Consider the following 61,112-nt stretch of genomic DNA (forward strand, 5'->3'; position numbering starts at 1 on the left):
CGAAAGGATAATTTGTATTTCATCACATCGTATATAAATACAACAACAATGAATAAAATCGAAAAATTCCATGTAAGATATTATATATAAAAGATACATTGTATTAAATCGTATAATTGTAAATGGATTGATCGCAACTTTATGATTTCGAAAAAGTCATGCCTATGAATATTCTTGATGGTGGGGATCATGGCGGAAAACACCTATTGGATTCATAAGAAAGGAATATTGAAGGGTGATTCGCGGTGAAGGGAGTAATGGTTTAGTAGTGGGTGGTGATAGGTGCGCAGTTCGACAACGAGAGGTGATTTGCGGAGACGGTGGAGGGTGGTGATGTGTGGAGATGAGAGAAGAGAAAAGAGAGAGAGAGAGAGGTGACTGTTTGGTTCAGCTCCGGTAGACCTCCGTCGGAGAAGATGACCGGCGGTGACTTCTCTGCTACCGCTCGTTTTTTCTCCTTCTGTAGTTGTTGTCTCCATCCGTCTCTCTCTTCAGTGACGGAGAAGAACCAGAAGGAGGAGGGAGATGGAGTGGTTGATGGCGGCCACGGAATTGGACGGCTGCTAGCCGAGGGAGAAGAGAGAGAAAAGTGAGAGAGAGATGAGAGAGAAGAAAAAGAGAGGGTTGAGGGAAAAGATTGTTACAGTGGAATAACTCTATGTATTTGGTATAACTATGATGAGTAAATTGAAAATTCATTATAGCTATGAAAAGTAATTAAATTAAAAGGTAGTTATTATCCATAAATATCTTCTAGATTTAGCTATGCCAAGTAAATTTTTCATCTGTAAATTACCATCCATTGAACGACCTTTGGACCCAATGAACTGTTTTTCTTCTCAAACTAATAGTGGCAACTAGAGGCGCAAAACTAGCCCATAAAAACATAACCCTTTCAACCCGTTTAAGTTTGAACAGGTTATTGACCGCATTTATCTTTTTTTTTTTTTTTTTTTGCTCGGATTGCCCTTCAAATGTGCTGGTCTTTACTTTTTTTCCCCTCAAATTGCTGGTTGTTAATTTTTACCTTTCGCCTAAAAAAGTGGCCGAACATATCCCGAGATTTTGAGTTCGAATCCAAAATTTCGAAAAAAAAAAAAAATGCATGAGAGCACTACAAAAAAATGGTTTATTTGCTTGGGTTAAAAGTTGCAATTCCCGGAGGTTTAATCTTCCGCTAGCAAATAGTAGAGGTGAAAACCTCCGCGAATTGCAGCTTTCAACTTTTGCAAATTACCCAATTTATTGTAGTGGAAGGTTTCGCTAAGTTAGGCCTATATTGTAGTTTCAAATTAGGCCTTATAAGGCATAACTGCTGTAGTTCTAAGTTATGCCTGACAAGGGGTAAAGTTATGCCTAAGGCATAACTTTTATATAGAAACTATGCCTTAAGGCGTAACTTGCCTTACAATTTTTTTTTTTTTTTACTCTGCTGAGATTCTATAGAACTTTTGCCCGAATAGACCTAAATTGCTACGACATTCTGCCTTGAGAATTTTTTTGTACTATGCTAGGGTTCGAACCCTGAATTTCAGGAATATTTTCAGCCACTTAAAGTGCCGATGGACAAAAATGAAAGACCAGCAATTTGAGGGGTAAAAATAAAAGACCACTCCCGAATAAGGACATTTGTGCGAATGACTAGCTCAGCCCATTTCAAGCCCAACCTATTCCAATCCATCAAAAGTTGGGCTGATATGTAGCCCAAATTGACTTATGAGAAATCTTGACAAAATATTTTCCAAAAATATTTTTTTTATGTGATATGTTATATAATATACAACCATAATAAATAAAAATATTAATTTTATAAGGTACTAAAATATTATAAAAGAACAAATAAAGTAACTAAAACTTAATAAGAATTGGGCGGGTTGGGTCATGACACGTATTTTAGCTAATTTCGGCCCAACTCATTTCAGCCTAGACCTGCTCAAAATGACCTAATAATACTACTTAAGACTCTATATTACAAAACATAAGGATACTTTTTCTTATTTATAAAATATACCAACAAAATTAAAAAGTATACCAGAATTGAGTTTAATGGGATCCCACGATTTTAGGCTTTTTTTTAAGGAAAAGAATCTGATTTTAAATATGGGCTTAATTTTAGGATAGTTGCCGATCAACTTTTACTTCTTTTTAAGAAGATCTCTCTCCCCCCCCCCCCCCCCCTCCTTCCCTCCTTCTATGATAGACACCATTTCCAGACCTAAAATTCATCTTCTCTCCTAGATAAATTTTCAAACCAATAATACAAAGTATTTTTTTTATTACAGACATGTGTATTAATTGTATATAAAAATTGGTTTGTATCGTTTTGAGATATGTGTGATCATTGTGTGTTTGAACCCTTTATATATTATATAAACTGTAGTTTTCAAAAACGTTGAAAACTAATATATATATGAAATGTGTATGAAATCTGCTATATATCATTTTTTAGATATATGCGGTACATGCGTATAAAATGAGAATAAATTCGATATGAATTAATGTATGAAATGTGTATGGAATCGGGTTTGTATCAATCAGAAAACTTATTATGCATATATACTTTCTCATAATCTATACATTCTTTGATCAGATTTTATACAATTTATATGTACTTTATCATAATCAAAATATACATACAACTTTTACACATATTGCAGACATAAAAAATTATAACGAATTTATACAGTTATACATATTGCATACAAAAATTTATACATATTATTTTCTAGTGTATGAACTTTGTATGAAATCTGGTTTGTATAAATTACAAATTTATTATGCATCTTTTCTCAAAATTTATACATGCATTGATTATATTTTATACAATTTAAATGCACTTTATCATAATCAAAATACACATATGATTTTTATACATGTTTCATATATAAAAATTATAACGAAATTATACAGTTATACATATTGCATACAAAAATTATACATATATGTTTTCTGGTGTATGAACTTTGTACATAAAATTACCGAATAGAATGGACTTTTTGAGCAAAAGTTGGAGAAAATTAGGAACAATATCTCTTAATTTTGAATGGAGAGAGAAAAGTGAATAAAATAAAGAAAACAATTTATTTAATATGTTTTATTTACTTCTTTTTATTTACATGATTCGTATAGATTTTGTAACAAATCTATTGATATATTTTGTAAACTGAAAAGTATCGTCATGTTCTGCAAATATAACCTCTTACGATGTACATATATGTTTTTTGCCTCATTTATACCCCGCCCATTTTGTCCCACCCAAATTCAGCCAGCCAACCCACCTATTTGATACATCGTGTGGCAACCAGGAATGTCAGTTCGGAATTGACAATTTCCAATCGTCAGATTAGTCACACTTGCTCCAATCAACTCAATTGAAGGGGAACGTCATTGTTGATAGCAAAAGTTCATATCTAAGAATCTAAAATGCTAATATCATTGAACTAAGAATGGACTTAAAATGTTAATTTGGTGCTCATGTTCTCTCTCTTATATATATATATATATATATATAAGAAAATATTACTTGTAGTGAACTTGTATCTTCTTGATTAATTCGACAAGACCGAGTGGAGATAGCTAGAAGACAAGTGACAAACTTGTTTACATGTGACAAACTTGTTTACATGGGCTACGACAAAATAATACAGTATTATTAGCATGTAGTACGGTCCTATTCTCTCCCTCTTATCTTGCCGTGAACCATCCTAAAGGTGGTTAGATTTTTTTTAAAGTAAACAAATAAAAAAATATGAACAAAAGATATTCAAGAATTGCAGAAAATGAGCAGCCACAGCCCACAAGCACTTCCCTTTGTCTTGTCAATGCATTATTTAGAAGTGTCATGAATATGATAAGCGACAAGCATTTTACTTGGTCTTCTTCATGCGTTGATTGGAGGAGGGATCTTAACATTTTGAGCCAAAAACTTCTACTTGCATAGCCTTAACAGTTTATTACCGTCATCGCTTTGTTGATGTATTCAGTGTATATATTAAGTGTATAACAAATACATAATAAATATATAGTCAGTATATAATATATACACATTGATTATATATTGAATACTGATTAAATATATAAGAACTAAACGTTAAAGTTATTTTCAATTGTCTGTTTTGTTGCATTGTTATTTAGTGTAAAAATCCCTTCAGAGAACCACCATATTCCTGTGTGCTTCTATCTGGGATGCCACAGCCCACAAAATGGCATATACAGGATCATTCACTCTTTGATATATAACCTTTCTTTACATATGTTATCAAATCATATCTCTTTTATTACAGTATATATATTTTGGATAAGCATGTGCTTCAATAATTAACTAGTTCATGCCTTGTATTTTTCAATTTATATGTGAACCTATTTGATTTTGATACAATTAAAAAAAGACTTGTGAAACATTCAATAACATTATGATTATAAAACTTTTGAAACATTCAATAACATCATAATAATTAACAATTCGTTTGGCATATATTGCCTTCGAAAAAATCAATTGATGAGACAGTCCATAACATAAACAGTACTGCAAATTCTAACCAAAGAATTAAAGGGAAAAAAAGAAATAAAACAAAAGTGATGGTGAGTTGCTCCATGGAAACAATGACATTGAGTTGGCAATTTCCAGTATAAATAATGTCACACTTTCTGTGTTACTGTATTGTCGGATCTAGTTTAGGTTGCCACAGTGCCCAAGTCAATTTTTTTTTTTTTTTTGTAATTTATTCCACTAGGAGATTTCCAGAAATTGAATTATTTAATTATTCATAATTTCTTAGACCTATTTACCCATGTCAATAAATTTTAATGTATTTGGAAATCACATTTTGTAGGATGTCCCCATCTTTATTAATATTATGTTCATCATAAAGCGTTACGAGCTTTCCAGTATTCATAATTAGACTAATCTGACAGAAGGATAATTACTACATCACTGAGGTGAAATGACATCACTATGCAAGTATTAATGCCATTTTCGCCAAAAAGCAATTAACCCATATATTTGATTTTGGAATAAATTCTTGATGACTAAAAAAATCAAACGCGTGCTAATTAATCAATAATGAAATTATTGACCAAAACATTAGCACCTCCCCTATATAAAAATTTAAATTACATCTAGACTTTTAAGCACCTCTTACATGTACCCATATTCTTGTACAAACCAAACACTCACCTACAACATCTTTGCCTGCTTGTTTGTATGTAAAATATAGTCAAATTTTGCTTTTTCTTCAAAATTTTCGACCAATATAGAATTTATTTCAACTTATACAAAAAATGTTTAACAGAATGACGGATTATTTTAAGGATCATAATATTATTACACATCAGTACAACTATGTACATTCTAGCCTTAATGAGAATAGATTATATTGTTTTCATTTTTTTAATTTTAGAAATAACATTATTACTTATAATAAGGGGGAATCTAAAGATTTTGTAGTCACTTAATTAGATTCTAACTAATGGTTAGGCTTTCCTTTTGACTTTCTTAGCCTATTCTCATTTTCCACTCTATTTTCTTGTCCATTTCTATGTGGGTCCCTAAAATTTGTGTATATTTATATTTCTAATACCTTTTTTGTGAATCTTTTTTATATGGTACTTTTAGTTTTTATATTTAGTCCAACATAAATATTTTTTATATATAATTAAGAAGATATTAATAGTTTTATATATCAAATTTATCATTATTTAGATAAGTGAATTTTTACATAACGTAATTCTTCGAGAGAAAATCATATTAAATGGGCACTCTTCAATTAAGGTGATTTAGTAAAAATGCTTAAATAAAGAGAGAGTGATCGGACTTTCTAATGCTTTTTACTTTCTAAGGTGATTTAGTAAAATGCGTCCAGGGATGAATGGGCCAAGTGTCTGATCTCTTACTTTCTAAGGATAAGTGATTTCGGTGGGGTTAGTGGGCTGCCGGGCGATCACGGGCGGAGGGCAGTGTTGGAGGGGCACAGCGGGCCGTGTCCCCTTTGGAAACTAATATAGGGATACGAGTCGAATATTAGATTACCCTTTATATTATTTTTCATTGTACATTTTGGCAAATTTTAAGCAACTTTGGAAAGTGCATGCATTTGTTTGAATATAAAAAGGAAGTCTAGATAGACTCTAAGAAAAATATTATTTTCTAACTTACAACAACTTCTATATGACTCAATCTATTAGAAATATTGAGAAAGTGACGAACTACTTTTACAACTAATATAATGTTACAAAAACAAAATAAAAAGCAAGAGTAGAAAAAAAGTCCAAAGAAAATTACTATAAAAAGTTATAAATATAAATTTTAATGTAGTAGTAAACGACAACGAATCATAAAATGGAATTTAACATGTTTCCCCGAAAGGACTTTATAAAGGGTTTTCAAACGACACTAGTTTTAGATGTAACGGGAAAATGAAACACAGTGCACAGACATTTACACATGGAAAAATGTGTACAACAGAGACTGAGTTGGACTTTCTATATTTGTTTGACAATGATTGAAGGACCCCCTCTCATTTAAACACTTCCTACCAAAATTAATAAGGAGCTCCGGAGGATAGACATGTATAATTTCTATAATATTTTTTTATTTAAATTTTCTATTTGAATTGATTTTTTAAAATACCCAATTTTTTACTTTTAGATTATTTTTGTACTCTTTTTACCTAAAAATAAGTGCTTTTAAGCATTTTTTTTCTTTGCCAAATACCACAAATATTAGAAAAGTGCTTAAAAGCCGATAAACACTTACTTTTTTATGCATGATCACATTGTGGTATTTCTTAGGTGACCTAATTAATAATATAGAAATTTAATTAAACTCATGCGTACAAAGTTAAGTAGATGTGTGGAGCGAAAATACAAAATCAGCCTATTTACGTTTTTTGTAATACCTCACTCAAAGAGATGAATAACTAAAGGATATAAAATTTTATTTTCTTATTTCATTTAACATTCCCAGGGTTTAGAGTCTTAGAAAGGGGTATCTATTATAGGCTTACTGTTCAAGAAGTAGATGAAAATGTATAAATTAGGGTTTTGTTGATGGTGAAAGTTAAATTGAATGAACTCTGACGGAACAATACAAAGCAGAAACAGTGATAAAACTTGTCGGTTAGCGTAGGACGACACAGTGCAAACATTTAAGTGTACAACTATACCTAGCAATGATTGAAGGACACATTTTATTGATAGAGTCCACACATGAAATAGCTCAAATTTTCTATTTGAATTGATTTAAAATACCCAATTTTTTACTTTTTAGCTTATTTTTGTACTCTTTTTTATGAAAAATAAGTGTTTTTAACCTACATACAAATTGGAGCTAGCTACTGTGTTATTTTTAATAATATAGAAATTTAATTAAACTCGCCACTCCTCCATCCTTAACTAAAGGATATAAAATTTTATTTTCTTCCGTCACATTTTAAGAAGTAGAAAAATGTATAAATTATATGGTGAATTAAATGAATGAACTTAACAATAAATCAGAAACAGTGATAAAACTTGTCGGTTAGCGTAGGACGACAGGCAAAAAAGTACAACTATACCTAGCCACATTTTATTGATAGAGTCCACACATGAAAAGTTAGGTTTTATCTAAAATTAGAATCCTTAACTAATTCGTCCGTCACATTTTATGAAATGCACTTTGACATAAATTATGTGATTATAAATCTCTTATCAAAGAGTATAGAATGTATTTTATTCTAAAATTAGAATCGTAGGGGTGAAGCTCTATTTTTATTACGGAAAAGTCAATATTTCAGCAACCATGTTTAAAGAGTCATTTAATTCTTATAAATAAACTTTTCTAGAATCATAATGTAGGAAGATAAAATTGCTTTACAGACCAACTAAAACAGGAAGTACGTCTCATAAATTGGGATAGAAGATTTACTTTATAACTATTGGAGTATCTGCGGTCCTGTAGCTTTTGTTGCGTTCCATTAAACCTAATGAAACATATCTTCTGTTTGTCTATAAATGTTTGCCTTGCATCTTCACTGGCTACTGCCAATAATTGTTTAGGGGTTTCCATCACTTTCCATCTCTCTTAAAGTGGATGAGGATTACGTTTTTAAACTGTTAAAAGGAATAGTTGATGTTGATATATCTGAACGGAAAAGTTGTTGTTTAAAAGATAGATTTTTAAGAGTAAAAGATGGAAAAGTAGAAACACAACGAACAGAAGAAGAAAGAGTACATAGTCACCGCACATGAATTTAGAAAACCTTCAAATCTTTCCGTCGCTTCTCTACACTATTTTTAGAGCAATAGTGATGGAAACAATAGAAAGCTCCCATCAAGCTTTCGAAAGGCCAATGCTGTAGTGCTACTAGTATTTAATTGCTTATCAGCTATTTTAGTTCTTCAAGATTTCATACAGAGAAATTCTAAGGTTAAAAAAAATGTTCCCTTTCGGAAACAGTAGAAATGGGAACCCTATTCTCCACAATTCAGTACCATCCTTTCACAGCTCTCTTGGCCTCAATGGCAACCAAATACTCCTTCATCAACACCAAGATCAGCTCTCTACTCATCATTACTTAGCCCCAAATGCTCACTTAATCGACAACAGCAGCTCGTTGGTCTTTGCAAATTACAATGTCATCAACAACAACAACAGCAACAAGTCATTTCAAGATCCTTCCAATAAAAAGAAACCTTTGAAGAAGGATAGGCACAGTAAGATTTTGACATCTCAAGGGCATAGGGATCGGAGGGTGAGGTTGTCGATAGGGGTTGCTCGTATGTTCTTTGATTTGCAAGACATGCTTGGTTTCGACAAACCAAGTAAAACCCTTGAGTGGCTATTCACTAAGTCCAAATTAGCCATTGAAGAGCTCACTGATCAAAATGCCAAGATCAAGAGTACTATTAATTCAGAATGTGAGGACGAGGTTGTTACTGCTGCCTCAAAACAAATGAAAGAGGAGGAGGCTATAGTTGCAAGAGAGTCAAGGGCCAAGGCTAGAGCAAGAGCTAGGGAAAGAACTATCAAGAAAATCTGGACCCAAATTGAAGCCAAATCTAACTCAAAGGAGCACACAAAGATGGAAGAAATCAAAGAAATGAATAACCCAAATATCAAGTTCTCCTTGGGTTTTCACTCGAATCTCATAAGTGGTCCGAATAAAGATGCTGCAGCTTCACATTACAACAATTATGCACGAAATTGGGATCATGACAACGTTAATCGAACAATTATGAGCTCCGGCTTAAGTGCACCCGTCGCTGCTACCATTTGTTGTACCTCATCGCAAGGTAAAACCTCTAACGAAAGTACTATAGTACAATTTAGTCATTTACTTCCAGCAGTACACATTTGCAATTCCAATATATCTTTTGTTTAATTTGCAGTTCAGAAAGCATGGGACTCGTATCACGGCAGCCAAATCTAAAGGGGACAGTGTAAGCATAGTATTTCCTTGCCGTTTTCTAGGTTTATTTTGTATTACTATAGAGGTTGCCTTCCGTTATTGTTTTTGCAATGCCTCTCTCAGCCATAAGTAATGGATGTGTGCTGAAAATTTTGTATGCAAAACATTTCTATGCAATTTCCATGCTTGTAATATATATGTATCAATCGGTGCACTAAAAGTTCTGGAGTTTTTGGTGGAGTACTGTACTGGAAGTAAAACAAGATCACAAGTGAAGTTAAAAACCAACCAGAAGATCTCAGAATCCTGCCTGTTGCCATGCGTACCTCGAATTCGATCTGGTGAAATAACAGCCAGTCAATTCCAGAAATTGAACTGGAATCCTCATGTCCAAGTCTAATTTTCTCCTAACTGGATGATTAATGTTTGGGCTGGGCTTTCTCTGGTGAGTTTCTCTAAGTCATACTCATCATTTGCAAGTTTTCTGTATTCCAAAACATGGGGCAAAAGTATGTTGACCTTTAGCTTAATAGAAATTAATTAAGCTGGAGGATCAGTAACTTTCAACTTGACCAATGAGAAAAGAAGGAATACTAAAACCAGATCAGAAACTGTGGAGTTCTTCACATAACAAATTAAGGGAAAAATTCAACTGAGAGATAACTTACCCTTTCAAGAACTGGTATCAGCCACAAGTGTAAGCCCTTCTCTGATCTATCAGCCATAAATCTCGCATGAAAAGAAGTCAAGTTACTTGCATATTAATTCTAATGAAACTAATTAAATTAAAAGATTAATATAGGTAGAGGACTTCTGAATCCATAAACATCTACCACCTCTTTTTTCCAGTTAAAGTCCATCATCCAGGCTACATGAACCCTGTCAATGCTGTCATGATCGGGGGTTTGGCCAAACCCTTACCAATATACATATTAACCCAAAAATATACCATGAGGAGGACATATACTTTAGCCTCCAAGCTTAAATGTAGAATGCGAGTCCTCATCCTATAGAGATTATGTGCAAAAAAAGTAGCTTGTGATAAAAGAGGACTCCTCACCCTTTGATAGCTAAGTTCTATAAAAAAGTTTAATTAGAAGCCACCTTCAGAATAAGTGGGTGGTTAGGCATGACCCCTACCTCGTAAATTAATAAAAAGTAGCAAATACATGTGCTAGAGATATGTTACCTAACCTCTTCAAAGTTCTATATTTGCTTAAAAAATACTAACCCTAGCTACTGTAACTCATAACTTTACTTTAGCCCAACTTACAGTTTTGGAAAGACAAAAAAAAAAAAAAAAGAGAGGCAAATTTCATAACTGATCATGAGTGGACATTGTTCAATATTATAATATACTCCAATAATTTAGTATTGCCATATACATCTAACATGGTAAGCATATTTGTTTGCTCAAAGGCACAATTTGTCATAAGGAAACATGTTAGCATTCTGTTGTATTGTGATTGATCAAGTTGCTTGGCCTGTTTGCTAAACATTGTTAGTTGCACAAGTTCTTATTCCTTTATTTTTCTTTAATTTTGTTTTTCTTGTATTTTCTTTCCCGGCTTTAGGTGAGGTATGGTTCATGCCCTCCTCACTCATACCTTCCTTGAAGCTATATATTAAAGAAAAAAACATAGGGTTGATCTACTTCTAAGTCTAACTTCTATAAAAATTTAGTCCTTTCAACAGACATATAAGTGCTGATTTAGGTTGTTCATTTAACATTGTCATATTGAGAGAGCACGTAAGGCTGTCAGCACCCAACGAAAATCTTAAGGCAATGGGTGAAGTAACCCCTTTGGAAGGTTTTATACAACCAAAGAGGGGCAATATTGCTCTAAGGTTTTGGGTTAGATGCTCACATTGTTTCTCATGGTATAAGATCATGGTGAGATCCTGGATTCAAGTTGCACTGTCACCCCATTGGACCGCACATGAGGGAGCGTGTAAGCAAATATAAAAATGTTCACCTGTAAGCTAAAGCTTTAGATGAGGTGATCACATAATTGAACACATAGCAAGTCTTATGAATCTCTAAGCCATTGGCTGCCTTTATTTAAAAAAATTTAGGGTGTCATAAGAGCTCAGTTATCTTTATGAGCTATACTGCACAAGTTTGTGATCTTAAATTCTTGCTATGTACCGTTCCTTACATTTTTGTCATGATTAGCTAGCTCAGCTCACTGAAGGCCCCAATATATGCCCTGCCTAGATGCCTCCAGTTATTGGAGTGATATTTAGAAGACACTTACATGTGCACATCATGTGAAACTATCAAAAGGCTTCTGCTGCTTACTGTGTTGCATACCACTAGGAATATACATGCCTTAAAGCGGATAAATCACTTAAAACTTATCTTGTATTACAATTCTCAGTGTTTTATGTTGCATTAGATAGTTGTAAGAATCTGCACCAGGCAGAACCAGAAAGAGATTATTGACAATTAAAGATGTCCCAACTTCTCTCTATTGCTGGAATCCATCTTCAGAAATGTATATATGTTATACTTTTCTACACCAGCATAATTATTTTTACACCAGCACTAAATTAGAAGTTTCTTTCCTAGTAAACTTTCCTAGTCGATCTCTTTCAAAGTGTCTATGATTTATATACATAGGTCACTTTGTGTTATATAGGATTCTTTGTTTCAATTTATGTGATATAATTTGAATCAGCACGAATTTAAAAGAAAAAGTACACGTATTATTTTTGAAGTTTTGGTTTTAAATGTGTCAATATATATACATATCCAGGGAAATACGGGATCTAGCCGAAAATTTGATTCAAAACTTTTGAAATTCTTGGCCTTAAACATAACATTTGTGTTGCTATAAAAAACTTCTTATTAAAGAGTAAATCAGAAGTGAGAAGTCAATTATTTTTAAATATAAAATGCATCATTTATTTTGAAAAATACTAACAAAAAGATGATGTCACATAAACTAATTAAAAGGGACAGAATACTAGTTTTTGTCCTCCATCAAGATTTTGCTAGTCAAAATGGTTAGTCGGCCACCCCCACCCAAAGGCCGAGCTACCTGCAGCCGTTTGGCAGAACCTAAAAAAATTTGGCTGAACTTGTATTTATGTTTTAAAAAATTGCTCAATATGTATAAATATTTTATTTAGAACCCAATAAATTATTATTTCTAGAATTCAAGACTGAAAAACTCAAAATTCTAACTTCGTCTCTAACCCCACCATTGATAGAACTTGTAGGAGTAATTGTTAAAACTACAATTTCTAACTGGTGATGGAGAGGGTACCAAAGCTATTCTATTACCCATATTCAGGGATACCTCCTCGTTGAGCTACTGTTGTATCTGCCAGCATTGGGTCAAAATCCTATGCAGTTTCACTGAAACTCCTGCAAACCTTTTTGATGGGAGAGATTGACCGTCTCCCAATTAACTAGGCAGAAACTTTTAATGCAAATCATTTGGCTGCCATAAAGTTTGGTGCTGTTTCTTTGACTAGAAGATAATTGTCTGCACCAAATTTTGAATTGGATCAACTCTGCACTTGTTAGATAAAAATCTTATATTATCAGGTTACTCTAAAACTAACTACAAGTAATTATTAAACATGAATATTCTAGAGAAGATGATATGTAACATGTTTTAACTAGTTAAACTACGTTGATTATGCAGAAGTTCTTTATTATATTGTCATGTATAAATCTTAAATCTTTTGCACGAAGTTAGTGGACAATATAATTCAAGACTAGAACATTTTAATGAAGAAATTGCACGTTTTATCCTTCAAATGGGTGGGTTTTTAATTTTTACCCTTTGAATAGGTTGGTCTTTAATTGTTGCTCTTTAGCAATCGAACTTATGCCTAGTGAGACATAAGTTCTTTAGTCATGCGGGGCATAATTTGTGAAGTATTATGATTTTGACAATATAAATTTATGCCATGCGAAAAAATTGTTTGTTGTGAGGGTAAAAAATTAAAGACCAGCACAAAATAGGGTCATAAGTGCCAATGATCCCATTTTTTTCTCAGATTATAAGCTAAGTTTCTCTTCTTTTTTTCTTCCCCTTTTTGGACTCAACCTTTTTTTTTTTTTTGTCTTTTCTTCACCAAACGATTATGTGAGGAATGAATGAGCCCTTGGTAATCTCACAGAGGGTCACAGTGTAGTCATATATACTCAAAAGAGTTTAACTTAGTGTATTGACAGTATATAGTTTTTATTACACTACTAAACTAACCTATGATAGTCTGCTACTTTGGTTATAGCACATTCGATTACATGCATATTTTTCAAAAAAAAAAATGGTTTCTTTTTCCATTTTGAATATTGAATGGTAGAACTTAGATTCTAAAGAACCTTTTTCAAGAAAAGAAGATTGTACAAATAGTCTGCTACTTTGGTTAGAGGCTTATAGCACATTCGATGACATGCATATTTTTCAAAAAAAAAAAAAAAAAAAAAGAATTGGTTTCTTTTTCCATTTTGAATATTGAACGGTAGAACTTAGATTCTAAAGAACCTTTTTCAAGAAAAGAAGATTCTACAAAAAAGTAGTATTTCCTCTGTTTTAATTTGTTTATCTTATTTTTCACCTTAATCTGTTTAAAAAAGAATATTTTTTTTTTGTAAATTTGGCAACTCTTTAATTTAAACATTTCACATGGCATGTTTAAGACCATAAGATTAAAAGGGATTTTCATACGTTACACATACCTTTGACTTTTTCTTTCCTATGTTTCTGCATCGGTTACATTTCTCTTGAGCCGAGTGTTTATCGGATACAACCTCTCTATTCCATAAAGGTAAATGTAAGGTCTGGTACACTTTACCCCCCCCCCCCCCACCATGACACCCCACTTGTGAGATTACGGTCATTACACCGTATATTGTTATTATACACAAATATTTAATTAAGATCACAAAATTCAAAAGTCTTCTTTACATTAAAAAACTCAGCATCAAGTCAAACTAATTAAGACAAACAAATAAAAAAGACGGAATGCAAACTTAATCTAAAGTAAGAGTAGCAAGAATCAAGTGAATAAACCAATTTAACAATACGAACAGTATATGAAATTCAATACAGAAGATGTACAGTAGATTTGTGAGAATCTTAACGGAACTCAAGTCCTCGAGTGCTCTTTAGCAGCTATAGTTTATGGACTATGGCCAGGAATTTCATCATACACCTTACTCTCTAGAACACAAAGGAGAAAACCTATTTGCTTTCTTTAAATTTTAGCTTTTTGCCTGAGTAAATACCATATTAACTATTAAGCAAGCTTCTTTTTAACGGTATATAAGCGACAAAAACAGAACTGTTATTTCTACCCTCTCATAAACATCATCATGATCAACATTTTTTTTTTTTTTTTTTTTTTTGTGTGTGTGTGTGTGTGTGTATGTAGTTAAAATAGACTAATATTAGTACTAGTAATTAAATAGCGGCATGAGTAGTCAAAAACATAATAAAGCAGTAAAAAATATCAAATGCAGTTGAAAATTTAAACACATGTAACTTTCGAGTAAACTCTTATAGTTTAAAATCGGCCCAGAAAAAATATGCAACTTTATATCATTTTAAGCATCTCTACACCATAGTAATAAAAACGTGCATATGTATCCAGCTACACTACAGAATTCTGCTCATCCACCCAAACTAATTAAAGCAGTAAGTAGAAATCTTGCAAAAAATGAGATTTTACATGAGTACTCACCTTGAGCTCAAGCCCCAAGTGGTTGCTTCTGATGAGTCTCATTTTCCAGATCAATGAATTCTTTTAGATTATGAGGAGAAAGAGAAATTGGAAGTAACAAATTATGGGCTTTGACGTTTTTTAGGCGTTTCCTTATGTTTCTATTGACCATGTTAAGTCGTCTGGTCAAACTTATGCTCTGATGGAGACCCAAGAACTCACGGTCCTCTGATAGCATCATGTAATAATCCTTATTTAATTATTTCCTTTCACTTCTTGGGTCAAATTCAGGTAGACATGTAATGAGTAGTACAAGTACTCCTACATTTAACACAAACAATAATATATATAACTGCAGTTTTATATTTTTTTAATATATAATTAATGACATCTCTGTACAAATACAATTATAGAAATTAAAAGAAAAGATTCAGTACCTAGTTTTAATGTCTAGCGTGAATCCTGTAACGAATAAAAAGTTAAAAACAAGCGCACAGAAGAATGTTTAGACAGGAGAGACTGTTTAGTTTTCCTCTTTTTCTCAGTAAAATTAAAGTTACTCCGATTTACTTCCATTAATCACAAGTCCAAAAATCTGAGTAGTAATAGTTCTTGACATCTTGTTGGTCCAGCAACCAACATTAAAGAGAAAGAAATGTGTAGGCATGCATTTCCAATACTCAGAACTCAGAAGATTTAGTAGACCTTGGACTTTATCCTATTTGAGGTTTGATGAGAAATAAAGTATTTGAAGATTTGGAAATTACTTAAATTTTTCATTTTAAGTTGAAGTGAAAATAATGAGCAAATAACAAACACTTACCCCCTCTGTCTCAATTTATGTGGCATAGTTGTAATTTCGAGATTCTAACTTCTAAACTTTGACCGTAAATTCGGACATAAAAGCTGTAAGTTTTTTGAAATACCATTTATATATTTAGAAACTATGTAAAAAGTATTATAAATCACAATAATTAACAACTTAAAATATTTAATAGACATATATCCGTAAAAAAAAAAAACTTGGTTGATTCTCGAATTCCAACTGTGTTACATAAATTGGAGAGAGGGAGTAATTAATACAATACTCTCCTTATTACTTAATTATAGCTTAGACACGTCTTCTCACAAAGGGGAGCTGATTCATTTTCATGGGCTAAACATATGAAAGTTTTCATTAATAATAGATGTCAGTAAACTTGAACTCAGGATTTTCCGTGGGCATGTATGACCATCCCATCTAAAGAGTTTAAATTGTTATGAAAAAAACACTTACATATATTTACTTAATCGTATCTTCTTGGGTTCTCCAATGGAAGAAGTTCTTCCCAAAGAATCGCCTTTTTAGTGATCTCCCCACTTATTAGTGAGTTAAAATTAGCTAATAACAACATAATCCGTCCAAGTTTTGATGATTTAATGATCCACTCATTTATTACTTCAACCTATTTGATCTATCTTATTCAGCCTATTTGAAAGTTGGGCTAATTTGCGCTAAATAAATAACTCAAATTGATTCATGAGAAATTATGTTAAATTATTTCAATTTTTTTCGTCGGATAGGTCATATATAGCCATATTACCAATAAAAATATTAGGTAATTAAATAAATTATAAAAAAAGTAAACAAAAAAAATTAAAACTTGGTAAGAGTTGGATGGGTTGGTTATGACCCGTTATTAGCCTAACTTGGGCCAACTCATCTCAACCCAATTAATCTTTAGACAAATTTCCCAATTATTAAACCGTCTATCTATTAACTTCGCCTACTTTCACTCGTCTAAATTTAGCTCAGCCCCACCCCCCCACCCGCCCACACCATTTGAGACCCCTTCTACCTATTATAATTACTCCCTGATGCCTTTAATATAATCCTTATACGTACCAAGTCTCTCTGTAGAACTAGAAAGAAAAATAAATTTTGTACTGGTTTCAATTTAATTTGATTATTTCGTTTCACAGCCAGCCATCCGATGCAACACGGGATCGTTGATTCACTTTTCAGTCGCTTTGAAAGCAGACCGGATGGGACAGGCTAGATTTGTTTAATTAGTTTAATCGATTCTGTATTTTGTAGAATATTTTACTCTGCAAATTTGACCGAATATATGAATAAATATTGAAGTTGAAACTTAGGTCAGCCATCATGAGTAGTTAAATGGTTATTCCTAAATCCTAACGAGTTCCTTGCATACCTTTTAATTTACTTTGGTCAAATCATATTATTTTATGATGCTCTAGATATAGCTTTAGGTTTTAGATATGAATTTAAAATGTCTTAAACGAGACATTAGAGATATCTTTTTACTCCAGCTCACTGCAGATACAGAGGAGTTGTACGCCCATATCTTAGCTGGAGAACCACGAAACCCAAAACCATACTTTTACTACAAGATTCGACAACCATTACTAATGTTCTTATAATTTTATTAATTTAGTACAATTGCAAATATGTTCGTGTCACATAATGCGATGACAAGACTGAAAATTTGGTGGTAGGTATGGGTACAACTACCAAAGAAGCTGTAGCTGGGGAAGCCAGAAAACGATAGTGTAGAAACTCTAAAACTTGAGAAAATCATTCAATAAATTAGTAACCCCTAAACCACAAATTAGTTCGAATCAGTTATTCCCTCGTTTCAGTTATGTGAATATACTAAATTGGGTATGTAATTTAAGAAAACAATGAAGGGTTTTTGACATATTTGTGGTCCTAAACAAGCTATACTAGTTTGGACATGATTTGAAGTTGAAGTTTTGTTTGGACATGCAATTTAAATTTCTTAAGTTGTATTTTTTTTTCTTATAGACATAATAAAAACCCTCCACTAGTTGTGGAAACTATCAAAATTTTCCCAATTCTTATACCATCTTACCAAATGAGCAATGAAATCGCCGTCCAAATGCCTACTATGTGTGGCATATAATTTTTGAAACTCATAACAAAATTAATATCTTCTTAGAAGGCCTTTCTTAAAAATACAACATCGATTGATCAATACTTTAGTTCGGTAAAATGAAAAATTGAACATAAGTTGTAAGTGTAACTACTCTTTTTAATATAATCTTCCCACAATGGTTGGTAAGGGGAATCATGTCCATCTGAAACATGAATTTGTTATAAATAAACTACCAACTTGTAGATCTTTTAATATTTGTTATAAATGGTTGCTAAACATGATTGGTAAATATATATACTAATTTATGGATCTATTTTTACAAAATATAAACTAATAGGTCAACTTTTACATTTAAATTTTTTTGAAATCATGGAATTCTAAATCATGCATTTTTGGATGACTTGGGATTTCATCTCATGTCCAAATACTGATTTCATCTCGTGAGATGAAATCGCCTGTCCAAATGCCTACTATGTGTGGCTATATAATTTTTGAAACTTTGTAACTTATTATATAAGTATGTCATAATATTTGTCGGGCTATAAAATCTTGTTTTTAACGATAAACAAGAAGTTAATGTTGAATTGTTTCTAAAACTTAAGCCTGAGATATCACAACTCGTGAACCAAACGACCCCATATGTGTATCCACTTTCGATTTAGGTCCATTTTAGATAATCTATATATAATATAAAGTTAGACATATATATTTGAGCACAATAACATTTTAATTAGAAAAAAATGATGTAATTTTGATAATAGTAACACCTCTCAATAACTTTAAATTGATTTATATATAAACATAAATAAGGTGATATACTACACTTTAAATGTGACAAAATATATCTCTACATCTAAGATTCACATTTATCTTTTATCTCCTTTTTTGACATTTTATCCTTGTTTTTCTATTTATCTTATTTTTTAAAATTTGAAAGTATTTGAATGCATAGCCCATTAATGTTTTTATCACGTCGCTGGGACATATATATAATAACATTAAGACACCAAACAATTAATTGGGAATCACATCCCTGGGACATCTAATGTTATTAAGACACCAACAATTAACGGGGAATCATGTCCATCTGAAACATCCGTTTACAATTAAATAACAGCATTCAAGTAAATGAAAGATGAAAGATCAAAAGCCTTTCATTTTCTAAAACGATTCATTCTTAGCATATAAAATAAAAATGTTGGAGTATCTACCACCAACAAAAGTTTGATTGAGGAACATATAAGAAGAGAGATGAGAGTGTTCAAACGGTAAGAAAAATTATTTGGAGAAACAATCATATTTTAGAAATTCACGGCAAATTAGGAGGAGAATAAGGAATTTTCTTTTGTGATTTGGAAGAACATATTGTTCCACTGTTACTGAAGTGAAGAAGGTGACAGGCCTGGGAGGGAAGAGGAAGAAAAATATCAGTGATTAAGTTTAATTTCTATTTCCTTTTTTAAAATGCTTTTATAGTTTTTAGTTTGTGAAATTTTTTGACAAGAAAATGAATCCTATTTTGAAAGTTAACACTTAACACGGAAGGAGTAACGGAACAAGAAGTAATAACTCAAATATTGCACTCATTATTGAAAGAGACATATAGAATAACTGGATAGCCAAAATCTTGAATTGATGAGTTTGTTCTTATTTCTAAAGATCATTTTATGGCTTTGCACTCGGTAAGTGTTGTATTTTTCTTATCCTATCTTATCAATTGTGTAGGTCTTGTGGAAAATTTTATTTATGTCAAATGTTCAGTACTTATTGCAAATTTTGTTTTCTGTTGGGCTGTATTGCTGGGGCTTGCAAGATTGAACATATTTGTGCGATTAGCGACAAATAGAGAAATATCAGGCGAGAAGTTACAATAAATACGGTGCAAACTTTGTCCGAAACCATTTTGCATCATTTTGCTTCTTATATCTCATGGAATCGCAATCATTTTTCATTTTTTGTGTCCCTTCTATTCTTTAAAATTTATCTGAATAGTATTGAAGTCATGTCATAAAAAAATTAAAACAGAATTTTAAGAATCACGAGAGTTCTCAAGACATATATGGCTTAAGGAAAAAGAAATCTAAAAATTATTATTGGTACCTGATGTTAGAAAACAACGAATTCCTATTTTTTTTTTTTTTTTTTTTAAATTTGACTAAACTATTTTGGAAATATGGTTTGTATTTCAACCAAGCAGCCCTAAAAATAGCTTTCTGGCGCGATTTGTGCTTTCACTACTTATCGTTAGGCCTTAATTGCACATTGTGATAAAATGTATAATCATTTGTGGGAGGTGTTTAACTTTTGCTTTCCAATAAGCTGCATAAATCATAATAGATGATAATTATTTTCTATTATAATGATTTTAACGTGTAGCTTTGGTTTCTTCACTTTTTATTTACTGTTCATTTTGTTACATGAAGTTTCAATTGTTACAGTTTTGCTATGGAAATTAGTGAAGTAAATTACTCCGACATCTAACCGGATACTTCATTCCTTCAGCTTTGCTCATATAATTGGTGTAAATCAGAAACTTATAATATAAATGTAACTACTATGTAGCATAAAATATCAATTCATATTAACTGTTACTTTATACATTAACGGGTCCAAAATGTTATGTCCCTATGGATGTTAATAAAAATTTAAATTTAGTTATAATTACCGTTGTATTTATTTTTTCCTGTCGTTTGGTAATCGGTAGGTAATTTTTATTATGTTTCTTAATATTCCTTTATTTTGTCATTGGGATTGTAATTGGTTTTAATTTTAATTTTTTAATATTTTCATATCAAGCAGATGCGAGAAGTTCAAGGCTAATAAACCCATATATGTTCTTATTTCCCTTTTTATATTTTTCTCCATATTTCTTTCTTTAATCTTTAGTTTTACTTTTTCATCATATATGTTGTAAAGTTGATAGAAATAAATATTTTCCTTAATATTTAATTAAATTTAATATTTTTATATATTTGTAAAAGAATACATATTTCACAATCACCGGTGATCATTAATTGACATGACATAGTTACAACTTTGATCTCGATGGAGGATCTAATTGACCTTCTTACACTAAATACTAGGAGAAAATCTGGCGTACTATTTGAATTTATATGACCACATTTAATTGCAAGATCCAATTTAGTGCATTCAATTTAGGGTTCTACTAATGTTTTGCAGTCCAAAGGGGAATTAGTCAAGCCAGTGTAGTGCATTCACCACTGGGCATATCCCCGATCTCACTTCCTTCCCAATCCTCTCCCTGCGGTGTACCAAAATAAAATTGTGTTCAAGGGGATAAAACCTAAAATTAGATTAGTGAAGAATGAAGATATAATTTGGAGTCAAATTTCATCTAATTTCATTTATCCATATTTACATTCAATCTAATAACTAGTATAAATATATGTTCATTAAACTCCTTTCCCCGATTAAAATCTCGCTTAATTAAGCATGTGATGTGTTTTTTTTTTTTCAAAAATAAAACTTTGTGGCAAAGGGTTGGACTCATAAATGTTTATTAATGGATTTATTTAAGTTATCATATGTGTTTCATTCTAAACTCCCAAAACTCCACCATCATACATTCTACTTTTCTGGTACACTTCCAGGTTGTTGCTTCATTTACTCACTCCAGTATGATTAGTTAACTTATCCGTGTAGGACCGTAGGTAATTTGCGGAGGTTGAAAATTGCTATTTACGGAGGTTTTAGCCTTCTCTAGCAACTAGTGGAGGCTAAAATCTCCGCGAATTGCAACTTTCAACATCCGCAAATTACCCTTCTTTTTTTTATATATATATAGTGGTGCTTCACACGGCTAAAAGATTAGAGAATTCACGAAATCATGTTTTTAAAATTGTAGTCGAGTTTGAAAGAGATCAATATGCTGTCAAAAACGAGAAGTAAAAACGGCTACTTGTGCACTTGCCCTGTGAAAATATGGCCTAAGAAATCCCAAAACCAAAGGCTATCTATGCCTTCTGGGAGGAAGTGCACAAATAGACGCTTGAAGGACCGTTATTTAAGCCAGTCAATTACAAATTATTTAAATTTTAACCATTTCAAACTTGAAATCTCAGATATGAAGTTTCAACTTCAATCCTTTACGTCCGAATTAGGAAAGTGGCAAGTCCAAATTCAAATATCAAGTCTGAAGTTTGAGTGGCAATTTGAACTTTAGTGAAGTTAAGTTTAACCAGTTCATAACCTCAATTTCATTTTAAAAATTCGACTTCAGCCACAAGGTGTGAAGTTGAGAACTAGTCAAACATATGTTAAATTTCAAACTTTAAATATTAGATTTTTCATACCAAGAACCCATTTTTAATGTTAGATTTTTAATAGCAAGGGTTTGTATGGATGGTGAACCACCGGCTATGCGCACATCTAAAAGAGGCATATGAGAAAAAAATTGGGCAATTGGCGCGAATGCCCTTCAAATGCGCTGGTCTTTAATTTTTGCCCCGTAATGCGTGGTCTTTAATATTTGCCCTTTTAAGCTAAAAGATAATAAGAAAAAAGACTTTACTACCCTACCCATAACATATAAAAAAATCAAAGTCTCAGTAACGAACCCCAAACATCCAATTAAGCCTATCCATCATTTCAACAACAAACCTTTCAATCGTTCCATCGTTCCAACATTTCACCTATGAGAAATCTCCATTGATTTTGTCCGCTACAACATCGAAAAGATAAAATACATAATACATAGCGTTTCAATTGAATGTAATTCAACTTAATTTGATGCTTTATTAAGTTTAGATTTGTTAATATTTGAAAATAACAACAAATCATCTTCTATGAACTAAACAATCGATATGCGGTTGAGATTCACATGCGAATCATAATTTTACTCAACAACATAGAATTGATCAAATTTATTGCTTTGTTCGATTTTGATTAGTTTATACGTTCCATTTGATTAGTATACAATGCTCAATGACTTAGACTTGAAATTATAGTAACTTCAACACAAAAATAATCGGGCAAAGTTAGAACAAGTATGCTTGAGGAGGCAAAAGTTTTTCTTTTACAAAAGAACAAAGTATCTTTGTTAGAGGCAACTTTCATTTTCATAAGTAAAATAAAAAAAATACACAAGTGTTAAGAATTAGACAAGTATGCCGGAATGAGGCAGAAGTTTACATTAGAAAAGAACAAAGTATCTTTGTTAGAGGCAAACTTTCATTTTTATGAGCAAAACAAAAATTTACGCAAGTGTTAAGAACTAGAAAAGTATGCGGAGGAGACGAAGTTTACTTTACAAAAGAACAAAGTATGCTATTAAAGGCAACTTTCATTTTCATAAGTAAAATAAAAAAAAATACACAAGTGTTAAGAATTAGACAAGTATCTTAGAGGAGGAGAAGTTTACATTAAAAGAACAAAGTATCGTTAGAGGCAAACTTTCATTTTTATGAGCAAAACAAAAATTTACGCAAGTGTTAAGAACTAGAAAAATATGCCGATATGCGGAAGTTTACTTTACAAAAGAACAAAGTATGTCACAGAGGCAACTTTCATTTTCATAAGTAAAATAAAAAAAAAATACACAAGTGTTAAGAATTAGACAAGTATGCTGGAGGAGGCAGAAGTTTATATTAGAAAAGAACAAAGTATGCTGTTAGAGGCAAACTTTTATTTTTATGAGCAAAACAAAAATTTACGCAAGTGTTAAGAACTAGAAAGGTATGCCGGGAGGAGCGGTAAGTTCACTTTACAAAAGAACAAAGTATCTTGTTAGAGGCAACTTTCATTTTCATAAGCAAAATAAAAAAATACACAAGTGTTAAGAATTAGACAAGTCTGGGAGGGTAAGTTCACTTTACAAAATTACAAAGTATGCCGTGAGAGGCAAACTTTCATTTTTCATAACCAAAACAAAATATTATTAACAAAACAACACCAATAACACATAAGATTGCATAAAAATCAAAATTATTAACAAGACAATACCAAAAAATCAAGACACACATAAATTAACTTAATTCATGAAGTTATGCCGAACAAGCATAACTTTATGCCGGAACCGGCATAACTTCAGTTTCAAAATCATAAACTCTGCAGGACCAAGATATGTTGCCTCAGACAAAAACATTCTTCAAAAAATCAGATTATTAAACAAAAACAGCAGTAACAACATAAAAAGCTGTTCACAGGCAAAACTTCAAAGATTCAACAAAGAGAAAACCAAAACGCATATCAAAATCAGCTAAAATATATTACGACATTCATAATACGATATTCAAAAAATCAAAATATATACATGGGAACGAAACTAAAGTTGAAAAAATCGTAGAGACACTATAACAAAACACTATAATTTTAAATAAAAAAGGATCAATTAAATATAAAAAATGACGAAGACAAAGATATCAATTCAACAAACAACAATTTAACATAAAAACAAATATTGAAACGAGCAAAAGATCCAAATTCGTACCTAAGTTTTAGAACAAGATGAGATAGACACAAAAAAGAGGAGGAAAGAAGCAAAAAAAAAAAAGAAAAGAGCAAATGACGAAATAGAAAGAGTTTTAATGGGGTAAGGGTAATTTAAAAAACTTTCATTAAACAAAAAAAGCAAGCAAAAAATTAAGAAGACAAAATGAGGGGAAAATATAAAGACCAGCCCAAAAGAAGGGCACTCCGTGCAAAAAAATGAAAAAAATTGTTGAGAAGCCCAACTACCATAACAAATAAAGGCCTATAGAGACTCCACAAGTAAGAGGCCCAGCTATACTATAACAAGAGTCCGTCAGCCCAGTTGTACCCCTTGTTTTCTTGTTCAGAAAGATTTGTTTGCTTGAATTACTCTCACAGAGCAGCAACAAGAAGAAGAAGAAGAAGAAGAAGAAGAAAAAGAAGAAGAAGAGAGCAATGGAAGATTCAAAGACGATAGCACACGAAATCGGAGGAGTGAGAAACGATGCGTTTCGATTCGGTCTTCATGGTGTTAAGAGCGACATCGTTGGATCTCATCCTCTCGAGTCTTCCTATCACTCTGTAAATCTCCACACTATTCTTTTGCCTATACATAGATGTTTCTGATTATCTAATCTCTCTTTTGTTTTGGGGGCAGACCAAGGTTAGGCAAGAGGAGATGAAGAGGAAGATACTTGCAAACACTTACGGCTCGGCTTTACCTATCAAGTTAGAGCTTGATCGCCAAATACTTTCCAGGTTATTGTTTGTTACTCATCGTTTGTTAGTATTGATTTGGTTTGAACTGAATGAAGGGTTTTCATTGCCCTTTTTTGTGCTTAGCTAGGGTTTTATTCATGTATACAGTGTTTGGTTTGCAATTTAGAAACCACCATAACTAATACATGGATAAGTTACGAGGAAATGTATGTATTATTTTACCCAGGATAGAACGTGGAATGACAATACATGAATAACTATTACATGTAGTATTAATTTTGCTCCTTTTTCAGTTTATTTTTTCTATAAAAGTCTAATTGCACTTGGATAGACCGAAATTGATACAGAGCTAGGTGTGGTTGATAGCGGTATTGAAGAAACTCATGAAGAGGTGAATCCCTCTTGGTTGATTGATGAACTAATGAAATTCGAGCTTTTAATTTAAATCGACAACTACTATGCCTCTATCTCAACTATTTTGTTTAGACTCGGGTAAATTTATTGGGTTTTCCGTGGCGTGGTTTGTGAGTTGTGACTCATTTTTCTTTTTCTTCTTTGGATTTTGAGTCATTGACCAACTAAACTGAATCACCTTGTTAAGTTGATTTGAGTTATATTAAGTTAGGAGCTTTCTCCCTTTGTATAGGTAAGGAAATGCTGTGTGGATTAGTTGAGAGTTTTGGATGTAGATGTGTTTGCTGTTCTTCCGAGCCATTAAGTATTGATGAAGTCTTATGTTATCATTGTCAAAAAAAAAAAAAAAAAAAGGTAATGATGAAGTCTTACAGTGAACTGGGCGTGTTCCTACAAGCATTAACTGTCCATTCATACTTCTAGCTGATATTGTATTCCTTAACAAGCATTAACTGTCCATTCATACTGGTAGCTGGTCCTTATGCATCTGATACTTATATCAGCTTCAAGCCCTTCACAATATGGATATAAGAAGCATGCCTTTTATATTTTGTCCTGCACCCATCATTGTGAATATGCAGCAAGGTTCAATCATTTTATGTGGGTGGACTTAAAAGGTCAAGTTTCATATTTGACTGTTACCTTGATACTTGTTAGAGTGGGAAAAGAAGGTGACTTACTGATACCTTTTCCTAGAATGGGAAAAGAAGGTGACTTACTGATACCTTTTCTTCGGTTGAACAAAACTAAATGGATTTCCTCTGTTATAGTTTAAGTGATACCAAAGACCACTTCTCTGGTCTGATGTCATTGCAAAGATTTTTCTTGCTAGTTGCCTCCATTACTATCATACTTAAATGGCTGTGATGGCGGCTAGAAACTCAGCTTATTTTTTCAACTTAGACTCATGTAATTTACAAAAACAATTGTATGGAAAAGAAAAAGCTGTCTTCAACTTCCAGATGTGTCAACATCTGACCCTTAAGCTACACAAATGAACATTACTCTTAGCCCCCTTCCCCCCTCACTGCCACCACCCCCTCGGACCCCTTTACTATTGTCGACCTCTCCTGCTCTCCCACTTGCCACTTTCCTCCTTGCTCCCTCTCACTTTTGTCCCCCTACCCTGCAATCTCTCCGTCACACCATTATGTCCAGCATGCTCGTCTAGTTCAGTATATTTCACAAAAGAATATATGGTTGATCTTGATTGATAAGGGGGGAATTTGGTCAAATTGTATTCATCATTTATGCAATAAGAGAGGGAAAGGTCTCAGGTATTCTCAAATTAAAGAGGAGGTCATTTTAGTTGCCAACTTGAAGAGGGTAGTAGTTCAACCGATAAAATCCCAATACTTTGAATAAATGGGAACTTTCACAAGAAAGGTGGTAAAACCAAGGGCTTAAATTGGGAAGATAAGCTAGTTAGGGCTTAGAATTACAATTGAAAACTTGCACCATCTTTAGTTTCATCTTCTAAGTCCATTAATATTTCTTTTACACTAGATTCAGAAAGCTCATTAGCAGATTTTCTAAGTAAAATTCTACTGTAAATTGTTTCTTTCTCTTTTGGTGTAATTATTGAAACCTTACTTTCTGGGTTTTGAACATAGTACCCAGAAGTTGTGTGTCTCCCTTTGTTCTGAGTTTCTTTTCCCTTCTAAACTTTGCAGATTTCAGAGGCCACCGGGGGCAATACCATCTTCAATGTTGGGGCTAGAATCCCTAACCGGAGGGCTGGACGACTTTGCTTTTGAGGACTACCTGAATGGTATCAAAATCCTTATGATATACTATCTTGTTGAAGTTACTTTTAATTTGCTGCCAACGTAAAACTTGCCAAGTCATGATGAATCCTCATAACACCCCAACTTGTTTGGGAATAAGGTGTAGTATTGCCTATAGCCTATGCTATTCCATAGGAGATGCCTTTAGTTGATGGCTTTTGTTTGGTTTCCATTAACTCATAAGATATTGGAGCGTGATTGCTTATTGGCACTTCTCGAAGGTCTAGTAGAACTGTTTACCTTATGCGGACAAGTTTTAACTATCTACTCTCTCTGTATCATTTTATATCACGACCTCTGGCTGGATTTTAAACTCTTTGACACATAAGTTAAATGTATATAACTTTTTTGAAATTGCCTTGAAATATTGAGTCTTCATCATGCTAATATATTTCCAATAAAAGCAGATCATTAAAGGTCGAAAGATAATGTCAAAATTAAAATATTTGTAGAGAAATGTGTCAATATTTTTGGAACGGCCCGAAAAGAAGTGTGTCATAAAAAATAGAACTTGTGGAGTAGTAATTCTCATCTGCGGTTGTCTTTGCAATAGACAAAGAAATTTGTTCTCATTATTCTTCGAACTAATCCAACTTCTCTGGTACTTTTACATCTGAATTTTAGGTAAGTAGAAAGTAGACAATCTGCTCAGCCTGATTAGACCGCGGTCTGCTGATTAAGTCAGATTATATGATATCAGATTGGATGAAAGCTGATTCCATTGTAAAGAATGTATTAACTTCTTCACCAAAAAAGAATGTATTAACTTGTGTCAAATGTTTCCTCCCACTTGCTAGAACTTGTTGATGCTAAATGTATAGAGCATTTCCACGATTTTTCACCTAGTTCTTCAGTGCATAAGAATATCAGCTCCCCTCTAATGCCATCTAAGTCAATAGCTTTAGCTTTGGGTATTATTTTCCATAAGTTTCTTGTGACAATTGAGTACGTAGTAGTAATGTTCTGTTCCTATCCAGCTGTGTGAATTTTTTCGTGATATCTTGAGATGTTGGTGAGGAAGGGGATTCAGTTGGATACCATCACTTGATGACGTGACTTTGTATTGTTAAGTATGTCGGTATAAATGTATATACTCGAGGTCTTAACTTCATATGTGTTTCTTGCTGCTTCTTGCAGATCCTAAGGATTCTGAGAGCTTTCGTCCAGTAGACATGCATCATGGCGTGGAAGTGCGCCTTGGGCTTTCTAAGGGGCCTGTGTGTCCCAGTTTCATTTAAACCATTTGCAATTGATATGTAAACTTATAATGCTGCTGTATTCTCAATCAAACTCATCTTCTAAAAGACTTGGGTGTCCTGGGTATTCTTAATATTAGCTGGATTTGGAAACCAACAATTACTGCTCTTTTTTCCTTCTCTATTTTCGTCCTATTTTCTTTCTTGCTTTTATGCCCTTATCTTCTTCTAATCCGACCACCGGTACCACCTCCATCTCCACCGCCTTCCTTTGTCATTTTTTATCTTTTCATGTTTGATTGAAGGAAGGGGCTTGTGATTGGATCAATGAGGGTTGATCCAATATCCTTACTAGTAACTTACCCTCACTTAGTATTTATATCAAATCATATATACCTTTAGGGGGATTAGGGTAAAAGGAAGCAGCATAACCATACTGCTGTAGGGAAGGAAACTCTAAAGAGCATGAGGAAGAGAAAAAACTAAATAGCCAAGCGAAGAGACCAGTAGGGGTGGGTATGGTATGGTAGATACCGGTTAGCGATTATCATATCAAAATCGGAATTTTTCATACTGCGGTTTCGGTATTATGGTATTTGGTATGCATTTTTAAAAAGTTTGGTATTCGGTATTCATAAAGAAAATACCGAGATATCGAACACTATACCGAAGTATATAGTTATATATACAATTAATGTATCTTAGTATTGTAATACTAATAAATATATAAACTAGTATTATTAGAAAATTAGTTGTTTAACTGTTGAAACTTTGACTACTCTATCTTGATGTAAATGTATTTTTTGTGTAATTGATTAACGAAGGGGATTGTTTGTACTTTCTTTCGAATATTTTTACATTTATAAGGTGTTTAGTACATAATAATTGAGATCTTTCTTAAGTAGCGGAAGTCATAATTCTCCACGATATGAGTATATGTAAGTCGAAGTCGGACAAACTATGGTATCGATTTACTGTACTGTAAAATATCGAAATCAAACTTTAAAATACCAAATCATAGCGAATTAATTTGGTATGGTAATGGTACAGTATTTTTAGGAATCGAGAATCAAAATTACCGTACAAAACTTTAAATGCCGTACCATGCCACCCCTAGAGACTAGGACCAGTCAGCCATATTTAGTGAGAGCGGCCAAGAGGGATCATCGGTTGTGCTTCCTTGAGAAGTTAGTCCTTAGATGTTTTTGGAAACTCTTGTAGCCCAAACTCAAGGTACCCAGAAGATCTCACTAATTTATTCTCTGGCTGCGTCGCATCTAATCTAAAAGCGTGTGTACCACGTAATATATTCTGTACACTTTCTCTTTACTAACGGACTTTTGGAAGAGTTAGTTGATAGGATTCACTCACATAAAGAATTCAAGTGAAATTGTTTTTGAGTTCAAAGAAGACACCTCCAACTACATAGGGGACCTAATATGAAGAAGGCTCAAAGAATGAGACAAAATGAGACAAATCTAGCTCCCCGATGAACTAGAACCACTGCGAGTGATCTAAATTAATCTATCTCTTTACGAAATTAAAAAACTTTCTCAAAAACTACTGTGAGCGATCTAAACTAATTTACCCCTCTCTACAAAAGCAAAAAACTTTCTCAAGAAAAAGAGTATCAGTAACAACTCATTGTGCCAAGCTCCTGATATTTTGATTTGATTTTAAAAAGTCGTTTATAGGTAGCAGAAGCATGCACATTTAGTCCATTTAAGTCTTCCAGCCTTTTTGACAGCTTTCGAGAGGAGTATTCCCTTTATTGCATTATTTGAATGGAGTCCGTAATAATGACATTTTTTTCTTTTCAAAAATCAGGTGATCTTATTCTCCTTTCGGGGAATCTTATTCATTTTCTTCCGCTTTCATAGATTGAGAACATAATATATGCAATTTTCTTTTTTATTCTGCCTTCACCATGCCTACCATGTAAAAAAGAATTTCCAACTGATGATTTTTTTATTTTGAATGTGAAGGTTTAGGCTTCTGTATTTGTTTTAGGTTTTCTTTATTCGCGCGGAGCGCTCAGTTATTACTTTTCGTAAACGTTCACTAATAACAATCCATAAATATAATTGGGAGCCATGGTTTTTGTTAAGAAGAAATCAAAAAATAAAGAATTGAATTACTTTTCGTAAACGTTCAATAATGACAATCCATAAATATAATTGGGAACCATGGTTTTTGTTAAGAAAATTAAAAAAATAAAGAATTGAACACGCTAAAAATCTAAGGAGATTCGATAGATAATAAATACACACAAGAAGTAGACCTACTTACATAGTATAGTTTCGGCAAAAAATTATCAATTGACTTCTCTTGAACAAGAATACCACTATATAATCTTCATTACAATGAACAAGTGATATGAAACTAAATAAGATTCCTAACGTGTAATCAGGACAAGTGAAGTAATAGCATTACATCACTTCATTATAATGGCACAATAAATTTACTTCAATTCATCATTCATGATAATAGCTCAAATTTTTTTATTTACACGTTGCACCTTGCTTCCTTAGCAGACCCAGCCCAAGTACAACTATACAACTAGAAAGAGTAAGTCACAAAGGGGTATGACATGTGAGTAGATATATTAATATTGTGAAAAAAATTAGTTGGTCTACACAACATCCACCATTAAAAAAAGAAAGGGAAAAAATAAATAAATTAACGAGTCGTAAAAGTACACAGTCGTTTTAAGTTTTAACACTCGGCTGCCAGATACCGAGTTGACCCTGAAAGAAGCACTGTAATAAACCCCATCTCTGATTCTATCGCTTCAACTAAACCCTAGATTTCCATGGACTCTCGGCGAGTTCCTCGAACCGTATCCGACCCGAAAGTTCGTCAAGTCGGGTTCTTCGCTCCACCCGACCGTTCCCAATCGGGTCCTTACATCCCATTTTCCTCTTCTTCCCCACCCGTTTCCGATCTCTCTCCTTCGGGTAACTCTCTTTCCCCCGTAATGATCCCTCCTCCACGTCACGTTAACATTCCTCAAGCACCGTTATCCCCGTTACGCCGTGATTCTTCTATCCCTGTTGGTAGTTACAATCCATCTGAATTCTCTACTCCTAGTACTACCAATGATTTGCCTGATGATTCGTCGTCACCAGGGTGGCATCGTAGGGGCAGTTCTGGTAAATTTGCTGCTTCTCTTCCTTCTGCTGGATTTGAAATGCCTGTTGCTAAGCAGAATAGCTTTACCGCTTCGAGATTGACTACTGTCTCCAATGTCAATGCGCCATTGGGACTATCAGGTTTCTCTCTCTATCCTTCTCTATGTCAATACTACTTTTTTTTTTTTATAGAGTTAATGGTCAAAAACACACCTGAACTAGCACTTTGTCATGAGTTTTACACCCCAACCACCGGTTGGTCCCTTTTACTACCTGAACTATCACTATGTATGAAGCTGATTAGGCCAAATATCTGTTGTTCCGCTTTCCTATCTGAACTATCACCATCTATATATTAAAACTCGCGAAAAAGTGTTAGTTAAGGTTTGTTTTTGACCATTATCTCTTTTTTATATTGCAATCGTTGATAAAATTAGCTTTGTGTTTTGAGTTTAGATAAGGATGGGGAAGTGCAGAAAGAACGAAGTGCAAGTTCAAAACCGTTGAAAGAGAAAACAACTAAGGCTGAGAGGCGGGCTCTCCAGGAGGCTCAAAGAGCTGCAAAAGCTGCTGCTAAAGGTTGACTTTTTTCGAGATTACATTTCTCGGCATCTTTTTGTGGTTTTTTCCTAATATATTCTCTTTTTCTGATATTCTTTTCTTTTCCTAAACGAATTACTACAAGTTATGTACAAAAAAAAAAAGGAAAGTTTTAATAAGGTTCCTCTTTGTTTAAAGTGGCCTACGGTGTTGTTATTCGTCTTATAAATGTATAAGGGATGGTTATATTATATGTAGAGGCTAATTGTTTGAACTAGGGGATCATAGTCCTTTGTGAATATATTGATCCCTTTACATGCCTGCACATGTTGTAATTTGAACTAATTGGTTTTAAGAAATTTACGTCTTATGTCCTTGGAGAGGATCATTTGATTAACCTTTTGTTAATCAACGTTTTTTCTTTTCAATCTATTAAATATGAGTTGCTTTTCTTCTCGGAACATGATATTTTAGGGAAATCAAAAGCTGCTAACGTGGTGCCATTTGGCTGAGAAATATCTAGAGCATATGTGTACAGGTTTCTCTTGCAGAGTATGGACAAAGCCCTGCAAATTTAAATATCTTCCTTATGTTTGTTTATGGGGGGTTAAAATGGCTGTAACAACTAAACACTTTTGTGCATTGATATTATTGATTCTACACTTTGTCTCTACCTGCTGCGTAGTGTCAGCAAGCTGGCTTGTTTGCTGTCATTTTGTTGCTTGACACATCTATAGGTTAATGTGAACTGTTTAGTAGGGCTGTCATCTGAATACTTTTTGGATCTACAGCTTGAAGAATGTGTTCTTTCCTTGTAGTTGGCAGCCATGCGAAATTTCTATTCCTCCTGCGATTTCACAGTTGTCATATTATTGGATATGTCGTGTTTTTTTGTGGAAGAAAGTATTTCGAGGGAGGGGGCACTTGAAAGACAGATGTCGGGGCAGCTGACCTCGTTGCTGTGGATTATGCATTGGTACTTTAGGAGTTGATGGTGATTTCTCTGCTTAAATTGGACACGTCATAGCTCATGCTTCCTCATCTTGCTTTTGGGGTGGTGGTCTCTGTTTTCCAGATGGACTAAATTGACTTCTGAATGGATAAACAGAAACGTAAATGCATTAAAGAAAGAAAAGCTGGGACTTAAACGCATTAAAGAAAAAAAAAGTATAGTATATATGTGGGTGTTGGACCTTTTCTTTCAGTAAATAGACCGTCTTATGGCTTCATGTTAGTGGTCGAGGGAGATCATACCCACTCGAGTTTGTTACAGTATGACACCTCTATGTACCGCTCTCCACAATCTAGATATTCTATGAAATCCAAACTCTCTTTTGGTATTTTTTTGTGTCAGGATTAATATTCGTTGCAGAATTTCTCATCTTATTTGGATTCGATTCTTTAAAGTTGAAAATCATTCTTTATGGGAATGTGTTGTTTATCAAAAATATTACTGCAGGGAAAACAATTTTGGTTTGTTCTTTGATTCAGATTTAGTCTTGTATCCTTTCCACAGAATCATAAAACTTATTAAGAGTTGTCGTGATGATTATATGCCAGGTGAAGGAACTAAGACCGCCACTGCTGCTTCTGGAGAACATACATCAGCAAATTTAAACCCGGTAAAGATTGCCAAGGGCACCTCACAAAAGAAAGAAAATCCACCTGTTGCAGTTCCTGATAAAAAGGGCAGTGATCGTGCGACAGATAAAGATAGGAAAAAAGATGTTCCTCATCCACGGATGCAATTTGATGATAAGAGTCGTGTGGAAAAGGCTAAGAAGCGCTCAGTAGTGAAGCAAACTGAAGCCAAAAATAGGGTTGAACTTTTTAGGCATTTGCCTCAGTATGAACATGGAACAAGACTTCCCGAGCTTGAATCAAAATTCTTCCAACTAGATCCAGTTCATCCTGCTGTTTTTAAGGTATACCTGATTATATTATCTTTCTTTTCCATTTTATTTTGGCTTTGGGGAAAGGACTTTTAACTCATTATTACTGTTATGTTGCTTAAAGTTCACCTGTAGAGTCCCCCCCCCCCCCCACACACACACACACACACAAAAAAAAAAAAAAAAAAGGAGGAAGAAGAAGGGTATCATGGTTAATTATGGCCACTTTGACCATCTTTGTTAAATCTGGAAAATGTAATAAGAACTGTGTGGCATCAGGACTCCTGAAGAATCAAGGAGAGCTGCCAGAGCTTCTTTCTTATTTGCTACAAGGGTATATGGGTGACTAGGAGCTAGTATCCTGCTAATACTTCAAAATTTCTTGTATTGAAATCTTGGATTTTCTACTTGGTATTAGGTTGGGCTTAGATATTTGGCTGGAGATATATCTGGTGGGAATGCCCGCTGTATTGCGATGCTTCAAGCTTTCCAAGAGTCCATCAAAGACTACTCAACCCCCCCAGAGAAAGCTCTTATAAGAGACTTGACTGCAAAAGTTAATTGTTATGTTTCATTTTTGATCGAGTGCAGGCCCCTCTCTATCAGCATGGGGAATGCTATTAGGTTCCTTAAAACTAGGATTGCCAAACTGCCTTTGACTTTGTCAGAGTCAGAAGCTAAAACCACTCTTGTGACAGATATTGATCGCTTCATAAGTGAAAAGATAATACTTGCAGACAAGGTGATAGTCAAGCATGCAGTAACTAAAATAAGGGATGGTGACGTTCTTCTCACTTATGGATCATCCTCTGCTGTTGAAATGATTCTGTTACATGCTCATGAGATTGGCAAGGATTTCCGTGTCGTAGTAGTAGACGCACGTCCAAAGCTTGAAGGGAGATTACTACTTCGTCGGTTGGTGGGGAAGGGTGTTAAGTGTACATACACGCATATAAATGCCATTTCTTATATCATGCATGAAGTTACTAGAGTACTTTTGGGTGCTTCATCAGTTTTGTCCAATGGAACTGTTTATTCAAGGGTTGGAACAGCAAGCGTTGCTATGGTTGCTCATTCATTCCGGGTTCCTGTATTGATATGTTGTGAAGCGTATAAATTTCATGAAAGGGTTCAACTTGACTCAATTTGCTCTAATGAACTTGGTATGCATCCACCCGGTATTTGATTGTTTGTTTTTATGCTGATAGCTTCTTTCAGGGATACCTGAAGGAGTTATCTGATGGTAGCCTGTTTCTTACTAGCTCGGTCATGTGTCTGTACAGGTGATCCAGAAACTATCGCTAAGGTTCCTGGTAGAATGGAAATTAACCACTTGGATGGGTGGGCTAACAGTGATAATCTACAACTTTTGAATCTGATGTGAGTATCAATATGTCAGAGATATGATATTCTGTTTTCATTGGCTAACCAGTCAAGTTCTTAGAGCTTACTTCTTATTTTCAACCCTTACAGTTACGATGCAACACCTTCAGATTATGTATCAATGATAATTACAGATTATGGCATGGTGAGTCATCAATACTTTTGTTTATATCATTTCCTCCCTGGATAGTTCCTTAAGTAAATTACCTAAACGAGCATGAGGGTGATTGTAACTTGGAGTTTATCTCAATATATGCAGATCCCTCCAACAAGTGTTCCTGTAATAGTTCGAGAGTATCGCAGAGAATATTTATGGACATGAGAGGAATACAACTGAAAGTTGCAAAGATCTGATAGTTGCCTCAAGAAAAGCAAAGGGAGACCTCTGAACAAGTTTTTCGTCCCGCTGCTACGTGCATCTCAAAGATATAGATAGGGACATGGGTTTTGACTACCTTTGCTTAACATCTTTAGATTTCTCCTTGGTTCATTTTTGGGATAGTGATTTTGAGTTATGTGCCTCAGGTTTTGGGTTCTCTATTTTTAGCTGACCCCATGAAGAGTGCGATTTCTCCGCCTCTCAGGGCAATTTTTGGAATGTTATCTTTCAATGGAAACAGATTTGCGAAATTGTGATCAGATTTGCGTATGAAAAAACAATTCATTAACTCAAGTCACCTTCCTCCCCTCCTGGGCCCAGAATCATGTTTCCGTACAGTGTATTTTAAAATTTGAATTTTCTTGTGAGCGAATAACAGGACTTTGGTATCAATCTAGCAGGATGCTTAATCTTTTTTTTTTTTTTTTTTTTTTGTGAGATAGTAAAGGAGGAACTAAATATACTTTGTCCAGTAAACAGTAATTTCCTTTTGATACTTAAGAATGCCATTTTTTTAATACAAAATAACAAGGCTCTTTTATACACCTTCCTGATGTTGTTAAAGATGTATGTTGACGCTTCTGAGAGCTAGGATTTCAATAAAAAGGACTGCTGCACACAGATTGACCGAAATCAAATCTTTATGTTGTATGTGGAGGGTAAAAGGGGCCATAGAAAATTAAGGTAGGACCTTCAATTCCGAACTAGACAAATGGTGAAACTAGTCAATGATCGGACGTAAGACAATCAGTCGCATCGCAGAACATTTACTGTAGATTATTCGTTCTTTGAAAGAGAAAAAAGGATGTATTAGTGGACAAAACAATCAATTACTATCTTATCTTTGCAATAGGTGAAATCACTTTGGCTATCTTTGGTCAGATAAGGGAAAAAGCATCAATTTCTTTAGCATGACCATACTCTTCACTTTATGTCATGCCAATTCCTTTGTCAATGTAAGCTGTAAAATCAGATGAAGGAGAATCTCTATAGGAACTAATCTCCGGTCAAAACACAGCCTCAAGATATTATTCAATAAACATGAAAAGTCAACACATATTTTCTCGATTGAGCAATTCATAACTTTATATGGTAATTCAAATTAAAAGGTTTACTGCAATTTTAGCCACCATTCTACAAAATAAGATTATCTTCCGTTGAACAATCCAAACTTTTTGTTGACGTGTCTTATCATAACGTAAATTACAGCCACATAACGGCAAAAGATTTTCAGCTACAGTAATTATAATTTATAAAGTGAGCTACACAAGTGTGTTGTTAATCAATCTAGACACAAAAACTAACGCTTGTCTCTTTCCTTAATTCACATTGCCTCCATTATTTCTATTTTTTCTCTGTTTGCTCCTCCCCCAATGACATTGTTCATTTTTTAAAAGATTTTTTCCCTTGATTCGTACGACATTAAGAATCCAAAATATTCCGCGAGAGCCTGTGTGAATAAGACAACAAGATTTTAATATCTTATTCGCTTGGTTTAAGCCTTTAAGGCTTAGCAAGTTAGCATCATCAGTAAAACTAATTATCCCAAGGAAGCATTAAAGAACCTACGTAATTAGTAAGCAAGTTAATTAATTGTATAGGTCGACACGGTCTCCTAAGAACAAATGGTTGTCAAGAGTGTGCTTTTTATATTCTGAGCAGCTAACTGCCAAATTATCCTTTTCTTTTTCCTCTTGACTTTCAATATTCCGAGTTTATAACAGAAAATAAAATTGATAACTGAGTGTGGGGATTGTTTTTATAACTCTTTTTTTTTTTTTTTGGGTGAGAAAAACAGCGGAGTAGTCAATGCTGATCAATAACTATTTGAATTTTAATCTCACGATTTCTACTTTTAGAAAACATCTGGACCACCATTGTCGAATGAATCTTTCCTACTTTTTATTAATAAGGAGACATTTAGTTCCCGAACTAAGCAGTGTAGAAATTTAAAGGCGGATTAATAACCATTGTGGCTACGCCCCAATAGAAATTATAATATGTTGAGTCCTATGCGGGATAAAAACTTAGGAGCATTATATCATGGATATAATATTGGGACTGTGGTAAATGGTGAATAATGTGTAGTCCACTAATTATTGTATATAAAAATGACTATTTTAAAATGCTTTCGTCATTAGATATTCTTTGTATACGGTAAAACCGGGTCAATGTATGACCGGTGAGTCCGGAGCCGAGGGTAAGTCCAAATGAGCACGAGCATGTTCGGTCTTTTCTTCACACCGGGGGATCATACCGGATGCAGTTGACCCGAGACAAGAAAAGCATGTCCGTTGGTCTAGGTACGCCGATCCAAAATCAACGTGTCCGTTGGTCCGGTTAACCAGTTGCAATGTTGCCATGCGTCAGGAAACCGTTCTGACGACTATACAGTCCTACCTTATATATTTTGGGGTTTCTTTATTCATAAGGGATTTGCATTGTATTCAAGGCCCATAAGGCATACCTATAAATAGAAGACATTCTCCCCCTTTTGAGGGGTTAGTTTTTTTCAGATCTGAACATTTGTAATAGTGAAATATATTGAAGCTCTCTCTCTCAGATATTGGTCCGGATTTGTGGTGATCTTCCTTAGCTTTACTTATTCATTCAATATAATATATTATCTAACATATATATATTTAGGATAAATCACCAATCACAATACACGTCCTCACAGCAATAACATACTTATATATACATTGCAACAAACAAATTCATAGACATTTCATACCAACCAAATAGATTAAAATTCATCCACATATCCTATACCTCACTTACAAATTTAATTGTTACCGAATTTCGGGGTAAACATTCTTATTGCTGTATTACGAATATACCTAAATTTAATTCACATTCTAGTCTAGCAGTCATAAAATGATACATAAGTTTTTGCATAAGTTATGTCACTATTAGTTGTACTACTCTAATTATGCAAGTGTTTAGACTACTCTAATTATGCAAGTGTTTAAACTACTCTAATTTTAAGCAAGATATTTTTTAATGCAACTAAGCCATCTGCGTGAAGAGAAAGAGTCAACTATTTGGATTTTGAGTCATCAACAGTTTCCTAAGTAAATTTGACCAATAGTGGATAACACAAACTGAATTTGACTCTTAAGTGAAAGACACGGTGAAAGTCATCACCAATTCCCAATGCCTCAACACCGTGGCATTCCTATGCAAGCATATCCCCTTTTGCACGCCAAACTCTTCTCTATTTATTTAAAAGCCCCTTGATCCCTCTCTATTTTCCTTTTCACCCCTTCTAAGCCAACTCCTAACAGTGCCCTTAACTACCACTCAAGGGCAATCACGTCACTACACAAAACACAAAAGACACTTTGGATCCAATGAGGGCTGTCAAATTCCGCAAAACCCCCCATTAACGGTTATAAATACTGAAAGACGAAGGTCAAAATTGTAATACCACATAGGTGAACCATTGTCCAGCCTGGAACAGTCCATAAATAGATAAAAAAACAAAAATTGTGAGGTATATTGTGAAAAAGCGAGGGAGCCGGAGGAGCCTTTTGTAAAATAGGAAATCTCCGGCAAGGGTTTCAATTCCCTGTTTTCCCAATTTCCTTATTGTGAAAGTAATTACTTTTATGATTCTTGTTGGGGCGATCTGTAAATTCTTGAGTTCTTTTCCTGGAATCTTTTAGATGTCTACACCACCAAGGAAGTTATGGACCGGCTGGTTAGCAACACCAAGAACCGAACCGGTTGACAAGGGCAAAAGCGTAAATATGGATCAAGAACCGCTAATTGACAAGCTTTCCAAGCTTGAAAAAGAGGTTAGGAAACTTAACCCCACTTGTAATTTGTAGATTTTTTTATTTTTTATTTTTTTATATCTTCAAGCTTGTGGGTTGTTATATTTTTTGCCACTTTATTTTTATCTTTACACAAAGCACAGCTTTAACATGATTTTTTGTAAGAATTCAGTTTGTTTCTGGATCTTTTGAAACATATGTTAGTCTATGTGTATTTTAGTTGGTGCAGAGTTGAAACAAGAGTAACTTTTCCAAGTAACTATTTAGTTTTATCAAGATGAAGAAGTATAGACCCTAGGTAGGAAGGTTTGGAGGTCGAGGATTAGGATAGCCGAGTGTTGTAGTATTACTCTATTTAGTACTTGCGTTGTACCCTTTACTTTGTTTTATTTGTTACCCGTTGCTTTATTGGTTGTGTTAGCTTCATCCTGCTACTGGAATGCATGTACAATAATATTAGTTGAAGTAATAGAGACTTTTCCAAGTAGATGTTTAGTTGCACCGAGAGAAAGAAACTAGATTGAAGTATAACCAGATAATTATGAACTGTGAATTTGGGAATCATGCAACTTTCGTCCTACTACTGGGATGCATGTACAATAATATTAATAAAGCTGAAAGGTTCACTCTGGAGCATTAGATCATCATATGGGAAGGCTGTAGTCATCCATCAAAATGCATAGTGATGTCTCTCTCAGTAAATATGAGTGGTTTGTGGATAATATTATGATTGAACTATCAAGTTGGCAGCTTAAGAGGTGGCTGAAGAGGGTATATCTTCTTGGGTTCAATGTCTAATGCTATGTATTAATTGTTTCCCTTGGATAGAGAGACTGCTTCACCTTTTTTGATAACAGAGATTGCTAACCTAAAGATCATTCCATCTGTTGCTTTGTGACATTTCTACCTTCTAGGTAGGGGTAAGGTCTACGTACACTCTACCCTCCCAGACCCCACTTTGTGGGATTAGATTGGGTATGTTGTTGTCGTTGTTGTTGTTGCTATTGCTTTGTGACATCATGTTATAATAGGTAAAGTCGAAGGCTGTTCCCGTCCACGCGGGGGGAAATGCCAGCCATCTCTCCTTTTTACGAACACATTTAATGCTTTGTAAACTCATCTGATTTGAGAACTTTGTTTAAGAAGTTAATCTACATTTTTTTTTTTTTTTTTTTGAAATGTTAACAAGTTTGTATTGATTCACAAAAAGGGCTGTTAAGCCATAATTACAGAGGGAAAGAAGCATGAAGACTAGTAAGCTAGAAAAAAAACTTTCTACTAGTCTAAAGAGACTCTAAAGCTTGTAGTAGAGACTCTGTGTCTTCTACATACTCTTGTTTACACCAAAAATAAAAAAGCACAACGCAACTGAGTTTCATCTTTTGAATTGGATTGCTTTTGTTTTCAAAACATCTTGAATTCCTTTCCTTCCAAACAATCCACCAAATGCAGCCAGGGATTAAACTCCATCTTCTCTTTTGCTCCTTTGATCCCCCTCTTTGTGTGATACTTTTAGTGGGGAAGTGGATATCAAAACAGATTCTGAAGAATCAGTTTGATAGAAATGGTACAAATTAGATATTAAATGTGAACAGTTGGATGAATTTAAATTCTTGAAATTTGTGAATGTTGTATGGAATAACTTTGTACATTTGGGATGTATTGTAAAAGTTGTGACAATGTAAACCGTGTTTGCTTTAGTCCAACCTATTATTGTGCTCAAATTATTTATGCTTTAATGTTTTTTGTGGTTATTTATGATTTAATACTGTGCTTATGCATGAAGAAAATTCATTTTAGGCTGTGTTTGGGATCTATTTTACCCTAACTTGCCTGCACCCTCAACCCACACAACCTGCAAAAATATAAATAGAATTAGAAGCTGTGTGTGGGCCATAGACAAAAGACAGAAAGTACAAATGCTCACACATATATGCCAAAGCCACTTGCAGGGTAATAAGGAATAGCTGTTGCTTCTCTTCTTGGATTTTATGTTAGTTTTCTCAATATAACAGCTGCACTGTTGGTATACCTACTGTGGACATTCAATTACGTTGACAAGGTTGTTTACTGGATTTTATGTTAGTTTTTCTCAATATATCAGCTGCGCTGTTGGTATACCTACTGTGGACGTCCAATTACGTTGACAAGGTTGTTTACTGCAATACTGTCGTATTTCTTCTGCAGCTTTTTGACTACCAATATAATATGGGCCTTCTCCTGATTGAGAAGAAGGAATGGTCTTCCAAGTTTGAAGAAGTTAAGCAAGCCTTAGAAGAATCAAATGAAGCTTATAGAAGAGAACAAGCAGCTCATTCAATTGCAATATCTGAAGTGGAGAAACGGGAAGAGAATTTGAGGAAGGCTCTTGGAGTCGAGAAACAATGTGTGCGAGAGGTACAAGTTCTACTTCTTTATTAAGCATCCATAGGTTTTAATATTCATTGTTCGTTGAGAAATGGCAACTCATCCCCCAATACATTCTGATCCATTTGCCAGTTCAAAAAAAGAAATCGGCTGCTTGCTGTGTTTGTTGCTCTGGGATATTTCATCAGGTTTGGCTAGAAAGCCTTAGAACTAGTACCAGATTGACTTCAAACTTCTAATGGTAAATTAGTCCTGGGAAGGGAAATGACCCTTTCCTTTAGACAAGTAGGTATATTACTCGTGATGCATTTCATCTCATATGCTATTTAGAACATTGCTACTTTGCTAGTACTTGTTGCTAAGGACTACTTCCAGTTTGGGAGACCATGTAATTTTAGGCATGGCAGACATATCCTGCACTTTTGCTAAGAGCTATCAGATGTTTATATGGGATGTTATCTCACAACTTTTTACCTGTTCTATCAACTTTTATTTCGACCTCTAAAATAATCTAGTGCATTTTATTCTATGCTGGGATTTCCTTTTATGGATTGGGATAGTTCCTGTAATGTAAAAAAATTTACTGTCCAGATTGAACTCGTGTGCATGTCTTGTAGTGGTAATGGCTGATTTTATTGACAACTCATGCATTTCGTATGTTGAACTTGCGTAATTCTCCTAGTTGAATGTGAAAAATTCCAGGTCTCATTTAGCAATTTCCTGATAAATGCCAACTTTTTAATTAATTATTGAGTTTAAGTAATTTACACCATCAATGTAAACAATTTTTACACTATCATGTCATTTTACCTGTGGTAGCAGGTAACATATTTTATTTTCAAGATTTCAAATCCCCCATTTTAAGGAGGCTTACCTGTAAATATCCTTTGGATGACCTGATGGTGTAAAAAGTTGTTTACACAGACAGTGTATATAACTCTTATCTAAATGGGGTCCTTCATGTTCTTAGAGCTAACTATCCAGTAAGGTTCTTTGCCTATTGAAGTTCTCAGTGCTGTGATGACTGTTAGTTTTGGTGACTAACTTTCCTATAATTGTTGGTTTGGTCCAGCTAGACAAGGAGTTGTGTGAGATGCGCTCAGGGTATGCAGAGACTAAATATACAGCTGATTCAAAATTGGCAGAGGCAAATGCACTGGCTACTAGCGTTGAAGAGAAATCATTGGAGGTAGAAGCAAAGTTGCGTGCAGTTGATGCCAAGCTTGCTGAGGTGAATAGAAAGAGCTCTGAAGTTGAGAGGAAACTTAATGAAGTCAACGCTCAAGAAAATGCGCTTCGAAGAGAACGGTCATCTATCATTGCGGAGTATGCTATTGGCTCTCTATGAGACTTTCTTATCCCATATTTCACCTCTAACTTGATCACATTTAAATTCACAGACTGATTAGTAAGAGTAATGATAGCTGCATTAATTCTTGCTTGACTGTGATGGCTTACTCTTGTTGTCTCAGGCGTGAAGCTTATGAGACTAATTTATCCAGACAAAGAGAAGACTTGCACGAATGGGAAAGAAAACTACAGGCAGCAGAGGAGAGGTTGGCTGATGGCCGAAGATTGCTTAACCAAAGAGAGCAGCGAGCCAATGACACTGATAGAATGTTGAGGCAAAAGCAGAATGACCTTGAAGATGAGCAGAAGACAATTGACACAGCTAACTCAGTTTTGAGGAAGGAAGAAGATGATATGAGTAGCCGGCTAGCAAATCTTACTCATAAGGAGAAGGCAAGTTTCCTTTGAATTCCTTAATTGCCTAGCTGAAGTTGTAGTATGATGTTTACCTTAAAAGTTTTCCACTTGATACAGGAACTCGAAGATGTGAGGAAGAGCCTGGAGATAAAAGAGAAAGAGTTACTCGATCTACAGGAAAAACTGAATATTAAAGAGAGGGTGAGTACCTTTGTCCTTTTCTTTTCTTGGTTTGTCTAGTACAGATACTTGAAACTTATGACCTTACTGATGAAAATGGGCTCTGTTGTCTTGAGTTCATTTTTGTCTAGCAATTATTTCTGACCATAAAGCCATTAATCCTAGAAATTTTATCAGTCATTAAAGAGTATTTGTTGAATGTTTTTTGAAGAGAGGAAATATAGCAAATCGTTTTTGTTGAAAAATTCCCTTTGAATCCTTTCTAATTCTTTGGGTTCCCCTTTGAAAACTTTCTTCTGCTTTACGTTTTCTGTGGTTCAGTTTTCTGTTTTTCCTCCGTCTTCCACCTTCCAAGTCTTTTGAGGAAGTGAGTAACTTGAAAAAGTAAAGTCAAGTATCTAAGCTACCATCAAAGTTTGAAATTTACCTTAAGACTTGTCCTTCTAATTGTAAACAGGATGGAATTCAAAATCTAATGGATGAACATCGAAGTCTCCTGCATTCCAAGGAAGAGGAGTTTGAATTGGAACTGAGGCAGAGACGGGCATCATTGGATGAGGAACTGAAAGGTAAGGTGCTTGAGTTGGAGAAGAAGGAAGCTGAAGTTAATCACATGGAAGAGAAGATTAAGAAACGAGAACAGGCCATTGAAAAGAAAATGGAGAAAGTAAAGGAGAAGGAGAAGGATAATGAGCTGAAGTTAAAGACATTGAAGGAAAAGGAGAAGTCATTGAGAAATGAGGAGAAAAATTTGGAAACTGAAAGGAAGCAGATAGTTCCTGAGAAGGAGAATTTGCTAGCTCTGAAGGCTGAGATTGAGAATGTAAGAGCTGACCTTGAAAAGCAACAGATGAAGATTAGTGAAGATACAGAACAACTTAAAATAACTGAAGATGAGAGAACGGAACATGCTCGCCTACAATCAGAATTGAAGCAAGAGATAGACAAATATCGACTCCTCCGAGAAGATCTATTGAAGGAAGCTGAAGATTTGAAGCAAGAAAAAGAAAGGTTTGAGAGAGAATGGGAAGAACTGGATGAGAAAAGATCTGAGATCAAGATAGACTTGCAGGAACTTAATGAACAGAGAAAGAATTTCAAAAAACTGAAGCGCACTGAAGAGGAAAGGATAGGCAAGGAGAAGCTGGAAACAGAAAATTATGTACAGAGGGAGTTGGAAGCCCTTAGAGTGGCAAGAGAAACATTTGAAGCCACCATGGATCATGAGAAGTCACTATTAGCAGAGCAAGCTCGAAGTGAGAAAAGCCAAATGCTTCATGCCTTTGAACAGCAGAAAAGAGAACTTGAAAGTGATATGCAGAGGAAGCAGGAAGAAATGGAGTCTGCACTGCATGTACGGGAGAAATTCTTTGAGGAAGAGCGGCAGAGGGAGCTCAGCAATATTGAATATTTAAAGGAAATTGCCCATAGAGAAATGGAAGAGATGAAATTAGCAAGAGTCGGTCTGGAGAAAGAAAAACAGGAAATTTCTGCTAACAAGGGAATTCTTGAAGTACAACAGTTAGAGATGAAAAAGGATATTGATGTGCTTGTTGGGTTAAGCAGGAAGTTGAAGGATCAGAGGTTAGCTTATATTAAGGAAAGGGACAGGTTTATTGATTTTGTCAAGCAGCAGAAGAGCTGCAGCTCTTGTGGAGAAGGAATTTGTGTGATTGACTTTTCTGACCTTCAAGTTCTAGCTGAAGCGGAGAGTTTTGAGGCCCCTCCTCTGCCAAGTGTTGCAGAGGAATATCTGAAGGATGGTCTGCAAGGATCTTCGGGAAGGACTAGTGCTGAGCTGTCTCCTGGTGCTGGAACCATGTCCTGGCTTCGAAAATGTACATCCAAGATCCTCAAATTCTCACCAAGCAAAAACACTGGGAATGCTGCTTCTGATTGTCTGATTGATGGAACTTCTCTGTCAGAGAAGTGTGGGGGCATATCACCAAATAAACTATCAAACGAAGGAAATCCAATGGATCTGGCTACTTCCATGAATGTTCTTGACGATCAGAAGCTTCAACAGGGTGATGGCATTAGAGAGGTGGAAGTCGGGCAAGACGTTGTAGAAGACTCTCAGCATTCGAACATGAAAGCTGGCCAGCGCAGACCTGTCAAGAAAGGGCATGGTAGTAGTAGTAAAACAGCAAAAGCTGCAGATACAATGGCAGTTCTTGAAAAAGTTCCTAAAGAGGGTGAGAATATGCACCCCAATGGAAGTTTGGAGACTTCAGTTAATATGAACGAGGAGAGCCAGAGAGAATCTGGTCTTTTGCATGGAGCACCAAGAAATTCCAGAAAGCGTAGTCACATGCATAGATCACAGGGAACGGCTAGTGAGATCGACGGCAATGATAGTGAAAGACAGTCGGATAGTGCAGCCAGCAGTCGCAGGAAGAGGAGACAACAGGCTGCCCCTAGCGTGCAGGGTCATGTTGAAAGAAGATACAATCTGCGCCGACCTAGAAGGTAAGTTGTTTGAATGCCTTTTTTATTGATGAACAGCATAGACTTGTTCGACCCACATAGATAAAATGAGTTGCATTGTGAAGTATGACCTTAGGACATTACGGAACTTTTCTTCAGAATCACATGAAAAATTTTCATCCCTCCACCCCCCTCAAAATATATATATTCGCCAAGGACTAGGAGCCACTGCATTCACATGCTCAAGAGACAATGTTGTTTAGACAATTCGTGGTGGTTGACTTGCACTTTTTTTTGTTCTCAGTGCTGCACCAGCAACATCCAATGTACCTTTGCCTGACCCAGTTTCACAAGCTCAGGAAGAAAATTGGAACTCTAAAGCTTCCCCGGAAGCTCCTCAGGTTGACAACAGTGAAGACGATGGAAAAGAGAGAAATTTTTCCACTGGTCATCCCATGGCAGCCGAGAGCCCTGTTAGTACTCTCTGAGCTCTCTCAAGTCTGTGATGCACAATTTCACACACATTTTCCAACTTCTTGGAATATATTTAATAAGTTCTTTATACTCAAGTTGCTTGTGGTATGCGCATATTGTGTTCTGTTTTATCTGTTAAAACACCTCCTTCCACTGGATTTTCCTACATTTTCCTTTTGAAAAGGTTATAAATATTATTCACAAATGCGAATCTGTGCAAGAGCAAATTTTTACCACAATTTCATGTTTGAAAATCACTAGAGTAGCAGCATTTGCCCCCAAATGCATAGTTAGGGCTGTAATAGACTGGTAGTTTCATCAGCGTGTGATATATCTGTGATATATGTTTTTCGTAACGAGCTGTTTTATTGACATTCATTATATTTCTCTGCCAGTTTAATGATGCGGTGGACAATCAGGAAAGCAGTGCTAACATGGCAAATGAGCTGGTGGATGGCACAGGTTTGAGCGAAGAGGTGAATGAAACACCAAAACAACCTTCAGCTTATGGTGTGAATGGAGATGAGGAGGAAGGTAGTGATGACAGTAATGATGATAGTAGTGATGGTGATGAGAGTGACGAGGAGGAAGGGATTGAACATCCCGGTGAAGTCTCTGTAGGGAAGAAGATTTGGACTTTCATCACGACATAGTAGAGATCTAAATGACTTTGTACTCCGGTCGCGCATTGGCGGTAGCTTACTAGGCATCTTGACTAGTATTTTGTTTCTTTTGCTACTTGTAGAGTAATCTGATGATTTTAGAGTAATGTGCAGTGGTGTGATCCTTCCCAAAATTTAGTCAACCAGAAATCAGTTTAGGGTCGGAAATTTGATTGTTCATATAATGTCGGTTTTCGTCTTTGGGGTGCATGCATATTGGTTTAACAATTTTTAGTATCCATATGCTTGACGTCCCTAAGTTAACCATTGCAACTGTAACACTAGAGTGTGCTTTTCTCCTGTATGTAGACCATTGAAAGTCAACCACGAAATAAGTGGATAATATTCTTCGATCTATTTGATTTTGATCTCCTTCTTGATGAATATTGTGGACGACCGTGTAGTCAGACTTGCGTACATAACAGAGAAGTTATTTTATATGTTTTGTTACTAGAAAATGTTTTCCATCACAAGAAGAAAATGGCTTTCCACACTTGTGGTTAGAATCCTTACCACTATCTTAATTTTTAATTTCATATTACTTCAATTAATATATAAATGTTATAACTAATTTTTAATTTAAATAATATATTACTGTTTAGTACTCAAGTTTTATCAAGAAACTCACTGATGTGCTAAATATTATTATAATCTTTAATGTAAATTCAAACTTTTGTGGAAAAAAATTCTTCACTCACTAATCAAACACCTATATTTTTTCAAGTAATACGAACTCGCTTAAGTGGGATACACGATAGATAAACAGGAAATTCTGCCACTGACGCCTACCCGCCTACTAAACTAACTACTTATATTATATTTATAGAAAAGGACAACTACACTTTGACTAAATTCACTATTTGTAATATACAAAAATATCTGGAGCTCCGCGGTATCTAGGGAGGCAAGCTAAAAAGTCCTAAACCATGTTACTCAACTACAATGGCAACTCTATGTACATTTAATGTTTAACATATACATTAGGATCTTGAGCAGGATTTGTGGCGATCTTCAAAAAAACTTCGCCACCAGTTGATGAGCCTTTGTCACTGTACATAAAGTCAACGTTGTCAATTACCGAACTAACTGTACACTTGCAATGAATTTACACCAGGGCAATCATGGCAATGTAATTTCATGTAGTCGCTAACCCCTTTCACCTCTCTGAAGCGATGAATTCCTTCTTGCTACATGCTTTTTAATGTCCCTACATCATATTTGATGAAAGTGGAGTTACATCAATTGTGAAGTAAGAAATTTGAGGAGCAAAATTCAGGACTTAACATACTTGCAACGGGGAACTGGGCAACTGAAATCTTGACAGGTCTTTGAATGCCAATGCAGTAGGGACCAGGTTTTGCGACAAAGTACGCACCCCCCTGGAACTCTAACATTGCACCGGCTTGCATGTTGAAAAAGTTTCCTAATTTTGAGGCATGCTGAGTACGAGCAGGGATTACTTGGGGTTGGACGGCATTGAGATGCATGCACCAGTACATCCATTAATTTGACCTGAAACACCAAATATCTTGTTAGATGAATTGAGCAATGCTGATCAGAACTATCAAAAAACCTAAGGCCGTTACATGTATATTACAGTTAAGACTGTAACACTATATCCCAACACTCAAGATTCAGACATTTTGATTTAGTAGACCCTTCAAAAACACTGATAACTAATAAAACTGACTTGGCAGTTCTCTATGTTAAAAGATATAGCAATGCACACCTGCAATGGTCTCTGCCCCTCAAATTGCTCCTTTCCGAAGCCAGAGTCAGTTTTGGACAGGTGAATGTTCTCGTGGAGATGATACAATATCATCATTGAGGAATGCTTGGCGCGACGGAGCGTATCGAATTGATAGTGATTTTTCTCACAGAAGCTTAAAAAAGAATGCCTATTCTCGAAAAGATCATTTTCAATAATGACATCTCGGTCCTCAGTATTAGCAGGTATATCGTCCACCACAACCTAGAAGGTATTCACCATACCATCCAATAAAACAAAGGGTAAGTGAGAAGAAATAATTTATTATTCCAAAATTCTTGAACTAAACTTTCTATTCCCCAACTACAGTTCTATTCATTTCTCTTGTGAATTTACTCTCCTCTTCTTTCCTGTCATTTCTTTCAGACCCATCCTGCAGTTGGTAAAGAACTTCGTAAGGCAAAGGAGAGTTTACCTCAGAAAGTAAATGCACTTCTCCACTAGTGGAAGTGTGTGTTTTCTGCTCACTAAGGTTTTCCTTCAGAGCAAGGCACCTGCAATAAGAAAAATATAAGATTATTCATATTACAAAACATACTGGCTATTACTATTATGATTCTAGCGGATGTAGCCACCATTTCTACACAGCAGAAACAAATTCACCATTATTACACGTGTTTCCACACAAATTCACCATTATATACGTGTTTCAACACAAATTCATGTGACAAAACATATTGAATATTACTATTATGATTCTCATGGAAGTAACCGCCATTTCTGCACCAAAGACACCTATTATTGACTGGAGAAAGGGTGTACGGAGCTGAAAGGGCTCATTTGCGTTGTTTAAAAGGAGGCGCAGGGGATAGAGCAAAAGTGGAGAATTTTTTATGACTTAATATCGGATGTCAAATCCCTCCATAAATGGAAGAAAACGATGCAGTTTTTAACTCTCTTTTTAGTTGTCTGAAGCAGATAACATGAGTAATATATAATACCTTTAGGATGATGTGAAATATCAATCAGCTCCTCTCCCATCCCCAATTTAAACATAGTTCAAAAGAAAATTCTTCCAAAGAATAAAGAGACAATAAAGGGGAGAAAAAAAAGAGGTGGAAATATCACCTCGCACACATATGGAAGTTTCTGCACTGCTCACAAGACCATCGGCTTCCTGATAATATTGCTTCTTGGCAGTTTGTGCACACAATATGCAAGTTTACAATGATGAAATTTTCTTTCACAGGTAAGATTGTTTGCCCCAGCTGTCAATTCAAAGAATCAGAAATAATCAATTTAATAATTCATTCACGCTATTGGAAAGCATTTGAATTTTTCAGATGAACACAGACATACATGCAGAGAGATATGAACACACATACTCGTTCACACACATAAAACTTATATTTGTCTTAGCATGTCTCATCAATAACCTAGAGCGAAAATTAAGCAGTCCAGGCATAAGGATGCACAATACAAAACTCATCAAAAGCTACAATGCAAGACTCATCAAAAGTTATATTTCTAGTTCGTTGTCTACAGATCCAGACAAAGAGATCAACTTTATTAACAGCAAACTTCATAGCTTCTCATTTGCTGATAAAGACACCATTCATTCTAGGTACTAAAAGTTGTTTTTTCTATTACTGCAAAATCGTAAGATGTTCATTAGATGTTGCAACCACTCTAGATGATACTTAAGGTTTATCCTAATCTTCCATCCCATTTTATCCAACAGTGCAGACTAAACAAAAGTTTAAGACGCCAATTTCACTTATTTATTATATTAAAGTAACGATTAAAATGTTAGTTTGATTAATAAACATCAAGTTTAAAATTAAGTAAACTTGAAAATTGTGAAAATTATATAGAAAAAAAATTTCAGCGTGATTTGTCAATATTTTTAGTGGTATGTTTCAAACATTTTGGGATGTCCCAAAATGAAAGAAGTACCATAAAAATTGAGAATGGAGAGAAAAGTATATTACACCTTTTTTTGTTTTTAAATTCTAAAAAGAAAAAAGTTCATAAAACCTCTATTTACTCCCTATTTTCTTTGCAGATTCCTGATTGTTCATATCTTCTTTTGGTAGTCTTCCACAATAATAAGAACTATGTGATAGATCTACTTCTACTCTCGCACCTACTCCAGCTAAGGACATAACTCAGAGCTAACAACAAAAGAAAGGGAAAGATCCTTCAGTTAAAGTATGCAAACTGAGGACATAATGAAACCATACCTTTTGCATCACTAGAATATCTTTAGTCGTATCCGCAGAAAGAGTGTCATGTCCAATTGCTTTTAACGTCCTCTTTGTCAGTCGCTTTTTAACTTTATTCGGTGAATCACCTCTGCTCTCTTTGTCAATATTCCTAAGTATCTCTTCTGCAGCACCTGACCAATAGTCTCCATCGAAATATGGCAAATGAGAAGCACTTATCCTGGCACTATTCCTTGTACTCGGCACAAAAAAGTGGTCATACAAGTTAGTGTAGTTCACCACGATATCCTCTTCAGAGGCTTTCCTTAACATTGACCTATACCTGCAGCCCAAAATAACAGAATACATTCAATTCCATTGACATACTGTATGAGACCAAGAGGTACCCTTGAAACCATTTTGGTGAGTATTGAAAGCTTAAAGCTAATTTGTCTTGGTGAGTGAAGAAAGATTAATCAGATTCGAAGAATTTAATGCAACAGATGGAGAAAAGGTGACTCGAGTGGGAAAAGGTGACTCCCTGTAGGACTCGGACTAGACGCAAGAGAACATGACGGTGCGCAACAAAGCACTGTTTTGGAAGGGACTGTGAAGTTAGAAAAAGAAGGTCACAGCAGACAAAATACTTGAGAGGAGAGTTGGTTAACTCAACAGGTCACTACTTTCTACAGGACCACTTTGTGGAGAGACATCAGGATTAGGTGGATTCAAGGGCAAATTTGGTTCTGCAGGAGATTGGGAGAAACTAAAAACAACGAGGGTAAAGTGGAAAAGCTTAGTAATTATGCCTTCATGCCCTAGTGGACAGTTTGGAGGTAGTGGAACAGAAGAATGTTGAAGGAATCCGAAGAATTTACTTCTATATATAGAGAGATTTGTTAAATGTTTTGGAGTTGACCGGACATTCCCACAAATATGGATATGCTATGAGCTTCAAGAATAGAAGGGGATCTTCATAAGTCTTACGATGAATTTGACTGGCAGGTTAGATGGCAAAGAGAAGGGGTATCATTAGCTTTTTATTTAGTAGTAATTGGTGAACTGACAGAATTTATAAGCATTTACAGGCTCTGGAAGGAATTCCATAAGGGCAGAGAATTTAGGAATCCGATGTTTTGACAGATTAGAAGTTCATGATGGAATGATTTTGAATATCAGTATATTAGTTAAAAAAAATCTCGGACTTCTGAATTGTCGAAGCAAAAACTTTGTGTCTGAGTAGACAAACCTCTTGATTGGATTTACTTTTTAAAGCCTTGAAAGCACAAAATTGATATACGTGAGAACTTGTTCCCTTTTAGCTATCAAAATTACAAAAGAAAAATTTCCCATTTGTCCAAGCATAACTAAAAATAAACTAAAACATGAGAATGTTGATATCTAACACAAGAGAAAAGGGGGAAGGATGAGGAAGGGAAAACGGAGAGTAATAGGGACACGCATACCACAACCGAAGTTTCTCTGGTTTTGGTGTTTTCTGAGATTCTGGATGGCAATACAAGATGTAGTCTTCCCCTTTTACAGGTGGGCAAGCCCATATATAGCAGGTTGTAAAACCTTGTTTCTTGCAGTTATCCATGTATCCAATCTGATGTGATACCCAATAAGCAAATATCTAGTTAATCTAGTGATTAAACAGATAAAACTAAAATCTAAGTATAAAAAGGAGAGTATTTTGTACTTGCCAGTATTTCATGGTATACAAAAGTACGCAGAGCTTCCCCTTTCACAGTTTCTATATCAGGTCTAAAGTACTTGATAGAATCAAGATATGATATATAGACACAACGTTTATTAGGAGGGGCACATTCTGATCCAAACTCTTGGACATACATCCCGAAGAGGCAAACATCTGCTCCTCCAATTTTCTGGAACAACAGTATCACCTATTTGGACATTATGTTAGATTCACCTCAAAAAAATATACAGGTAATTTCAAAAGATATGAACAAATAAAAGGGTGTGGACCACAAAGTGTTAGCACTCTACAAACTCATAAACCAGGAAGTGCTGTTGAAAATATCAAGCTAAGATCAAACTTCATAATACAATAAAGCTAATGTTTGCATGGAGGTTATAGCTTTAGGAAGGGAACCTTCTATTTTCAAGTCATGCTCAAGAAAGAATACTAAAAGTTCACTTTTATCACCTTTGATTTGTACTGGAACTCTGGTGGATAATCTTCACTGTGAAGAAGATCCAAAAATTGCTGCTTTACTCTTAACTTTTTGTTAACAGACAATACCACTCTGACCGTTAGATCTGCTACACCAGGTACCTGCTCAAATGTAAATATTAGAAAAGTGTTTGTTATGTGGGCAACACTAATCACACTAACCATATTGAAAGTTTGTTGCGAACAACTACATTCGACTTATTTTAGTAGCTTACCTCATCAGCATCCTGTCCTTTCAATTTTGCTCTCTCATTTCTTTCTAGCTTGAGGCGCCTGAACAGTCTCTGCTCAATGTGATCACTGAGCATAGTTCTTGGAAGATCTTGGGCTCCGATAGCAACTGGTAAAGGCACATGCTCTCCTGCTTCTATCTCCTTTAGGCAACAAAATGGACAAATGTACTTTGCCTGTCCTTCTAGATCTTTTTTAGCATTATAGAGAGCACATAATTGATGTTGCCAGCATTCGCACTTATCACATTGTACCCACTACAGATAGCCCAATGAGATAAATTTAGTAACAAAAGAAAAAACAAGCACTAACACTTGCAACAGAAAGTCATACTAAACTCACCGATTCTTCATTTTGGTCACAATTTTTTGCCTTTCGAAACTTATCTTTGCTAATTAATAGTCCTTGGGATGAGACATTATCGTCACGCGATTGCCTGAAACATTTTGTACAAAAATAGTGACGTCCCCCAGCTTCGTCATCAGCCCAATAATAAAGCAAGTTGCGCCTGATACAAGTACAACATGATGAACAATATATAGGTGTTGGGACAAAAACAAGCCTATCTATGCCACATAATTGGCATATATTCTCACAGATAGGATGTACTGTCATATTTCCCGTCGATCTCTGCAAAAAAATGCAAGAGAAAAGTAGTTGTCAAACTAATTAACTAATTGACGAAACAACATAAGTATATAAAGAGCCTCCACAGAAACACCCACACGTGCACGAATAAATAAATTAAAAAATAAAATAAAAAAATCCCTCAGTCTCAAGCAAGTTAGTATCAACTACTCCATATGAATCCTCACTTACCATGCTACTCAATTTAACCTCATCTCAGGCTGATCATATAAAATAAAGATAATAATAGCAATAAGCCTAAAAAATACTAGAAGTTTTTTATATTTTCTACTAACGTATAAATCTCTGAAAGGCTAAACAACTCCTAGAAAAGTATAGGACGTAAAGTAAAAGTGCTAACGAAGGAGAAGGTTGTGGTAGGTGTCAGCGTAAAACTAACCAACTTCATGAAGAATCCTCACAAACAAAAAATAAAATAATAAAGATAAATATAAACAAAAGAGCAACCGGAAATAATGAAGACGGGAAAAGAATTAAGGAGCTTAACACAAATACTTTTATCCTAATGCATGAACTTCAATAAGTTTCAAAGAACTGACAAGCCCCACAATGTGTGCAATCTTTTAGATCCCCCCACCCTACCCCAACTGACCAAAATGGCAGAAGCGACCCTTTTTCTTATTCTTTTCTTTCTGCAAGATATTTGCCTTGCTAAGGAAGACTTTTCCTTGAATTTAGTAGGATAGTAACCAAAAATGGAAAGGCTAATAAATGTCTTTATGTTATGCTTCTTTTACGTAGCTAACTCTGCAGTATGTGCTAATGCAAGTTTAATAACATATAGTTTGAGTAGGTTGTGAACTCACTTATGTATTAATGTGTGTGAACTCACTTATGTATTAATGTGAGACCCTACTATCTATCCTTCTTTACATATATCTACTAATGTGCTCTTTACCATTTTAAAACAATAAGCTACTCCTAATTCATCATTGATACCCTTATAAATGGGAAAAAAAGCGACGACCATAAAAGAGAACAAGAAACCATTATACCTAAAAAAAGAAATTATTCAGAAGAAACCATTATGCCTAAATAGTACCACTACAATATCACCACAAAATAAACAGGTTGAAAGAAAAATTTACCCAACAACAGACCAGTTCAAAAACAACCTATCAAATTCTTCTGCCTTTTGTTACTCAAAAGTGTTTTGTAGTTTTGACATGAGAGAAATACAGTGAACAAATATCAAGGATATGTTACATTTCAAACCTGATTATATTGTCTGAGACTGTGGATATGATCCTTCAACTGCTCAATAGTGAAAAAGTCCGTCAATGAAATACCCAGCCTCTTTGGATCTTCTGATCTCATTCCCACCTGATAATCAGCTTTTGGTTCAGTTAAATCTCTTCTTGCAGATGAAGTGGTCTGGTTATACTTAGATGTCCGTTGTAACTCCTCTCGTTGATCATCAGTAGGCTCTATAGGAAGAAAAGACAACCTATCTACTCTCATCTGGGAAGAACTGTCAATCTCACTATAACCTGTTCCGCTAGTGCATGTATGCTCTGTCTTCTGCAGTTCACAATTATTAGTAAGCTCTGTAGAGGAAAAAGAACCATTGTCAACCTGCAAGATGTCGATGCTGGAAAGATTACATGATTCACCAGCTGTATTCCGGTCCTCCACACAGCTTGCAGATTTGTTACTGAGCTCTGTCATATTCTTCTTGCTGCAAATAGGACCTTCAAAGTACTGCCATGATGATAAATGTCCAGCAGCAGGGGACTGCTGATTGCCAGAATCAGCATTAGAATAACCAAATTGAAGCGCAGGTAGATTTTCTACCCTCTTCCGCTTTGATGGAGGCAAAGCAGCTTCATTGATATAAGAGCTAAAGCCACTACATTCCTCATCATGGAGAATCTCTACCACGTTTTTGTCCGACTTCTTAACATCTGCAGAATGCAGCTCTCTGATAGGCTTGCACATCCCACAGCCAGCATATTGACAGTTTTCAAAATGAGATATCAGTGTCGAGTTCCTATCACACCAACATCTCTTTCCATTGCAAACAGTTGAATGCAAGTAATTCATAAAAGGAATTTGAATTCTCCCAGAATTCACTATTGCACTATCGTAATTGATGTATAAAGCAAGAATATCATGTAAAGACAAATTATCTGAATTTGAAAGGTTTGCCGATCCGATTGGATAAACATCACAGCCAGACACATTTGAAGAACCATTGTGAAGTTGATGAAAATCTCGTTGCTGAATACTAGTTAACTGCTCTGGGAAAGGCTGGAATACGCTGAGTAAACTGGATCTTTGTCTTGATACATTACTCATGGTAGCTTCTTGCTCCACCAAGTACCCATGTGATCTTGAATTAGGCAGCTCATAAGACATTGCAGTTGGCAAAGTGTTGTCTTTACAAAAACACTTGGCTTCCGATTCTGAAGTCCTACGATTCAGATGAGAGGACTCTACACTTTGTCCATGTAATGCTGGAACATTCTCATGATAAATATTCTGATTAGTTTCCAAGTATTCTCCAGAGTTTCTGAGATTGAATTCAACTGACCAAATCAAGCAAAAAGAGCAAGTGCAATAAGTGACTAGATAAAAAAGGAAAATAAAAAGTCAAAGTCACGGAGAACGTAAGTTCGAAATTCTGAACAGGAATAGATCATTAATTGTCTAGATTTATTTAATTAAAGATGGGTCTTAGCCACAGTTAAATAATAAATTTTCAATGTATTTGCTCCAAAAAGTAAAATGGAAAGAAGGTCGGAACATTATGAGAATGAGAAAAGCAAAAAAAGGTTAGACCGTTTCACAAAATGATAAATTCAAGAGGTTATTACCAACAACCATTTATCCTTATTAACTTTTTCCATAAGTAGATTTAGGAATTAATACATTCCAAGAGTTCATAAGAAATAGAAATTTTACCTTCATCAGAATACTGAGGCTTAATTGGACTTTTTGATACCCACTCAGAGATACTCAGCAAACCGCTGTCTGAATACATTAGTCCATCTTCATAGGGTTCCTTATTGGCATTCCATTCTCCTTCAGAGCATACAGTAACAGATGAGAATGGCTCAGGAGAATCAACAATCTCTGTGGAAACATGTGACACACTGACCGGGGAAAGTACTTCTCCAAATTCACCTGGCTTCTTAGCTGAGGATCCTGTATTAAAATTAATACCTTAGAATTTTGAATTGCAAAGCATTAAATGTCACATGTAAATGATTGGGGTGTGTGTGTGTGTTTTGGGGGGGGGGGGGGGGGGGGGGGGGGTGAGGGCGGGGACGGAGGAGGTGCAGGGGACAAAAGAAAGACAGAATCCATGTCAGGGTGCAAAGCTACAAAATCTCACCTGTATGGACCATGCTGTTAGTCATACAAGAAGCCCTTAAGAGATCATGCTGTACCGATTGCAAATTTGAACTGAAACAAACAGGTGAATCACCCAGGTCTATCGTATGGGAAATGGGTGTCAAGGTGGACGAAAGAAAGTCCTGTGCTTCATCCTGCCATGGTTGTCGATAATATGCTTCTTGCTGGAATAGGTTTTGATATTCACGTGAAGATATTTCCCCAATATGATCCTGCTATTTTAATTCAAAACAAATGAGCTCAACTCTATAAAGCAGTTCTGAGACTCAAAATTAAACATTAGTCAACCAACAAAAGAAAACTCTTAGTTGGTGATGGGAAATTCATTCAGAAAGCATTGGACTATGAACACAACTCAAAAAAGAAAATATTTCCAACTAAAGAATCATGTGACAAGGGAACTTGACATGTTTCTTGGATTAAAATATAATAATCACCAAAGAAACAGACCTCAAAAACCGCATCTACTGATGGCTGACTATTCCAGTCAGCCAAATTGTTGAACATCTGCCTGCCAATGTCCAAATTCCTTTTCCACATAAAACTCTTGCTGCAAGGGAAAATAGTTTAACAAGAGTAAGAAAATGAAGCAAGTGTATCATCCACATGATATCATACATCCAAGTATTAACAACTCTGTCCATGGAAAAACAAAAAGAAAATTAGAGCATACATTCTATTTCCAATCATTCCATTCACAGGAACCCTTCTTTGATCATTGGTCCACTCTATCTGATTATCATATTGTTTCTCACAGGAAAGCTGTCGTGAACCTGTGGTATTAAGCTGGAGGAGATCTGATTCCTCCTGGAACGAGTAGGTTCCTCCAGAACTGAAAGGTAGCCCAACGTTGACTCTGTTCAAATTCATCCGGCTCTCTACACATTCCTCCTGCAATCAAAATTGAAAAGCCAACGGAATTTAGGGGCTTTCGCCACTTACCGGCTGGCAGAAATGTGTTTTGTGTTACTTGCAAAGTTAGAAATTTTTAGTTCATATGTCAGCAACAGCAGATTCAAGAAAGAAAAAGATCTTCTCAACAGTTCTGCAAAGCATTATTCCATAAAACTATTGTATATAGGTGCGCATGTGTGTATTTCTGTGCGCGCATATCCAAATTATATATATGTCTACAGCATCTAGATTTTGTCCAATCAGATTTACTAAGAAGATATTTGCTGTCAATCATGTCTCACCAACATCCTCTAGCCATAATGGTGATTGACTACAATAAATTGGTGCAAATAGAGTAGACAGCCATTTAATATGATCTTAAGAATGGGTCATATGATTATCAGTTCCTTAATTTCCAACATTCACCTCGTACCTTATCCCACATTCTAGAGTAGACAGTCATTTAACATAAATGGGTATTCAATTCTCAAGTATAAAGCTTCTGACTATGCACCTTGTCTTTCAAACTGCGCAATTCAGGTGATCATAGTGTATTAGTACTTTAATTTATTTTCTTTTTGTTTTTCTTCTAGGGTAGGCTAGCTTGTCTCCCTTCTATTACAACAAGTCACTTGAGGTTATACTTAAGATCCCTGTCAAATTTCAAAGGTAACTTGCCAAAGTAATATTAATTGTGCACTAGAAAGTGTAAAAGCAATTAAGAAATTAGCAAGACACAGAAAATGGTGCAACATAAACATCACATTAAGTGCTTTTTAAGCTGGTGCGCAAGAGCACAATCCGTCTTGCCTTTACTAGTAGGGGGTCGAGTAATTCCTATGCACCCCCCCTCCGCCCTGTTTCCCGGTCCTTTTCTTTTTACCAGGAGAAAATAAATCCTCCTTTGAAATTCCCGGACATCCTATACATGGTTTCATTGGGAGTACTTTAAATGGTCATCTCCTCACCACCTCGGGAAAGGAGGTGGCGGCAACCAAACGGAGTCCTGTTCAACAACTATGGTGAGATCACCTTAAACAGTCTCCATTGGATAAACATAGACTAATTCTTACATAAAGGGAGTCACTACATATCGAACTTACCAATTAACACAACGTTATCTATCTAAAAAACTTGAATAATGCAAGTAGTTAGTAGTCATTATTGATCCAATACACTATACAACTAGATAAAGAAACTTTTAAAAGGCATATTCAAAAAGTCAAAAATATCAACATATTCAAAAAGTCAAAAATATCAATCTTATTCTATGATTGTAATGCCGATCAACTTGCATGCCACTGCATAATTCAAGGAAGTTTTTCACATGCAAATTAATCAACCATCATAATTCAAGCCATTATCATACGTGAAGCAGTTAAGAACGTAACTATTGAATTATAATTCACAAAACCCTATGATATCCAAACACATTATTATATCTCAATTTACAAAAAAAAAAAAAAAAAGTGCTTTACCATCAAGATGATAAGGTTTTTGGTATAATTAGGGAGACAGGAAGGAAAATAAATATAAATATAAATAGTTTAGAGGAAAAGAGAAACATACAATTTTGATTTTTTGTTCGTAGAAAGAGAAGTTTGTGTTTGCAGCGATAAGAAAGGAGGGTAAGAGCGCGGCAAGGAGTATTTGTTGTAAGAATTTGAGGTTGAAACGGATACGAATTTGGGTAGTATTTGGATTTCACTTATTTATTTATATTGTTTTCTAGCCCACTACAGCTAGAATATATTTTTGCTTGGGTCAAGGTCCATAATTTAAATTAGCCCTAAAAATTCTTTTCTAATTCTCAAAATATATCATATCTAAATATCCGAGAATTATTTTCCAAACAAAAAAGGAATATCCGAGTATCCTTTTTTATTTAGTTTTACAAGAACTAGCTATAACATAATAAGTTGAACAAAAATGTCAACAATTATACGTGAGTTAGTCTAACTATAAGTAGTGAAACCGTAACACCATGCTATTCATCATATTATTTTGTGGTCATACACCATCCCAACTAAAACAGAAAACTTAGAGGTCGTTTGGTTTGAAGACAAGTTATACTGAGATAGTTATGTTGGAATTAGTTGTCACGTATTATTTTTTATTGATTGTTTGATTTTTTATATTAAAAGTAACATGCATTATATAATTTTTAAGAAAAAGTTGTTTGTTTATAAAAGATACCCTTCAACTTATTTAGTAGAAAAAGGGTTTGAGAGACCTCAGGGGCTATTTTTGTCATTTTCATTGTTGTATCCTAGGATTGTTATTACACCCTCTACTTGGGAGAACTTATCCCAGGATTAGTAACCAAACAAGGGATAAGGTGATACTAAATTTTTATCCCACGTGCGGCTTGATTCTTGTTCATGTGTTGAATACATAAAAATTCTTTTTAATAACAGGTAAAGGTGAAACTCAAAACT

General features: G+C 34.8%; 5 protein-coding genes and 1 pseudogene across 6 annotated transcripts; 4 read left to right on the top strand and 2 right to left on the bottom strand.

The window, feature by feature from the left end:
- The first annotated feature begins 7,979 nt into the window (after positions 1-7,979).
- LOC132048342 (transcription factor CYCLOIDEA-like) lies at positions 7,980-9,616 on the top strand. The gene is made up of 2 exons (XM_059439249.1): positions 7,980-9,270; positions 9,367-9,616. The coding sequence occupies exons 1-2, from the start codon at positions 8,415-8,417 to the stop codon at positions 9,405-9,407; spliced, it is 897 nt and encodes a 298-aa protein (XP_059295232.1). The 5' UTR covers positions 7,980-8,414; the 3' UTR covers positions 9,408-9,616.
- Positions 9,617-24,772: 15,156 nt separating this feature from the next.
- On the top strand, positions 24,773-28,674 carry LOC132046954 (cyclin-B1-2-like). The gene is made up of 4 exons (XM_059437810.1): positions 24,773-24,979; positions 25,056-25,156; positions 27,205-27,302; positions 28,456-28,674. Exons 1-4 carry the CDS (start codon positions 24,854-24,856, stop codon positions 28,554-28,556), a joined length of 426 nt encoding a protein of 141 aa, XP_059293793.1. The 5' UTR covers positions 24,773-24,853; the 3' UTR covers positions 28,557-28,674.
- A 2,571-nt stretch (positions 28,675-31,245) lies between these two features.
- On the top strand, positions 31,246-36,128 carry LOC132046955 (probable translation initiation factor eIF-2B subunit delta). The gene is made up of 7 exons (XM_059437811.1): positions 31,246-31,786; positions 32,102-32,224; positions 33,746-34,110; positions 34,496-35,240; positions 35,361-35,457; positions 35,551-35,605; positions 35,720-36,128. Exons 1-7 carry the CDS (start codon positions 31,327-31,329, stop codon positions 35,780-35,782), a joined length of 1,908 nt encoding a protein of 635 aa, XP_059293794.1. The 5' UTR covers positions 31,246-31,326; the 3' UTR covers positions 35,783-36,128.
- A 3,265-nt stretch (positions 36,129-39,393) lies between these two features.
- LOC132046956 (nuclear matrix constituent protein 1-like) lies at positions 39,394-47,819 on the top strand. Of its 2 annotated transcripts, XM_059437812.1 has the most exons (8): positions 39,394-39,639; positions 41,806-42,015; positions 43,058-43,311; positions 43,458-43,728; positions 43,810-43,893; positions 44,330-46,341; positions 46,604-46,772; positions 47,169-47,819. In XM_059437812.1, the coding sequence occupies exons 1-8, from the start codon at positions 39,508-39,510 to the stop codon at positions 47,424-47,426; spliced, it is 3,390 nt and encodes a 1,129-aa protein (XP_059293795.1). In that variant the 5' UTR covers positions 39,394-39,507; the 3' UTR covers positions 47,427-47,819. The 2 variants fall into 2 exon arrangements, with proteins under 2 accessions (XP_059293795.1, XP_059293796.1); XM_059437813.1 differs by lacking the exon at positions 39,394-39,639 and having other exon boundaries at positions 41,869-42,015; positions 43,062-43,311.
- LOC132048492 (U6atac minor spliceosomal RNA) lies at positions 40,643-40,716 on the bottom strand (annotated as a pseudogene).
- A 410-nt stretch (positions 47,820-48,229) lies between the features above and the next one.
- On the bottom strand, positions 48,230-60,376 carry LOC132046957 (probable histone acetyltransferase HAC-like 1). Its single transcript, XM_059437814.1, has 17 exons — positions 60,244-60,376; positions 58,454-58,671; positions 58,231-58,330; positions 57,761-57,992; positions 57,328-57,570; positions 55,639-56,951; positions 54,118-54,405; positions 53,760-54,032; positions 53,518-53,646; positions 53,054-53,254; positions 52,814-52,956; positions 51,387-51,690; positions 50,272-50,411; positions 49,619-49,697; positions 49,165-49,407; positions 48,724-48,947; positions 48,230-48,642 (listed from the first exon to the last, which is right to left on the bottom strand). The coding sequence occupies exons 2-17, from the start codon at positions 58,648-58,650 to the stop codon at positions 48,582-48,584; spliced, it is 4,170 nt and encodes a 1,389-aa protein (XP_059293797.1). The 5' UTR covers positions 58,651-58,671; positions 60,244-60,376; the 3' UTR covers positions 48,230-48,581.
- Positions 60,377-61,112: the final 736 nt, after the last annotated feature.

This window comes from Lycium ferocissimum, chromosome 2 (genome assembly GCF_029784015.1).
Source record: "Lycium ferocissimum isolate CSIRO_LF1 chromosome 2, AGI_CSIRO_Lferr_CH_V1, whole genome shotgun sequence".
NCBI classification, from domain to species: Eukaryota; Viridiplantae; Streptophyta; class Magnoliopsida; order Solanales; family Solanaceae; genus Lycium; species Lycium ferocissimum.

What these genes read in the sequence shown, in the direction of transcription:
- LOC132048342 (XM_059439249.1), top strand. Translation starts at nt 8,415, where the DNA reads ATGTTCCCTTTCGGAAACAGTAGAAATGGGAACCCTATTCTCCACAAT. An exon ending in TTGTTGTACCTCATCGCAAG is followed by an intron (nt 9,271 to 9,366) that starts GTAAAACCTCTA and finishes TTTAATTTGCAG; the next exon opens with TTCAGAAAGCATGGGACTCG.
- LOC132046954 (XM_059437810.1), top strand. Translation starts at nt 24,854, where the DNA reads ATGGAAGATTCAAAGACGATAGCACACGAAATCGGAGGAGTGAGAAAC. An exon ending in TCGAGTCTTCCTATCACTCT is followed by an intron (nt 24,980 to 25,055) that starts GTAAATCTCCAC and finishes TTTTGGGGGCAG; the next exon opens with ACCAAGGTTAGGCAAGAGGA. An exon ending in GATCGCCAAATACTTTCCAG is followed by an intron (nt 25,157 to 27,204) that starts GTTATTGTTTGT and finishes TAAACTTTGCAG; the next exon opens with ATTTCAGAGGCCACCGGGGG.
- LOC132046955 (XM_059437811.1), top strand. Translation starts at nt 31,327, where the DNA reads ATGGACTCTCGGCGAGTTCCTCGAACCGTATCCGACCCGAAAGTTCGT. An exon ending in TGCGCCATTGGGACTATCAG is followed by an intron (nt 31,787 to 32,101) that starts GTTTCTCTCTCT and finishes TTTTGAGTTTAG; the next exon opens with ATAAGGATGGGGAAGTGCAG. An exon ending in CTACAACTTTTGAATCTGAT is followed by an intron (nt 35,458 to 35,550) that starts GTGAGTATCAAT and finishes CAACCCTTACAG; the next exon opens with TTACGATGCAACACCTTCAG.
- LOC132046956 (XM_059437812.1), top strand. Translation starts at nt 39,508, where the DNA reads ATGTCTACACCACCAAGGAAGTTATGGACCGGCTGGTTAGCAACACCA. An exon ending in CGGTCATCTATCATTGCGGA is followed by an intron (nt 43,312 to 43,457) that starts GTATGCTATTGG and finishes TTGTTGTCTCAG; the next exon opens with GCGTGAAGCTTATGAGACTA. An exon ending in AATCTGCGCCGACCTAGAAG is followed by an intron (nt 46,342 to 46,603) that starts GTAAGTTGTTTG and finishes TTTTGTTCTCAG; the next exon opens with TGCTGCACCAGCAACATCCA.
- LOC132046957 (XM_059437814.1), bottom strand. Translation starts at nt 58,650, where the DNA reads ATGAATTTGAACAGAGTCAACGTTGGGCTACCTTTCAGTTCTGGAGGA. An exon ending in GTCTCAGACAATATAATCAG is followed by an intron (nt 54,406 to 55,638) that starts GTTTGAAATGTA and finishes ATTTTTTTGCAG; the next exon opens with AGATCGACGGGAAATATGAC. An exon ending in AAGTGCATTTACTTTCTGAG is followed by an intron (nt 49,408 to 49,618) that starts GTAAACTCTCCT and finishes AATACCTTCTAG; the next exon opens with GTTGTGGTGGACGATATACC.